The 70,680-nt window shown below is 56.2% G+C and overlaps 1 protein-coding gene across 1 annotated transcript; it reads right to left on the bottom strand.

Moving 5' to 3' along the window:
- Positions 1-11,308: 11,308 nt before the first annotated feature.
- Positions 11,309-66,696, bottom strand: POU2F2 (POU class 2 homeobox 2). Its single transcript, XM_038767366.1, is given in 17 exon segments — positions 11,309-11,425; positions 11,427-11,740; positions 13,157-13,218; positions 13,352-13,553; positions 15,251-15,317; positions 18,678-18,854; positions 20,399-20,547; positions 20,663-20,804; positions 21,537-21,698; positions 22,107-22,198; positions 23,303-23,408; positions 25,036-25,152; positions 25,739-25,795; positions 25,913-25,947; positions 26,087-26,152; positions 57,124-57,181; positions 66,613-66,696. Coding segments are annotated over 15 exon segments (1,773 nt in total). The 5' UTR covers positions 26,145-26,152; positions 57,124-57,181; positions 66,613-66,696; the 3' UTR covers positions 11,309-11,392.
- Positions 66,697-70,680: the final 3,984 nt, after the last annotated feature.

The following is a 70,680-nucleotide window of genomic DNA, read 5'->3' as shown; positions in this document are numbered from 1 at the left end:
TTCCTGGCCCCCGAAACAAAGATCCCCACATTTTTCAGCCGTCTGCCTTTTATAATAATAATAATAATAATGATAATAATGATGGTATTGTTAAGTGCTTACTATGTGCAAAGCACTGTTCTAAGCACTGGGGAGGTTAAAGGTGATCAGATTGTCCCCAGGGGGGCTCACAGTTTTAATCCCCATTGGTGAGGTAACTGAGGCCCAGAGAAGTTAAGTGACTTGCCCAAAGCCACACAGCTGACAGTTGGCGGAGCTGGGATTTGAACCCATGACCTCTGACTCCAAAGCCGGGGCTCTTTCCACTGAGCCACGCTGCTTCTCTACTTTTTATCTTGCTAACACCTGGTTTTAGCACCTGTTTTCTGTGTTTGGTTTTTTTTTAATGGTATTTGTGAAGCATTCACTATGTGCCAGGCACTGTACTAAGCGCTGGGGTTTAGATAGAAGATAGGTTGGATACAGTCCCTGTCCCACATGAGGTTCACAAGAAGCAGCTTGGAGTAGTGGTTGGAGGATGCTTCTGGGAGCCAGAAGGTCGTGGATTCGATTCCCGGCTCTGCCATTTGTCCGCTGTGTAACCTTGGGCAAGTCACTCCCCTTCTCTGGGCCTCAGTTACCCTATCTATAAAATGGGGGTTGAGACTGGGAGCCCCACCTGAGACACGGACTGTGTGCACCCCGATTTGCTTGTAATAATAATAATGGCATTTATTAAGCACTTACTATGTGCAAAGCACTGTTCTAAGTGCTGGGGAGGTTACAAGGGGATCAGATTGTCCCACGGGGGGCTCACAGTCTTAATCCCCATTTTTACAGATGAGAGAACTGAGGCACAAAGAAGTTAAGTGACTTGCCCAAAGTCACACAGCCGACAATTGGCGGAGCGGGATTTGAACCCAGTGCTTAGAACAGTGCCTGGCATATAGAAAGTGCTTAACAAATATCATCATCATAATAATAATTATTATTATACAACCCAGTGCTTAATACGGCTCATGGCACATAGTAAGTGCATAACAGATACCATAACTATTCTCATTAATTCCCATTTTAATAATAATAATTATTATTATTATACACCCCAGTGCTTAGTACGGCACGTGGCACACAGTAAGTGCGTAACAGATACCATAACTATTCTCATTATCCTAATTCCCATTTTACAGATAAGGAAGTGAGGCCCAGGGAAGTGAAGTGACTCACCCAAGGTCACACAGTAGACAAGTGATGGAGCCGGGATTAGAACCCGGGTCCTTCTGACTCTTGGGCCCGTGCTCTACCCACTAGGCCACGCTGCTTCCGTTGCCAGCTCTGTCCTGATGAGCCCTTAGCATTCATACTTTATCGCTTCCCGTGAAGTTCTTTGACGACCACCCACAAGCTCTGACCTTTGAGGCCCCGTACCTCCACTCCTGGACATGGACAATCCTCGACCTCCCTTCGGGACCAGAATCATCCGGATCATCCAGAGGTGGTTGGCTCGTCAACTTCCCCATGACTCTTCGTTCTTCCTCGATTCTCTACCAGTTTGGCACCCCAGACTCCGGGCTTGTATTTGTGTCCAGTTTGGGGTCTGAACAGGCCGGGGTATAATTCAGCAGGAGTCCTTTTCTCCTCTGCTTCGTAATAATAATACTTGTTAAGTGCTTACATTGTGCCAAAGCACTGTTCTAAGCGCTGAGGTAGATACAGCAGAGTAGATGCAGCCGCGCAGAGAAGCAGCGTGGATCAGTGGAAAGAGCCTGGGCTTTGGAGTCAGAGGTCATGGGTTCAAATCCTGGCTCCTCCAATTGTCAGCTGTATGACTGGGCAAGTCAATCAATCATTCATTACTGAGCGCTTACTGTGTGCAGAGCACTGTACTAAGCGCTTGGGATGTACAAGCAGGCAACATATAGAGACAGTCCCTACCCGACAATGGGCTCACAGTGTAGAAGGGGGAGACAGACAACAAAACAAAACATATTAACAAAATAAAATAGAATAGTAAATATGTACAAGTTAAATAAATAGAGTAATTAATCTGTACAAACATATGTACAGGTGCTGTGGGGAGGGGAAGGAGGTAGGGCAGGGGCCGATAGGGAGGAGGAGAGGAAAATGGGGGCTCAGTGTGGGAAGGCCTCCTGGAGGAGGTGAGCTCTCAGTAGGGCTTTGAAGGGAGGAAGAGAGCTAGCTTGGCGGATTTGGGGAGGGAGGGCATTCCAGGCCAGGGGGAGGACGTGGGTCGGGGGTCGACGGCGGGACAGGCGAGAACGAGGCACAGGGAGGAGGTTAGCGGCAGAGAAGCAGAGGGTGCGGGCTGGGCTGGAGAGGGAAAGAAGGGAGGTGAGGTAGGAGGGGACGAGGTGATGGACAGCCTTGAAGCTGAGAGTCAGGAGTTTTTGCCTGATCCGTAGGTTGACTGGTAGCCACTGGAGATTTTTGAGGAGGGGAGTGACATGCCCAGGGCGTTTCTGCACAAAGATGATCCGGGCAGCAGCGTGAAGTATAGACTGAAGTGGAGAGAGACCGGAGGATGGGAGATCAGAGAGGAGGCTGATGCAGTAATCCAGTCGGGATAGGACGAGAGATTGAACCAGCAGGGTAGCGGTTTGGATGGAGAGGAAAGGGCGGATCTTGGCGATGTTGCGGAGGTGAGACCGGCAGGTTTTGGTGACGGATTGGATGTGAGGGGTGAACGACAGAGCAGAGTCGAGGATGACAACAAGGTTGTGGGCTTGTGAGACAGGAAGGATGGTAGTGCCGTCTACATTGATGGGAAAGTCAGGGAGAGGGCAGGGTTTGGGAGGGAAGATAAGGAGTTCAGTCTTGGACATATTGAGTTTTAGATGGCGGGCAGACATCCAGATGGAGATGTCCTGAAGGCAGGGGGAGACACGAGCCTGAAGGGAGGAAGAGAGCAAGGGCAGAGATGTAGATTTGGGTGTCATCAGCGTAGAGGTGATAGTTAAGCCATGGGAGCGAATGAGTTCACCAAGAGAGAGTGTAGATCAAGGACAGAAGGGGACCAAGAACTGACCCTTGAGGAACCTCTACAGTAAGAGGATGGGAGGGGGAGGAGGAGCCCGCAAAGAAGACTGAACAGCCGGAGTGATGAGGAGAACCAGGAGAGGACGGAGTCTGTGAAGCCAAGGTTGGATAGCGTGTTGAGGAGAAGGGGGTGGTCCACAGTGTCGAAGGCAGCTGAGAGGTCGAGGAGGATTAGTATAGAGTATTAGCCGTTGGATTTGGCAAGCAGGAGGTCATTGGTGACCTTGGAGAGGGCAATTTCGGTGGAATGTAGGGGACGGAAGCCAGATTGGAGGGGGTCGAGGAGAGAGTTGGCGTTGAGGAATTTGAGGCAGCGGGTGTAGATGACTCGTTCAAGGAGTTTGGAAAGGAATGGTAGGAGGGAGATGGGGCAATAACTAGAAGGGGAGGTGGGGTCAAGAGAGGGTTTTTTTAGGATGGGAGAGACGTGGGCCGGTATGAAGGCAGAGGGGAAGGAACCATTGGAGAGTGAGCGGTTGAAGATGGAAGTTAAGGAGGGGAGGAGGGATGGGGCGAGAGATTTCATAAGATGAGAGGGAATGGGGTCAGAAGCACAGGTGGCCAGAGTAGCACTTTAGAGGAAGGAGGAGATCTCATCTGAGGATACTGCTGGGAAGGATGGGAGAGTAGCAGACAGGGTTGAGAGCAGGGGGGTTGGAGAAGGGGGAGGAGGGACTTTGGGGAGCTCAGACCTGATGGAGTTAATTTTACTAATGAAGTAGGAGGCCAGATCGTTGGGGGTGAGGGAAGGAGGAGGGGAAGGAACAGGGGGCCACTTCACTGTGCCTCAGTTACCTCATCTGTAAAATGGGGATTAAGACTGTTAGCCCCCTGTGGGACAACCTAATCACCTTGTAACCTCCCCAGTGCTTAGGAAAGTGCTTTGCACATAGTAAGCACTTAATAAATACCATCATTATTAGTATTATGTATTATGTACTATGCTTAGAACAGTGCTTGGCACATAGTAAGCGCTTAACAAATACCAACATTATTATTATACAAGTTAGGTTGGACACAGTCCTTGTCCCACGAGTCACACGCTTAAGCATAGACCAAGGGCAGTCTTCTCCAGAAACACAGACACACACACCACACACACACACACACACACACACACACACACACACACACACACACACACACACACACACTCTCTCTCCCCCCACCCCCCACCCCCCAATCGCTGGGGTGGGACAACCCACCATGCTGTGGGGATCATCACAATTTAATCCAGGTTCCACTGAACTATCTGCTCTAAAAAGCAATGTAGGTTTGGTAATTTAGCAATTTACCACTTTGGTGATCTCTTTTATGGTTAATCATGCAAGGTATCTATTTGACTCTCTTTTTGTTGTTGTTGTTGTTGTTGTTGTTGCCTTCCTGGGGCACACATTTTACCTGGACCTCCAGGCTTCTAGTAAGCTTCAGCATTTTTCCAATTTTTTTTTTCTAAAATTAAATACACATGGGTGGGGTCGGGAGCGAGGTTGGCCTCTCCTCCCCACTCCCAACAATAATGTTGAATTTTATGTAGATGTCGTTACTGGGGCATGACTCTTCATATGCATTTTTTTAGTGGTATTTGTTAAGCGTTTATTATGTGCCCGGCACTGTACTAAGCACTGGGGAAGATACAAGCAGTCCGGTTGGACACAATCCATGTCCCACATGGGGCTCCCAGTTTTAATCTCCAATTTACTGATGAGGTAACTGGCACAGAGAAGTGAAGTGATTTGCCCGAGGTCACAGAGCAGACAAGCGGTGGAGATGGGATTAGAGAGTCCTTCAGTCTATCTACTAGGCAATGCTACTTCTCATTCATCTCCTGTATCATCATAATTATCATCTACTACTGCTTATTACTCAGAATTTGTTTCTATGACTTTGGCACAAAAAAAAGTCGTTTATCCTCCCCCAAAACTTTACTTCCGACTTCTCTCCCTGTGAGTTATTCAGCCAATCCGAACATAATTGGTCGTCCACTGTCACTGGCTACCCTAGTGTGACGGCATGCCCGTTCTCTCCGAACACTTCCTGGTCATTTCCCACCTCCTGGTCAGAACGACACCGGCGCTAGGATTTTATTTTTTTTATTTTTTGAATATTTGGAGTTTCCTTCTGGAGGGATTCCGTGAGGACTCATCAGCTGTTCTCCAGATTTGGCAAGTCATTTGAGAAACTGCAGCAAGTTGGCTTTCACAGAAGGAGAAAATGACACCATCAGAGAAACTACCGAGAAGAATTCTGGAATCTCCATCTTGGGGAGTTTTTAAAGATTTGGCCAACTGTCGATGCTAAGAATAACAATAATAATTATGGTATTTGTTCATTCATTCAATCATATTTATTGAGCACTTTCTGTGTGCAGAGCCCTGTAATAAGTGCTTGGAAAATACAATTCAGCAACAGAGACAATCCCTACCCAACAACGAGCTTGTTAAGCGCCTCGTAGAGTGCTTTGGCATATAGTAAGTGCTTAACAAATACCACTGTTATAATTATTATTACCAAGCACTGGGGCAGACACCAGATAATCAGGTGGGTCGCAGTCCCCGCCCCACATGGGACTCATGATCTAAAGAGGAGGAGCAGATATTTCATCTCCATTTTACGTTGACAAAAGTAGCACAGATAAATGACTTGCCCACACAGCAGGCAAAGAGCAGAGCCAGAATTAAAACTCAAGTCCTCTGATTCCCAGGCCCGGGCTCTCTGATCTGGACTGTAAACTCATTGTGGAGGGGAATGCATCTGTTTATTGTTGTATTGTACTCTCCCAAGTACTTAGTACAGCGCTCCGCGCACAGTAAGCGCTCAATAAATACAACTGAATGAATGAATGAGGGTCTTGAAATCCCTATTGCCCTGGCGTCGTGATCTTCTGGCCCTGGTCAGTCTCCCGCCATTCCAACCCTGGACAGACGGTGCTGGAGACTTTGTTTCTCTCTGTACAGTTTTTAATTTTTTTTTTCAGATGAATGACACACTCAAGTTACAAAAATGGCCTTAAAAGAAGCACATTGTACAATGAACAAGCAGATTGGGAGATAAGAACACTGAAACGCTAACCCGCTACCACGAGAAGAGAGACGGGGAGAGGAGATGGGGTTGTTGGGGGGGGACGGGGATGGGGGACGGGGGGGTGGGGGGCTACAGACACCGGGACGGACAGAACCAAGTCGGCTGAGGGAGAGGGGAACTGGGGGGGTGTGGGGGGCAGTTGTAAAGCAAAAAGAAGAATGAGATTGGAGAGGAATCAGGGGGTGGGGGGAAGAAGGGGCCTGAGATGGAGACAGATGGCAAAGGTCAGAGGCAAGAAGAAAAGGACATGGGGATTCAGGGGAGATGGGCTAATAGGGATCTTGAAAATGAGCCTGCTTGTTGTCCTGGGTGTGGGCCTGACCACTTGGGGAAGCAGGATGGGAAGGAACATGGAGAGAAAGGACAGCAGGATCTCAGAGCCCCCTTAAAAGTCTCGGCCCCCCCTGCTTCCTCACCCTCTGGAGGAGGCGGCGGGGGCCGAATCTTGGGGCCAGGAGGGTGGGCGGGAGAGAAGCTAGTGGAGAGGAGGGCACGCGTTGGGAAGAGGACGGCAGATGGAGGAGGAAGAGAATAAGGAAGGGGCAACGGTGAAAAGGGAACCCTGCGGAACCCGCCTTCCATGTCCCCGTCGGCTTTGGTGCCCAAACCACTTCCCCAAAGAGAATAACTAAATAAATAAATAAATAAACAAACGAATAAATAAGTAAAGAGCCACCGGGCAAGGGAAGGTGGCGGGTTAAAGACGGAGGGCTGGAGAGGCAGGGGGATGGATTAGATGGGGTAGGGAAAGGGGAGAGAAGGTGAGGAGGGAGAGGAGAAGATGGGGGCAGAAATGGGGAGATGGAAGAGGAGAGGGATGGGGAGGAGGGGGAAAGGGTGGGCTCACAGACACAGTAAATTGTCTTCTCCATCCCGGCGACGCCCATCTGGATTTTTTTCTCTTTTTTTTTCCTTTTTTTGTTAACGAGGAGCTAAAATCTCAAGGACAAATAGTTAAAAATATACATTATTATTCTTATCTTCTTCCATTTTTGTCATCTCTTCCTTTGGAGACTGCTGAGGTCAAAGTTCTAACCGTGCCCAGGTCCACGGCTTGGGGAGGGAAGGGTTGAAAGGGGGAAAAGGGCAGGAGCTGTTTTTAGTTTTTTTGTTTTTTTTACACTTTTTTCGACAGTATAAAAAGGTAGCGGAGTTGTCTGTGGTTTTTTTTTCTTTTAAATGGTTAAAATCTTTGGTTTGTTTTTTTTTTTCTCTTGGAGGCCTTTCTCCCACTTCCACTCAGAGACCAGTGGGGCCCTGTATCTCTCTCTGTGTCTGTGTCCCTCTATCTCCTTCTCTGTTCCCCCCTCTCTCTCTCTCTCTCTGTCCACCTTTCTCTGTCCCTCCTTCTCTGCCCATTTCCCTGTCCGTCTCTCTCTGTGGGGTAAGGGATATTTGGTGGGGGGACCCGACTAGGTTCAGCTGGGGTGTCGTCGTCCCCCGCCCCCCGACATTCTGTCTCCGTGTTCCCCGGGTGGATTTTGGGACCTGAGTCTGAAATTGCCCCCTCTCTTCCCAAGTGGTTCTGAGTCTTGGGAGGGAGGATGGGGGCAAGAAGGTAAGGGTGGGAGGCAGGGGAGAATCTGTAAAGACTTTGGTGTCCGGACCCCATGTGTCCAGAAGAAGCTTTTGACCCCCCTCCGCCCCAACAATCGTGCCCTCTTCCTCCCTCGCCATCCACCGGGCCCTGACCGACCGGGCGGGAGGGCAGAGGGGGTGAAGGGAGGGAGAGAAGGCTCCCCACCCTGCGATAGGCCTCACCCCCCATCCTTTCCCCTCTCCCTCTAAAAGGGGGAGCAGAGTGAGGTGGTTTTGGTATTGGCATCATTTTTGGCACAGTTAAGGAGCTCGGCCAGGGGTGGAGGGGCCCCCAACTCCCCCCGCCCCGGGGGAAAGGAGGATAAGGGAAGTGAGGAGGGCAAGGGGAACAGTTTGGACCCCTTCCCGCCCAACCACTCCTGGCCTGGCCCCTGGGCTCAACCTGACCCCTGACCTCTCTGGCTCACTGACTCGTTCACTCATCACGCACAGACACACGGACACACACACAGGCTCCGCGCAGACCACAACCACAAAATAAAAAGGATGAGATAGTTTCGTCTCCCGGAGTCGGGCAGGGGTGAGGGTGAAGTGGGGGGGGGGGGGCAGAGAAAGGGATGGGGGGGGCTAGGAGGCACTCCGCCCCCCCCAGCCCTCCCTCCACCTCCATCCCACCCCCTCCCACTGCAGGCCTGGTCCAGCCTTCCCCACCCCCCACCCCCAACCCTCCCACCCCCCGCGCGGACACTATTTGGTTTTTAACATTAAAGTTCGTTGAGGTATTTGGTGCCTTTATATCTCCAGTCCTCGGAGGAGAGGGGAGGATGGGGGGACAGAGGGGAGTAGGGTGAGGGTCTGGGGGGGGGCCGGGAGCAGGGGGACGAGGAGGCCGGGGGCCCACCTGCCCTTCCCCCTGAGGCCCCCTCCCTCCCCTATATTTGGTTTCACAGCTGTAGTTAAAGCTCGGCGTTGGTTTGTTTGCTTTGGGGGGGTCTTCCCCAGTGGGAGGGGAGGGGGCTGCGGGGCAGAAGGGCAGCCCCCCACCCCTCCCCATTCTCGCCCCCTCCACAATCACGTCCTTTCCACCCAGCACCCCGGCCGGAGTGGGTGGGGTGGGGGGGGAAAGCAACCCGACCACCCCCAGAAGAGGGGGGACGAGGTTTAGGGGTGGTGTGGGTCGGGGGAGGGCGAAGGATAGAGTCCTGGATTATTTTTCCTTTTTGGTCTAGAATCAGAGTTTTGTTTTTTGTTTGCTTGGGTTTTTTTTTTCCCCAACTTTAGTCTGTTGTTTACTCGGCCGTTCTCTCCAGACTGTTCCTCGGGGGTTCTTTCAGGGGTTCGCATTTTGGCTTTGGCCTTGGTGCCGTTCCCGGCGGGGTGGGAGCCCGGGGGGGACCCCCCACCCCGACAGCGGGGCCCCCTCGCCCCATCCTCTGTCTCCCTCCATCTCTCTCAGGTCAGAATCCGCTGAAGGGGTGTGCGGGGGGCAGGACGGGTGACGGGGGGCCCGGGGAGAATCGGTTCACCAAAATGGGGCTCACACTGGGCCTTGGTACGAGGCCGGGGCCTCCAGCCCGCTCCTCCCGTCGACTGTAAGCCCACTGGTGGGCAGGGCCCAGGCCCTGTCGTCCTTTCCCACGCCAGGCATCTCGCCTCGCTGTCTGCCCAGGGGCCCAGGGAGTCAACGGACGCTCGACTGCTTCGTGGTAGAGGCATCCGAGGAGGCCTAGGGCCCGGTGGGCCGCTTACTCTTCCCCCTCCATCCGGGGGGTGGTCTCGACGTGGAGGAAATGGAAATCCCAGGCAGGCCGGAACCCGATGGCACAGCGCTGGCGGGCGGGTGGGTGGCGGGGACGAGGGGTCCGGAGGGTCGGAGACTCCTCAGACCCCGCCGTGGCGTCCAGCAGAAAGAGGGGCAGCCGTTGGGGCCGCTGCCCCGTCTCCCTCGGGCTCCCCCGTTTCATCTCGGCGAGGCTGGGGGCCGCTGGGCTTGGGGTGCGTGGTTTGGGTTTGGTCCATGGCTCACTTCCTTCCCAGCAACACTTTGGTTTGAAGAGAGAGAGAGACAGAGAAAAAGGAACAAGGACGGAAAAGGAATCGAACCACCCGAAAGTCTTTGCTTTTTTTTTTCTTTTTTTCCTGTGTCCACGGATTCTGGATCCTTCTTTTTTTTTTTTCTCTTTTGGGGTCTTTTTTTGTTGTTGTTTGTTTAAAGCTTTTTCTGTTTGGGGCAGGGGGATGTGGAGGGGACCGACCCCTTCAGCGTCCATCCAGGGCGCCGTCTCTTCCCCAGTCCCCCCGCCCCTCCAGGGGTCCTCCGTCCCAGGATGAGGCCCCCTCCGCGCCACCCTTCCCCGCATTCATGAGGTATTTGTGAAGAGAAAGAAGCATTTCTCGCCGCTCGCTCCTTCCGGGGACCTCGAGGATCCGACGCTTCCTCTCGTCTTCCTGGCTCCTTCTCTTCTTCTTTCCCTTAAATATATATAATCTATAGATTCTTTTATTCTTTTTGGTTCAACACGGTGTCGGCCTCCGTGGGCGGCAGAAGGGGAGGGGAGATCCCGCCCCTTTCTGTCCCCCCAGCCCCCCTACCTCGGGTGGCATCTGCCCACCGGGCAGCCCAGGGTCGAGGCACGCACACGTAAACACGTGGTCGGGCCACCGAGCCATCCCCAGCCCTCTCCCGTCCCCTCTGGGCTGAGACCCTGATTGGCGTATTTTTTTGGTGTGGGGGGAGAAGAAGGGGTTCGGACGGGGAGAGCGGAGGGGGCGGCCACCAGACCCGACCCACCCTTCGCTGCCTCCGAGTGCGTGTGTGTGCGGAGGGCGGGAGATACTTTTTTTTTTTTGGTTTCTGGGTAATGTCAAAGAACATGAACGATTCCACTGGTAGGCACTGGAATATGAGTTTTTTCGGGGGTGGGGGTGGGTGGGGAGGGATACCGACGGACGAGGGTGGAAAGGACGAACCTAACTTGCCCCCGCTCCTTTGGGCCCCGGTCACCCCGCCCCGGCCCGGCCAAGGAGCGCGGAGAGCGGAGCCGAGCGGGGCCGCAGGGAAGGGAGGGCGACGGGTGCTCGGGCGGCCCCCTGGAACGGGCAGAGGGGTCAAAGGGAGAGCCGAGAGCGGCCCTCCAAGCCCCCCTGCAGAATCGCCTGCTCCCCTTCTACAAATACAGTCTCAACCCCCGCCCCCTCGGGAGTGGAGGGTGGCGGGGTCGGGGGGCGAGGTGGCGGGGGACGGATTCTGGCAAGCAGGACGCTACAAAACTCTGTACAGACTTTGGATGAAGCTGCCGGCTATTTGGCGTGAGGTTAGGGGGCTGGGCCCTTCCGGCTTCTGGAAAAGAGAAATCCTCGAGGCGGCCTGCCCGGACCCGCTCCGGCCTCCGGCCTCAGCCCGGGTGGCCGACGGGTCGACTCCGAGCTCCGCAAAGAGGCCCGTGGCAGGCGGGGCGGACCTGGGGCAGGGGGGGCGGGGAAGGGGGATATTTGGTGTAGCGGTTCTGAGGTTTGGTTCTGGATTCGGGTTTTTGGTTTTATCGCCTCTGGCTCGGTCCGGGCGGCTGGTTTGGCTGTGTTTCTTTTTGGTTTTCTTCTTTTTTTTTTTTCCTTTTTTTTTTTCTTTTTGGTGTTTCCTCCTCTCTCCTACCTCCTGACCTCCGTCCCATGCTGTGGTGCGGGGGGCTGGGAGAGGGCCGGGGCATGGAGGTGGAATTGGGGAGGGGGGCCCTCACTCTGGCTTGGCTCCTGCCTCGGCCCCCCCCTGGGGTCTGTGCAGCAGCCTCGCTGCAGGAGGAGGAGGAGGAGGAGGAAGAGGAGGAGGACGAGGAGGAGGAGGAGGAAGAGGAGGAGGAGGAGAGGCCTGGCGATTTGGAGATGGAGGCGGCCACGGCGGCGGCGGCGGCGGAGACGAGACCGACGGCCGGCGGGGCGCTGAGCAGGGGCAGCCCGGCGTGGTTGAGGAAGAGGGATGAGGTGACGAGCCCCGGGCTCCCGGAGCCGCCCCCCGCGGCCCCCAGCACCAGGTTCCCGCTGGCGTCAAGGCTGGTAAGGGGCAGCGTGCCACCAGAGGCCAGGGCTGCGGAGACAGTGGGGGCGGGCCTTGAGGGGCGTCCCAAGCCCCTCCCCAGGGAAGACCACCGTCACCCCTCATCACCACCTTCGACCCCAGCTTCTCACGGTCCCAGGATCCTCCCAAGAGCCCCGTTGCTAAGGGGGGCTGCTCCCTGTGACGGGGCTTTGAGGCCCAAGGCCTAGTGAGGCCCGGGGCCTGATGAGGCCTGAGGCGGGGCCCCCCACAGAGCTGGAGGGAGGGGACTTAAGAGAACAGTTATCTGCCTGGGGGGCAGACCCCCCGAGGCCCCCATGGCCCTCTTGCTCTGGCTCCATCGGGGCTATGAAGCACCTAGCTCAGGGCTTTGCACACAGTAAGCACTCAATGAATATGACCGAATGAAGAAGGTCCATCTTGCCAGCTCTGGCTCCTTCCAGATCTGAGCCATTAGGCCCCGTTCATTCATTCATTTCATTCAATTGTATTTACTGAGCGCTAACTATGTGTACAGCACTGTACTAAGCGCTTGGAAAGTACAATTCAGCAACAGAGACAATCCCTACCCAACAACGGGCTCACAGTCTAGAAGGAGGGGGACAGACAACAAAACAAGTACCCGCAGTCTACAGAACCCCTTCATCTCCCCCACATGCACCCCCAACCCGCACTCCTCCCCAGAGGGGAGACTGAAAAGACCTCTTTCCCTCGGCAGTCCTCGTTGCTAAGGAGAGGGGCTCCCCAGCAACGAAACCCAGCCGCTCCATCTTTCCGACCCTCTAAATCCCTTCCCCCGAATTTCCCTGCGTGGGAGCTGAGCAGTCCCCGGTGATGGAAGGAGTGAAGCTGGGATGGAGCAATGCGGCAAGCTCGGCAGAGAGGGATATATCGGATGGGTGGAGGGTGGCTTGGATGGAATGAGACGGAGCGGAGGTGGGATAGGAGGGCAGAATGCCTGTTAGGGTGTGAATAATAATAACTATAACAATAAGAACTGTGGTATTATGTGCCAGGCACTGTACTAAGCGCTGGGGTGGATACAAACAAATCAGGTTGGACAGAGTCCCTGTCCCATATAGGGCTCACGGTCTCGATCCCCACTTTACAGATGAGGGAACTGAAGCACCGAGAAGTCAAGTGACTTGCCCAAGGTCACACAGCAGACAAGTGGCGAAGCCAGGATTAGAACCCGTGTCCTTCTGACTCTTAGGCCCAAGCTCTATCCATTACACCATGCTACTTCTCACTCCGCCATGCCGCTTAGGAGACGTGGTTTGGAAGGGGAAGGGGCTGGGGGTGGCAGATGAGGAAATGTGAGTGGTGGGGAAGCGGAGGTGTGGGTGGCCAGGGGATCTGTGGGGGGTTGTGGATGGGCACATGGGAGGGTGAAGGGGGATGGGAATATGGGCATCGTGCTGGGGAGTGACGTGAGGTGGCACGCACCTTGGATGGTGGCCAGAGGGTTGTTGCTAATTAGAGCTGGGCTCACCCCCAGCATTGTGCTTCTGCAAGAGGCAAAGCAGAGAAGGGGAGGGGGGAGGCTGCGGTCAGTGCAGGTGGGAGGGGTCCTAGGTTGCCCCCCGATAGCAACGGCTCCCTTCCCGCACCCCCTCCTCCCCCACCGCCCCTTCCACTTACCCTGTGCTGGGGTTCAGGCCTGACAAGCCGATGGCCGAGTGGCCCCCTTGGGGGCTGGGGTTTGTGCTGTTGGAGGGGGCGGGGGGCGGAGGGGTAACGGAGGGGATGGAGTTGAGGGGGGTGGCGGGGCCACCCCCGCCGCCGCCCCCGCCGCCCGTCCTGTTGGAGTGCAGGGTGCCCACGGTGGAGGATAAGGTAGTAACTGTCCCAGAGAGAGAGAGAAAAAAAAATCAGTACGACTGACCGATGGATTGATAGGCAGAGAAGTGGGTGGGACGGGGGTCGTGGCTGTGCCAGGGATGTGTCACCTCCTCCCTCCGGCTCTCCGGAAGGTCCCGATGCCAGCCAGTGGTAGCCACAGAGCTGGCTCTTCCGAGCTTCCCTCACTCACGGGACAGTTCTGGGCCCCCTCTCATGGGCTTCGCTGGCCAAACCGGGCCCAGGAACCAACCATTTCTCTGGGGGTCTTGGGACTGGGGACGGGGGGCTGACCAGGACTAACCGCACCCCTGGAGTCACTGCTGAGCGGACACAGAGGCCCCAGGAGCGGGGGACGGGGTCACCCAGGAGTGAAGGAAGGGAGACTTAAACCTCCTCAAGGACAGGGGTCTTATCTTCTACTTAACAATAATACTGTTGGCATTTGTTAAGCGCTTACTATGTGCCAAGCACTGTTCTAACTTTGATACCAGGTAACCAAGGTTGTCCCACGAGGGGCTCACCGTCTTAATCCCCATTTTCCAGATGAGGGAACTGAGGCCCAGAGAAGTGAAGTGACTTGCCCAAAGTCACCCAGCTGACTAGTGGCGGAGGTAGGATTAGAACCCATGACCTCTGACTCCCAAGCCCGGGTTCTTGCCACTGAGCCACGCTGCTACTTCCTTTGTATGTTCCTCTGGGTCCCAGTTCAGTGCTCTGCACACAGTTGGCACTCCATCAATACTGTTCAGAGGGGAAGAGGGTGCAACTTGTACTCCCCAAGTGCTTAGTACAGTGCTCTGCACTCAGTAAGCGCTCAATAAATATGATTGAATGAATGAATGAACTGCTACTCAGTCCTCAGCAGATGCGTGCACACACACATACACACACACACCCTTTTATCAATTCATTCATTCAATTGTATTTATAGTGCGCTTCCTGTGTGCAAAGCACTGTACTAAGCACTTGGGAGAGTCCAATAGAACAATAAACCTGTATATATGCTTGTACAGATTTATTACTCTATTTTACTTGTACATATTTATTATTCTATTAATTTTGTTAATGATGTGCATTTAGCTTTAATTCTATTTGTTCTGACGACTTGACACCTGTCCAGATGTTTTGTTTTGTTATCTGTCTCCCCCTTCTAGACTGTGAGCCCGTTGTCGGGTAGGGACCGGCTCTATATGTTGCCAACTTGGACTTCCCAAGCGCTTAGTACAGTGCTCTGCACATGGTAAGCGCTCAATAAATACGAGTGAATGAATGAATGAATGGACACATACCCTGCCCACAAGGAGTTTACAGTCTAAAGGCGGGGAGACACACATTAATAGAAATAAATTAAGCGCACCATTCCCTCCACCTCCCACCCATCACTGCATCCTCAGGCCCCCCTCCTCTCGACCCATCCCCACCTAGGCCCTGCTCTGCTTTCCCCCAGCCCCGACTTCTTCCCCTTCATTCGTTCTTTCATTCGATCCCATTTATCGAGCGCTTACCATGTGCGGAGCACTGTACTAAGCGCTTGGGAGAGGACAGTAAGGCATTAAACGGACACATTCCCTGCCCACGATGAGCTGACAGTCGACCGTCTCCTCCGGCCCCCTCCCCACCCTGAGCTGCTTCCCTCCCTGCTTGGGGGGTCCGGTCCCCATCCGTCCCTCCCTTGCCCATCCCTCCCCTCCGGCTGACCTGTTGTGCTCAGACTGCTGGAAGCCTGGGACATCGGCAGGGTCCCCCCACCACCCTGGGGTGCCACCTGAGGAGAGAGAAGCGGGAGGTGGGCGAGGGGACGGTGGAGCGGCCTTCGAATCTGAAGCGAACTGGAAACCGCGGGACCTCAGAGGGGTGGGCTGAGGTGACCATCTACAGGGACCATCTCCCAGAAGCCAAGGAAAGGAGCAGGAGGAGAGGGCGGCCAAAGCCGGACAGTCCTCCGCGGGCCGGATAAAAGAAAGGCCCAGAGAATAGATGGGAACGGACACGGGCTCAGCATCACAGCTCTCAGGTACGGAGCCAGAATCCATTTACGTTAATATTCGTCTTCTCCTCGCTAGACTGTATGATCGCTGTAGCCAGGGAGCGTGTTTTCCGACTCTTGCTTTGCACGCTCCTAACCGCAGTAAGCGCTCAGTAAAATCCATCAGTTGGGCAGACCTCCCCACTGTCTCCCTCTGTCCCCACCCTCCATGTATTTTTCCCTACCTGGAATATCCCCTCTCTAATCGGCTACTCCAAACCAAACTCCTTCCTCCCCTTCCCTTCCTTGACTAAAGCCACCCCTCCCTGGCCACGCCGGCTATTAGCCTCCTGACAGACCAGGAATTTTCCTATATATTCACGCATTAGCCCCACAGCACTTAATGTCCACACCCATAATTAATAATAATAATAATAATGGCATTTGTTAAGCGCTTACTATGTGCAAAGCACTGTTCTAAGCGCTGGGGGGGATACAAGGTGATCAGGTTGTCCCGCGTGGGGCTCACAGTCATCATCCCCATTTTGCAGATGAGGTAACTGAGGCTCCGAGAAGTTAAGTGACTCGCCCAAGGTCACACAGTAGACATGTGGCGGAGCCGGGATTCAAACCCACGACCTCTGACTCCAAAGCCCGGGGTCTTTCCACTGAGCCACGCTGCTTCCCTATAATTGCTTTTAATTATAATTGCTTTTAATGTCCACCTCCTCCTCTAGGCTATTACCTTCTTTTTTACTATTAAGTGCTTACTATGTGCCAGGCACTGTTCTAAGCGCTGGGGCAGTACAAAGTTTATGTCCCACATGGAGCTCACAGTCTTAATTCCCATTTTACAGATGAGGTAACTGAGGCACGGAGAAGTGAAGTGACTTGATCATAATAATAATAATAATAATAATAATAATGATGATGGTATTTGTTAAGCGTTTACTACATGCCAAGCACTGTTCTAAGCACTGGGGTAGATACAAGGTAATCAGGCTGTCCCCCGTGGGGCTCACAGTCTTTAATCCCCACTTTACAGATGAGGGAACTGAGGCACAGAGAAGTTAAGTGACATGCCCAAGGTCATACAGAAGACAAATGGTGGAGTTGGAATTAGAACCCATGTCCTCTGACTCCCAAGCCTTTGCTCTTTCCTCTAAGCCACGCTGCTTCTCATGGGCAGGGAACATATCTACCGACTCTGTTGTTTCGTACTCCTTCAAGTGCTCGATACAGTGCTCAGCACGCAGTAAGTGCTCAATAGATACCATTTATTGAATAATTGGTCTTCCCCTTCTAGACCATACGTTCCTTGTGGACAGGGAACGTGTCTACCAACTCTGCTATACTGTACTTTCCCAAGCGCTTAGTACGGTGTTCTGCACACAGTAAGTGCTCAATAAGTACCACTGATTGATGGGTCAATATTTAGTTCCAGAGTCTTTTAAAATTCAGTCTACTCTCTCCTTCTGAACGCTGGTCCATTTGGCCTGTACCTATTTTTTGGGGTGGTATTTGGTAAGCGAATTCATTGTAGGCAGGGAACATGTCCACCAACTGTGTTCTATTATTCTTTCCCAAGTGCTTAGCATAATACTCTAGACTGTAAGCTCGTTGTGGGCAGGGAACTTGTCTGTTTATTGTCGTAGTATACTCTCCCAAGCGCTTAGTACAGTGCTCTGCACATAGTAAACTCTCAATAAATGCAACTGAATGAATGTTCTGCACACAGTAAGCACTCAATAACTATGACTGACTGATCGAACGATATCTGCCAGGCACTGTACTAAGCACTGGGGTAGATACAATCTGATCAGGTTGGACACAGTCCATGTCCCACATGGGGCTCACCGTGTTCTCATTTCCATTTTACAAATGAGGTAACTAAGGCCCAGAGAAGTGAAGTGACTTGCCCCAAATCACACAGCAGACAAGTGGTGGAGCCAGGATTAGAACCCAGTTCCTTCCAAGTCCCAGGCCTGGGCCACACTGCTTTATATTCACAAATACACCCCAGAGTTAAGAATGAGACAAGGACTTGCACCAATACACACCACAGTATCTAATTTACATAGTAATAACAATGATTAAAAACAATGGTATTTACTAAGCACTTATTATGTGTCCAGCACTGTTCTAAGCACTGGGGTAGATACAAGCTAATCAGGTTGGACACAGTCCCTGTTCCACAGGGTACTCACAGCTTTACAGATGAGGTAACTTAGGCACAGAGAAGCGAAGTGACTTGCCATAGGTCACACAGCAGACAAGTGGCGGAACCGGGATTAAAACCCATGACCTTCTGGCTCCCAAGCCTGTGCTCTAACCGCTATGCCATACATATAGAACCATTGTTCTAATTATGGTACTTTAAAAATACTTCCTGTTGGTAAGCGCTGGGGTAGATCAAGATAAAAATAATAATAATTGTGGTATTTATTAAGCACTTACTATGGGTCAAGCACTGTGCTAAGCAGTGAGGCAAATACAGTCAGATCAGAGTCCTCTCACCCACATGGGGCTTCGCAATCTCAGAGGGAGAAGGAATTTTTATCCCTGCTTTACAAATGGAGGAAACTGAGGCTCAGAGAGGTCAAGTGACTTGCCCTAGATCACACAACAGACCAGTAGCAGAGCTGGGACTAGAATCCAGTGTGGCTTAGGAAAGAGCCCAGGCCTGGGATTCGGGGGACTTGAGTTCTAATCCTGACTCTGGCACTTATCTGACCGTAGGGATTATGACTGTGAGTCCTATGTGGGACAGGGACTGTGTCCAACCTGATTGTCTTGTCTCTACCCCAGTGCTCAGTACAGCACCTGTCACATAGTAAGAGTTTAATAAATACCACTTGAAAAAAAAAAAACCCAAAACTAAAGTCTCCTGACCTGGTGGTCTCCTGCCTACGAAAGGCACCTACGCTAAGCGCGTCACAAATACCACAATTGATATGACTACTGTTCTGTGTCCTCTGAGGGCCAGGGCAATGTCCCGCTTCCAGGAGGTGCTCAATAAATACTACTGCTACTGACGCTTGCTCCTCTCCTTCCTTCCCTTTCACCTCCGCTCTCCCCCCATCACCACCGGACCCCCTGACACCCACGCTCAGCCCACCGGGCCCAGACCACCACCTCCTCCACCCTGGCATCCCCTACCAGGTGGGGGCCGTAGCTGGCTGGCTTGCCCGGGCTGGGCAGCACAGGGGCGGCACTGCAGGGGTTGATGCGTTTCTCCTTCTGGCGCCGGTTGCAGAACCAGACGCGAATGACCTCCTTCTCCATGTGCAGCTGCTCGGCGATGAGCAGGATCTCCTCTGAGGTAGGCTTCTGGTTCTGGAGGGGCCGGACGCCGAGGCGAGAGCGGAGGGGAGGCCGGTGAGGACTCCGGCCCGAGGCGGGACAGACCAGTGAGACCTTCAGCCCGGGCGGGGAGGGGGCAGATGGGTGAGGGCCCCAGCCCGACGGTGGGGAGATGAGGGAGGGCCCCAGCCCCATGGGAAGGGGGGAGACAAGTGAAGGCTCAGCCTGATGCGGGGGGATGATGGGTGAGGGTCCCAGCCTAATGGCAGGGAGATGCGTGAGGGCCCCAGCCTGATGTGGGAGAGACGAGTGGAGGCCCAGCCCGATGTGGGGGAGATGGATGAGGGCCCCAGCCTGACTTAGGAGGGGAGACCAGCGAAGGCCCTTGCCTAATGGGGAAGAGACGAGTGAAGAACCAGCCCGATGAGGTGGAGATGGGTTGAGGGCCCCAGCTAGATTGGGGAGGAAGGTCAGGGGGCAGTGGGCAGGGCGGAGGAGACGAGTGAAAGCCCAACCCGTCGGGGGCGTGGCGGGGCAATGAGAGAAGCCCTCAGCCCGATGTGGAGATGTGGGAGGGGCCCTGGCCTGCTTGTGGAGGTAAGTGGGGGAATAGTGGACAGGATGGCCCAGTGATGGCCCAGCTTGTTGAGGGGGAGGTGTGTGAGCGCCCCATCCCAGTGTATGAGGGCAGACCAGTAAGGGCCCCAGCCCGATGGGAGAAGGAAGGCCAATTAGGACCCTAGCCCGATTGTGGGGGTAGATGCAGGGGGCGGTGGGTGGGCCAGAGGAGAAGAGCAGAGGTCCAGCCTGATGGGGGGTGGGGAGGTGAGTGCGGCCTCCAGCCCAATGTGGGGAAGTTGAGTGAGGCCCCTAACCTAATTGTGTGGGGGGGGGCGGGGGGGGGGGGGGGGGGCCGGGGGGCATAGACCAGAGGAGCCAGAGGAGATGAGTGAAGACCCAGCCCAAATGGGGGGAGATGAATAAGGATCCCAGCCTGATGTAGGGCGGGGTGGGTGGGAAGTAGTTGGGAGAGAAGGAGATGATAATGATGACGGTGGTATTTGTTAAGCACTCACTATGTGCCGAGCACTCTTCTAAACACTGAGGTCGGTACAAGGTAATTAGGTTGTCCCACGTGGGACTCACAGACTTAATCCCCATTTTACAGATGAGGTAACTGAGGCACAGAGAAGTTAAGTGACTTGCCCAGAGTCCCACGGCTGACAAGTGGCGGAGCCGGGATTAGAACCCATGACCCCTGACTCCCAAGCCCGGGCTCTTTCCACTAAGCCACGCTGCTGAGGGAAGGCTCCAGGATGGTGAGGGGGAGAGATGAGTGAGGGTCCCAGCCCCACAGCACTTACGTATTGATCCATAATTTATTTATTAATATTAATGTCTGTCTCCCCCTCTGGTCTGTAAGCTCCTCGTAGGTAGGGAACATATCCATCAACTCTGTTCTGCTATCCTCTCCCAAAAGCCCAGTGCTCCGCACCCAGTAAGCGTTCAATAAATATGACTGACTGATGGATTGATTGATGAGGGGCAGGCAGGGGCAGCAGACGGGGCGGACTCACCGCGAGAAAGCTCTTCTCTAAGGCGAAGCGGACGTTGGTTTCGATGCTGGTCCTCTTCTTGCGCCTCCGGCCCGGGAGCCCGTCGAAGCCCAGGCTGGGACTGCTCAGCTGGTTGGGGCTGGGCAGGCTGGAGTCCACAGACATGGTCTCTGGACAGGGGAGGGGCTTCTGCTGTCAGACGCCCCACCTCCTCCCTCCCCCGGCCTCCCCAGCCCCCCAAACTCCGGCCTCCGCCCGTCTCCCGGCTGCTGCTGTGGCCCTCACCTGCATCGTTGAGCCATTTCTCCAGGAGGGGCTTGAGCTTGCACATGTTCTTGAAGCTCAGGTTGAGGGCCTCGAAGCGGGAAATGGTGGTCTGGCTGAAGTCGTTGCCATACAGCTTGCCCATGGCCAGCCCCACGTCGCCCTGTGTGATGATGATGATGATGATCATCATCATCATCTTTTAGACTGTGAGCCCACTGTTGGGTAGGGACTGTCTCTATATGTTGCCAATTTGTACTTCCCAAGCACTTAGTACAGTGCTCTGCACATAGTAAGCGCTCAATAAATACGATTGATGATGATGATGATGATGATGATGGTATTTATTAAGCGCTTACTATGTGCAAAGCATTGTTCTAAGCGCTGGGGAGGTTACAAGGTGATCAGGCTGTCCCACATGGGGCTCCCCATTTTACAGATGAGGTAACTGAGGCACAGAGAAGTTAAGTGACTTGCCCAGAGTCACACAGCTGACAGTTAGCAGAGCCGGGATTTGGACCCATGACCTCTGATTCCAAAGCCCGTACTCTTTCCACTGAGGCACACAGCTTCTCTTAAGGAGGCGGGGGGGAGGTGGGGATCAGGCTCCCCCACGCTCCAGGGCACCACCCGGCCTCTTCGCCTTCCCCCCCAACAACTCTGCCCTGCCATCGGCCGCACCCAACCCCCTGCAGCCCCTGCCCTGGATTCCCCATCCCGTCTCCCCGGCCCCCGCACCCCACCGATCCCGCCCCGGATTCCCCATCCCACCCCCACGACCAGCCCTTCCTCCGGCTGCCCCCCGCCCCACCCTGTAACCGGGCAGCCGGCAGCCGGCCATAGAGCCTCACCCCGGATCCTTCATCCCGCTCACCCCAGCCCACCATCCGCTCACCTGAGTGAATCCCAGCTTGATGCGCCGTTGTTTGAAGGTTCGGGCGAACTGCTCCAGCTCCTCCAGGTCGCTGGGCTCCTCGGGGTGGGCGGGGGGCTCCAGGCATTTGGCCGGCTGCGGGTGCGAGAGGTGCGGCTCGGGCAGCCCAGGGCGGGTCACTGCCTGATGGGGCCGGGGGGGAGGGGAGGGGGGCGTTCCAGGCCACCAATGAAGGGGAGTCCCCACGCAAATGGAAACCTGTCCCCCCACCCTGCCCACACTGTCCTGCTCTGGCTCCTGTTTGTTTGGGCCCAGGGCTGTCCCGGGCAAGGAGACGGGTCAGTTTTGAGGCTCCTCCAGAGCTCGTTCTAAGGGTTCTCGGTCCAAACCCCCGGGTCCCCCGCAATCCGACGCAAACTGGTCCACCCCCGGCAGGCCTTGAGAGGCAAGCCCCCCGCCCCCCTAGGCCAGATGGGCCCTCTGGGATAAGCGGAGACAAGGGTGGTCCCCTACAAGGAGAACCCCAGGGTCAAGGAGCCTTCCTGAGGGGTTCCAGTTCCCTTCCTGCCTCTCCAGCCATTTCCCACTCACCTGGGTGGGGAGGCCTGTCCGGGTCGGGGGGGTCAGAAGGGCCCCCTGGCTTTGCTGAGGTAGCTGGAACAGATTTGGCGTCGGTAGCAGACCTGGAGGGGGTGAGGGGGCGGAGGGCAAAGAGTGTGGCTGAGCGGGGTCCGGGGAAGGCAGCGACGGGAAGGGGCTACCCCCACCCCCTCCACAAAGGGAGAGCAGGCTGCGGGCAGGGGCCCTTGGCCAGTCTGGGAGGGGCGGAGGGGACTTTGACAGAGAAGGCGCTCCCCCGGGACCACCTCCCTGGCTCCCGCGTGGTCGTGGATCGCCCCTCCTGATAGGGCTCAGAAGGACGGGGCCCCAAATCCTTCCCCGAGGGCAAGACTCCAGAGAGCCAACACCACACAACCATCAAGGAGACCCCACCAACTTGAAGTCGGGCACACAACCACTCCCACCCTCACGCATGATCCCAGGCTGGCATCTGGGACCCTGTTAGATGGACGGGGCCCCGCGGGGGATGGGCCCCCCAGGGAGAATCGGTCTGGCTAATCTACCTTTCTTTTAATAGTGTTGGTTAAGGGCTTACTGTGTGTCAAGCCCTGCTCTAAGCGCTGGGGTAGATTCAAGCTTATCAGGTTGGACACAGTCCCTGTCCGACACGGGCTTCGCAAATCTAAGTAGGAGGCAGTAGAATTTCATTCCCATTTTACAGCTGGGGAAACCGAGGCCCAGAGAAGCCAAGCAAGTTGCCCAAGGTCACACGGCCAGCGATGGGCAGAGCCGGGATTAGAACCGAGGTCCTCCAACACTCGGTCCCGGGCTCCTTCCACTAGGCCATGCTGCTGTTCTTAGAGAAGCAGCGTGGCTCAGTGGAAAGAGCCCGGGCTTTGGAGTCAGAGGTCATGGGTTCAAATCCCTGCTCCGCCAATTGTCAGCTGTGTGACTTTGGGCAAGTCACTTCATTTCTCTGGGCCTCAGTGACCTCATCTGTAAAATGGGGATTAAGACTTTGAGCCCCCCATGGGACAACCTGATCACCTTGTATCTCCCCAGTGCTTAGAACAGTGCTTTGCACATAGTAAGCGCTTAACAAATATCATTATTATTATTAGGCCTCTCTCCATCTCTCCTGGGGGGTTAGAGAGGAGCACAATCCCCGGGGCCTGAGGGGCGGAGGTGGGCTAGGCTGGGGTGGGGCAGGAAGGGTCCGGTCTCACCTTGCTGGCTTTGCTGGGCCTGCGGCAGCAGGAACTGTGCGGGAGACTGGAGGTGGTGCCCCGGGACCAGGACAAGCTGCTGGAGCTGGAGGAGCTGTTGAATGTCCTAGGGCCAGGGCAGGGGGCGGGAGGACAGACACGCAGAGCCAAGGGGCAAGAGGGTGACTCGGGGGGCCACAGGCCCGACCCCGGCAACCCTGGTCCTCCCCTCCTCCTCCCCCTCGCCGTCGACATCCTGTCAGCCTCGCCCCTCTCCCCACACCTGCTCCTGAGTGGAAGGGACGCAGCGGTTGGGGAGGGCGGGAGCGGGAGAGAGCGCAGCCGAGGAGCCGGGGAGAGAGAAAGGGGGCAGCGAGAGAGCGGGAGAGAGAGGGCTGTGAGGAGCTGGGACGAGAGGTGGCTGAAGAGGGGTCAGAGCAGCAAGGGCGAAAGACAACTGCGCACAAGTGCTTTGGCCAGGGCTGGAGGCAGGGAGGTCGGAGTAGAGGACAGGAGTCCAAGGTGGGGCGGCGGGACCACGGCAGGGGGTGAGTGGTGAGGGGGCAGCCTCTGGGCCGGGCAGGAGGATAAGGGGCCCCGAGAGAGGAGCTCCAAGTTTGAGTGAGGGGCCGGGTGTGCGGGAGGACAGGGGTGAGACGGACTGACGGACGGACGGACGGGGGAGGCTGGGAAGGGTCGAAGTGGGGGGCCAATGCGGGACAGGCGATTCCTCGCAGGCCGGTGGGGCCGTGCCACTGTGGGGCTGGGGGGGAGCCCCCCGGGGGGCGGGCCTGACGATCGCCGACACAGGAGGGCTTCCGCTTTGTGCGTCTGAAGCAACTTACTTTGCCTTCTTGCGGGCGCCCTGGTTAATGAGCTCAGTCCTTGTCTGTTTATTGATTTGTTTGTGTGTACGAGAGCTGCCCGCTTCAGCCACGGCCGCGTTTGTCTCTGCGAGATGTTTAGTTTCTCTGTGACGCCGGGGATGGGCAAACCAACCATAGCGGAGCCTCCCAGAGGAACCGAAGCAACTCTCCGAGACCCACCATGCACCCCGTTTCCCACTCCCATGCCGCCTGAGGTGGAAGAGCTAGGGGACCAGGCCCCGGGGGGTCCTTACCTGTGCCGTGAGCTGGATAGGCTGGGACAGGGTGAGCTGGGGGGTCCCGGGGGGCTGGCCGGCGGCCGGCGGGAGGTCAGCACCCCCGGCGGGGGGCGGGGGGGGCTGGGAGGTGGCGTTGGCGGCGTTAGCGGCGGCAGCGGCGGCGGCGGCAGCGGCAGCGGCGGCGTTAGACTGTTGCACTGCGGCGGCCAGGATCTGGGCCTGGGCCTGTTGCAGGAGGAGCTGCTGCTGGGCGGGCATCAGGGCCGTGAGCTGCCAGGGGGCCGGGCCCGGCGGGGGCGGCGGGGACGGGGTGGGGGCGCGGGGCCACACGCCCCGAGGCAGAGAGATGGAGCGAGAGATGACCAGGGATGCCAAGACAGCACACAGAGGAGAGACGGACGGACGGATGGACGGGGAGGCGGTGTGGGGGGAGAGACGGGGAGAGGAGAGAGACGGAGTGAGAGGGCGGGAGCAGAGAGCAGCAGGAGCGGCCGTCGAGGGTCGGAGGAGGAGGAGGCGGCGGACCGAGGGGGGCGCGGCGGGGCGCAGAGAAGCCAAGCGCGGGCGGGCCGGGGAGGACCGGGGAGGGCAGCCCCCAAAGGTGGAGGGGAGGGGGTCCCCCTGTCAGTCTCTGTTCCAGGGCACTTACCCCGGCCAGCTGGCTACCCGCCAGCATGAGCTGAGCCTGGGGCAGGTGGGGCTGGGCCGGCTGAGGGGGCGGAGGGGCCGCAGGGGCCGGGTCACCGCTGGAGTCTTCGGCCTTGATCTGTGGGAGAGCAGGGGGAGCTGGGCTCAGGGAGGGCTGCCCCTCCTAGGAACTGGGCTGGGGGTGGGTGGAGGGGGCGCCCAGAGTCTGGCTCCTCTTTCAGACTTTCCTCTCTCCCCGCCAAAACCTCTCCCTGCTTCTCTCCTCCACCCTTCACCCCTCGCCCGCATCCTCTCTCTCTCTCTCTCTCTCTCCTTCCTCTCTTCCCCTTCTCTCCTTGGGTCCAGCGCCCAGGCCTCTCCCGCCGCCTCCTGACCACCCCGCCCGGCCAGCCCACAGGCCTGTAGACCCTGGCTTGGGGAGTGAGTTTGGGGGCGAGCAGGTTGCAGGGAGTGGGATGCGGGGAGGGAAGCACTGGCCCCCGGGAAGCTGGGATGGGGGTGGAGCCTTTGACTTCCTGTTGTTCAGGGCCTTGGGGCCGGGGGGGATTTCCCCAACCACCCCCCATCAACCCTTGGGGTGGGGGAGAGCAGGGGTGAGTCACGGCCCTGGGGGTAGGAGAAACGAGGGCCTTTCACCATGGCAACCAACCCCCTCCCCACAGAGCCACCCCCGGCTCTTCCCAGCAGATCCCCGAAGCACTTACCTTGGCACCGGGGCCGGTGGGGGACGGGCTGAATGGGGCGGCCTTGACTGGGGGGTTCTGGGGAAAAAAGAGAAACCATGAGAAGCTGTAGGGATTCTGTGACCTCACCCTTTCCCCCAGTCCCTTGCCTCTCCCACTCCCTCCTTCCCATCCACCAATCCGTAGGGCCCTGACCTGGTGGTTGGCTTCGGGTCCATTTCTTTCGGTATCTGTGAGGGGAGCAGGGGGGGACGGGGGAAGCGGGGCAGTCAGGGGTGAGCTCCCCAGCCTCTTCCCCACCACCCCCCAACACACAAATACACTTCCATCTCCGGAGTCCCCGTCCCCGAGCCCACCAACACGCCCTACCTGGGGGATCCAGTTGCGAGTCCAGGCGCGGCTTCTCTACCTCCAGGGGTTTAGACATTCTTATTTCTGGAAAGAGGGTGAGGAGGAGAGGGGCACAGGGTCAACTCCCGGCTCCGGGGTCCCTGCCCATCCCCTCCCTGCCATTCCCCCCTGGGCCCGGGCACCCTACTTCCCAGCTCACCTCCTTCCCCCCTTTTCTAATCTGGGTTCTGCAGCTTGTGTGCTGTATGGCCTTGGGCAAGTCACTTCACTTCTCTAGGCCTCAGTTACCTCATCGGGATTGAGACCGTGAGCCCCAGGTGGAATGGAGAACTGTGGCCAACCCAATTTTCTTGTATCCACCCCGGTGCTTAGTACAGTGCCTGGCACATAGTTAAGCACTTCACAAATACCACGGCGGTGATTATTACCACTGTTATCATTATTAATATTATCCCAGGCCCAGGTGTCTGGCTCTCCACATGCCACCTTCCCTCCTGGGAAGAGAGCAGGCGACGAGGCGATGGCGGGGATGGGGATCGAGACTGTGGGTGAGGGGGCCTGAAGGCCAAGGTCCCAGATGTGATGGGCAGACAGTTAGTTGTTTCTGTAGGCCCTCCACAAACCGGGGCGACCCCTCCAGTCCTCCCCGGGTCCCCAGCGCTCCCCACCGCTCAGCTTAGTTTCGGGTGACTCGGGTTTTCCGCTTAGATTGGCGGGCGAACGAGGAGGAGAGACGGGGCACGGGGGCTTGGCCTTTGGGGTTCGGGGATCGGGTCGGTGACTCAGCTCCCGGCGCCACCCCCGCCCCCCGGAACGACCTAGGCCTCGGTCCGAATCCGGAGGGCCCAACCCGAACCCCGATGCCGACTCCGGCCCGGCCCCCAGAGACCCCCCAAAGCCACCGCCGTCAGCCCCCAACTCCTCTACGGGCTGGGGCATCCCGCCCACTCCCTCTCCCCGAGACCCCAGCCTTGGGATGTGGCGGTCCTGCCCCCCCACCAACCCCGGACCCTCAACTTACCAGACTTACAGCCGGGGGAGGGGCTACTCACCTAATGTGAGCCACTAGTGGAGAGGAGGGGCCTAGGGGATGGGAGTCCTGGGTCCTTGCCTCTGCCCTCCTCCTCCTCCTTCTCCCCCTGAGCATATACACCCCCCCCCCACAAACCGGCTTTCACTTCTCCTCTGCATTTCCCCCAGCCACTTTTAGCCATGTTTGACCAGCCTCTTGCAGCTCTTACCGAAAACGGCACTAAAAATAGGGTCTAAGGGCTGCCCTCCCGCCCCCACCCCATCTCCCCTGGGCCTGCTGCCCCATCCCCAAGGCGAGAGGCTGAGCCAGCCCTTCTCCCGAGTGTCCCAGGGGGCTCCGTGGGGACCAAACGGGGCAGAGCGCTCGCCCCGGCGCCCCTCCAGCTGGAAGGGCGAGGGGAGGGGGAGGCACAGAAGGGCACGGATGCTGCTCAGCGCTCCAAGGCGGACCCCGGCCCACCTTGGCCGGCACTCGGGATGACGGGGTCTCACGCCCACAGGGGTGCTCTCCAGCAGGCCCGTGTACACTCAGAAACCAACAGTTGTACACACACCCACACATAGACACACACGGGACCCGGGGAGGACCAGCAGGGTCGCCCTGGTTGGCGTAGGGCCTTGTGGGCCACGGAGACGAGCCCACAGTCTCCCAGGCCCCTTCCTTCGCCAAAGGAGCCACCAGGATGGAAAGGTCCATTGGCACCCGGCGTCCGGGTCCCTGTCTGTTCCCTCCCTCTCTGCCAGCCCGCCTGGGAACCCCAGCCCCCCGGGAAAAGAAAGAGGGTCGATGGGGGTGCGGTGGAGAGACCAACTGATGGGGAGGACCGAGGCCTAGCCGTTGGCCTATCTTGGCCCAGGTTCGCCGAAGAGAACTATGTTCGGGACTGGCCTCCCCATGGAGCATCCTGTGACACCTCTGAGAGTCCCACCTCTGAACTCAGCGGCGGGAGACCTCCGGTTTACCCCGCCCCCCTCCCACCTGTCCCTGACCCCCTGAGAAGGGGGCAGGCTTGCAGGTGGAAAGGAGGGGACAGGGGAGAGAAGATGGGGAGGATGTGGAGGAGGGAAAAGGGGGAATGGATGGAATGGGGGTGCTGGGGGGGTGGGGGTCAGACAGAGGAGAGAGACAGAGAGAGGAAGAAGAAGAGATGGGGGTCAGAGGTGGGGAAGGGAGGGTGGACTCTATCCCATCCTCCCTTCCATGCACCCCCAGGCCTGGAGGGTGTCCCCACCCTTACCTGGTGCCCCCATGCTGGAGCCGACCATGCTGCCCCGGGCAGGTGGGGAGACGACTGTGTCACCTCCCACCCCCTGGGGCTCGGAGCCCTCCTCCTCCTCCTCCTCCTCCTTCTCCTCCTCCTCCTCCCCCCCTCCAGAGCTTCCACCAGCCCCGCCCCGCCCCAACAGCGAACCCTGGGGCAGGAAGTCAGAAAAGAGAGGAAACCACAGGAGCCGGGAGCCGGCTCGGGACCGCCCCCTCGGACGGGGAAACCCCCTCCACTCTCCTCCGCCCCCGCCCCGGGCCCGGCCTGCAGGTGTGCGCACAGCTGGACGCCCCCCCCCCCCCCCCCGCAACACACACACACACTCCGCCCCCAAACCCGCCAAGGGAGGGCCCGGGGGACCGGCTGGACAGAGCTGAGCATCTGTCTCCGCCCCGGCCTAGACTGGAGACCTAGTTGCGGGCAGGGATGGTCTCTCTTCACTGCCGACACTGCGTACTTTCCAAGCGCTTAGTACAGTGCTCTGCGTACGGTAAACGCTCAATCAATCAATCAATCGTATTTATTGAGTGTTTACTGTGTGCAGAGCACTGTACCAAGCGCTTGGGAAGTACAAGTTGGCAACATATAGAGACAGTCCCTACCCAACAGTGGGCTCACAGTCTAAATAAATACGACTGAATGAATGAACAGCTGGAAAAGCCCTGCCCCTCCGGAGACCCCCGACCACCACCACCAGGACAGGGAAGAGAGACGGTGGGAGGAGGGCTAAGGCCCTGGGGGGGAGGGGAGGACGGGGACAACGGTCCCGGGGGGTAGAGGGGCAGGTGGGCAACACGTCTGGGGCAGGGTACAGGCCCCGCCTGGGAAAGGGGAAGGGGATCACCACTGGAGCTGGTTGGGACAAGGTGGGAAGGGGACAATAACAATAATAATAATAATGGCATTTATTAAGTGCTTACTATGTGCAAAGCACTGTTCTAAGCACTGGGGAGGTTACAAGGTGATCAGGTTGTCCCACGGGGGGCTCACAGTCTTAATCCCCATTTTACAGACGAGGGAACTGAGGCCCAGAGAAGTTAAGTGACTTGCCCAAAGTCACACAGCTGACAGTTGGTGGGGGCGGGATTTGAACCCACGACCTCTGACTTCAAAGCCCATGCTCTTTCCACTGAGCCACGATGTCTACTATGTCTGGGATGAACCAGCTCCACCTATTCTGAGTGGGAGAGAGAGTTTGGGGGCGCAAAGTGTGTGGGGGGGGGGTCTAAGGAGGGGCCCCCCACTCCTCCCCCGCCACCTCCCGCTCTGCCCACCTTCCCAACCGCTGCAGTGTCGGCGGCCGGCGGCCCGCCCGCCTGTTCTCCCCGCGGCCACCAGGGGGCGGCAGGCGCCCACCAGATGCCGGTCCCGAGGAGGGGCCGGGCCTGGGGCTGCCCTGACCCCTGACCCCTGACCCCTGACCCCGACCCCCTTCACGCACACAATCGCGCCCTCCCGCAAGCATGGTCGGCTCCAGCATGGGGGCTCCAGGTAAGGGTGGGGACACCCTCCAGGCCCGGGGGTGCAGGGGAGGGAGGATGGGATGGAGTCCACCTGCCCTTCCCCACCTCCGACCCCCATCCCCTCTTCTTCCTCTCTCCTCTGTCTGACCCCCGCTCCCCCCCCAGCACCCCCATTCCATCCATTCCCCCCCCCCTTTTTTTTGATGGCATTTATTAAGCGCTTACTATGTGCAAAGCACTGTTCTAAGCGCTGGGGAGGTTACAAGGTGATCAGGTTGTCCCACGGGGGGCTCACAGTCTTAATCCCCATTTTACAGACGAGGGAACTGAGGCCCAGAGAAGTGAAGTGACTTGCCCAAAGTCACACAGCTGACAATTGGCGGAGCCGGGATTTGAACCCATGACCTCTGACTCCAAAGCCCGGGCTCTGTTCCATTGAGCCACGCTGCTCCACATCCTCCCCATCTTCTCTCCCCTGTCGCCTCCTTTCCACCTGCAAGCCTGCCCCCTTCTCAGGGGGTCAGGGACTTGACACCTGTCTCCATGTTTTGTTTTGTGTCTGTCTCCCCCTTCCAGCCTGTGAGCCCGTTGTTGGGTCGGGACCGTCTCTCTAGGTTGCCGCCTTGGACTTCCCAAGCGCTTAGTCCAGTGCTCTGCACACTGTAAGCGCTCAATAAATACAACTGAATGAATGAATGGGCCCGTACACAAAGACACAGCGAGGCCCACACCTGCAGTGCCCCACGGTGAGAAAGAAGGGTGCAGGGCCCATGACCCCCCGGCACGAGGAGGCCCATCAGGCCCAACCACTGGCCACATCGGAGATGCGGGGCCCACCCATCCCCCCGCCCGGGGAGAGAACACAAGCCCCCCACGGCAGTGGCCCGGCCCCTCGGGCTCCCACCGGGATCCAAGAGCAGGGCCCTCGGCCCCACCTTGGCTTTCCACACAAAAACGCAACAAAGACACAACTGCCCGTTGTCGCAGCAGCAGGCGGAACTTTGTCCAGTGCTCTGCACACAGTAAGCGCTCAATAAATAGGATTGAATGAATGGCAACCCCCAATCACTTACATAGCGCTCCGTAATTTCACCTAATGTCTGGCTACCCTGCTCGGACTGTAAATTCCTTGAGGGCAGGGATCCTGTCTACCAACTCAAAGGTACTAGACACTCCAGAACGCTCAGTCCAGTGCCCCACACACAGTAAGCGCTCAATAATCGCCCTGATGGACTGATGAAAACACATGCCCAGTGGCATCGGGAAGGCCAAACGGGCCGGGCTGAGCGCTCACAGCCAGTGACCAGGGGTATACACCCACATATGCCATTGCAGCTACTCCGTGTCACGCATTCGGAACTGGGTACACAGACCCGAAGGCATCCAGACACACACACACACACACACACACACACACACACACACACTTGTGCACGCTCCTCCTTGCTCGGTTCTCTGGACTCTAGGGGAGGCTGGGATCCTGGTCCTAGGAAAAGGAGGAAAACGAGTGGGAGGAGGAAGAGGAAGAAGAGGTGAAGCAAGAGGAGGAGGGGAGGAGAAGGAAGGGGAGAAGGAGCTGGAGGAGGAGGAGGGAAGGAAGAGGAGGGGAAGGAAGAATGGGAAGGAAGAGGGGGAGGCAGGGAAGGAGGAGGAGGAGCTGGAGGAGCAGGAGAAGAAGGGGAAGGAGGAGGAGGAGGAAGAAGAGGAGGGGGAGCAAGAGGAGATGAGGAAGGAGGAGGAGAGAAGGAAGGAGAGAAGAGGAAGAGGAGGAGGGGAAGCAGGAGGGGGAGAGAAGGAAAAGGAAGGGAGGAAGAGAAAGAGAAGGTTCACAAGGAGAGGGTCTCCCTACCCCCAGGCAGAGAAAACAGGTTGAAAGGGGGTGGGAGTCTGCAGGTTGAGGAGGGGAGGCCGGAGGCAGGAGGAGGGAGAGGAGGAGGCCCGAAGGACAGGATCCCCCTATCCCAGAGGGAGAAAGCAGGTTGGAGAGGGGAGGAAGGGGGAGGAGGAAGGAGTGCTTGGCACATAGTGAGCGCTTAACAAATACCATAAACAAATCATAATAATAATAAGAGGAGGAGGAGGGAAGCCCCTGGGGGAGGTCGGAGTCAGGGAAGGAGGCGGCGGCCCCCCGGGGGCGATGGGGAGGGCCGATGGGTGCGGGCGGGGGGCTGGGGGCGGCGGTCTGCGGGGGTCCGGGCTCAGGGCCGAGCGGTAATTAAAGGAGACGGCTGGGGCTCCCCAGGGCCCGCGGGGCTGGGAGCTGACACGCGGCCTCCATCGCTCCGCTCATATTTCTCGCCGGATCGATACGTTTGACTCCCGACAAGACAATAATCGCTTGTACGCGGCCGGCGAGTCGATCAAATACATTATTAGAGCGTGATCCCCCGGGGCCCGCGGGGTGGGGGGGCGGGGGGCGCCGCAGGGACAGGCGGAGCGGCCTCTCTCGACCCCAGGGCCCCCGCCCACCCCTGGGGGTCCCCGCCGAGGGGGGCTTCTTCCTTAGCTACCTCCTCAGTGCCTGCTCCCCTCCTTCCGTCGGTCTGGCTGTCTCTCTTCCCTCTCCGTCTCTCCCCATCTGTCTCTCTCCTCTGTCGATGTCTCTCCTCTCCCTGTCTCCTCTTTATTCCGCTTTTATGGGCCTCTGTATCTCTAGCTCTGTCTCCCCATCTATCTCTCTTCCTTCCGTCTGCCTCTCTCCTCTTCTTGCCTCTCTCCTTTTCCCTCCCTCTTTTTTCGGCCTGTGCCTCTTTCTACCTCTTTTCTCTCTCTCCACCTATCTCTCTCCATCTGTCTCATTCCCCTCTCTCGTGTGTGTCTGCGTGTGTCTGTCCCTTTGTGATTTTCTCTGTCTTTGCCTCGCTCTTATCCTTCTCCATCTCTCGTTGCGTGTACCCTCCAGGCTCCCTTCTCCATGAATCCATCAAAGGTATTTATTAAGCACGTTCTAGGTGCCAAGTACCGTACTAAGCGCTTGGGAGAGTAATAATGATAATAATAACGGCATTTGTTAAGCGCTGACTATGTGCAAAGCACTGTTCTAAGTGCTGCAATGATGGCATTTGTTAAGCACTTACTATGTTGAAAGCACTGTTCAAACGCTGGGGGGATACAAGGTGATCAGGTTGTCCCACGTGGGGCTCACAGTCTTAATCCCCATTTTACAGATGAGGGAACTGAGGCCCAGAGAAGTGAAGTGACTTGCCCAAAGTCACGCAACTGACAAGTGGCGGAGCCGGGATTAAAACCCACGACCTCTGACTCTCAAGCCCGGGCTCTTTCCACTGAGCCACGATGCTTCTCATATAACAGAGTTGGTAGAGAGGATCCCTGCCCACAAGGAGCTTTCAGTCTAAAGGATAGTCACGGTATTTGTTAATAATAATAATAACAATGATGGTATTTGTTAAGCACTTACTACGTGTCAAGCACTGTTCTAAGCCCTGGGGTGCATACAAGGTGATCAGGTTGTCCCACGTGGGGCTCACAGCCTTAATCCCCATTTACAGATGAGGGAACTGAGGCACAGAGAAGTGACTTGCCCAAGGTCATACAACAGACAAGTGGCAGAGCCGGGATTAGAAACCACGTCCTTTGACTCCGAAGCCCGCGTTCTTGCTACTAGACCACACTGCTTCCACTAAGCCACGCTGCTTCTCTGTTAAATGCTTACTATGTGCCAAGCACTGTACTAAGCGCTGAGGTTAGATACAAGTTCTTTAGTGTTTCCTACAGAGGTTGTCCAAGCTCGTGGAATTTGGCCCAAACCACCACTTTCCAGAGGGGGGGTGGATCTCACCTGAGGAGGCTGGGGAGGGGGCTGGGGAGTGGGGGTCCCCCCCCCCCCCCCCCGCAAGGCACAGCGGACACAGCTGGGGCTCAGCCAGCTGGGAAAAGCCCTACAACCGACCAAAGGAGAGGCTGGCTAGGGCAAGCCAGTGGGCATATGCCCCTAGCACCAGAATGAGGGTAGGAGCCCCAGGCCGCAGTCATTCATTCAGTCAATTGTATTTATTGAGCGCTTACTGGGTGCAGATCACTGTACTAAGCCCTTGGGAGAGTACGATACAACAATGAACGGACACATTCCCTGTCCATAACGAGCTTACACTTAGGGGTGGGGAGACAGTCATTAATAGAAATAAATAAACGACAGCTAAGAAGATAAGTGCTGTGGGGCTGGGATGTGGCGGGGGGACGACGACAGAAAGAGCAAGTCAGTGTGATGCAGAAGGGAGTGGGAGAAGAGGAAAGGAGGGCTTAGTCAGGGAAGGCCTCTTGGAGGAGATGGGCCTTTAATAAGGCTTTGAAGGAGGGGAGAGGCATTGTCTGTTGGCTTCCGGTGCCTCCCCGGGGTTCAGACCCGGAGTTCCCACGTTTCAGGGCCACCGGTCAGGTAGGAGAAGTAATAGCATTTAGGGAGCGCTTTCCATGTGCCCAGCACCGGACTGAGGGCTGGGGAAGAGGACACAGGTGGGAATTAGAGCCGGGCCCTGTCAGGGACCTCATGGGGTTCAGGCCTGTGCCCCTCGGGAGTTCCTGGGTCTGGGAAGGCCCAGGTTGTTCCTGCCTGAACCAAACCCCGAGCACTGGAACAGCAGCCTGAACCCCAGGAGGAGGGTTGGGATGGAGTGGGTCAGAGACCCTCTCCAAACCCGGGGCCCTATCAGGGTGCACAGACCCCCCCCACAAATCCCGGGGTATCCCTGGCCTGGAACCTGGAATTGGGACATCTGAACCCCAAGGGGAATCCAGGACCAGACTTTGGTCAGGGGAGAGGGAGCTTCCTCCAGACCATAGGCTCATTGTGGGCAAGGAACCTGTCTACCAACTCTGTTACACTGAACTCTCCCAAGCGCTTAGTACAGTGCTCTGCACACAGTAAGCGCTCAATAAATACGATCAAATGAATGATTGAGCAGCAGCTCCCACCAGACTGTAAGCTCGCTGTGGGCTGGGAACGTGTTTACCAACTCTGTTACACTGAACTCTCCCAAGCGCTTAGTACAGTGCTCTGCACACAGTAAGCGCTCAATAAATACGATCGAATGAATGATCGATCAGCAGCTCCCACTAGATTGTAAGCTCGTTGTGGGCTGGGAACGTGTCTACCAACTCTGTTATACTGTACTCTCCCAAGCGCTTAGTACAGTGCTCTGCACACAGTAAGCGCTCAATAAATACCACTGATTGGTTGATTTGAACAGCAGCCTCCTCTAGACTGAAAGCTCACTGTGGGCAGGGAATGTGTCTCCCTACTCTGTTACACGGTACTCTCTCAAACGCTTAGTACAGTGCTCTGCACACAGGAAACACTCAATAAATACGATCTATAAAATAAATAGATCACAAAGCTCTATTCCACTCACAGCTTTCTGCAGGAGAGATCGCAGGCAAGAGCAGAGAGGAAAGAGTCAATCGGTTGGTCAGTCAATCGTATTTATAGAGTGCTTACTGTGCGCAGAGCAATGCACGCTTGGGAGAGGGCAATTTAATTTGTAATCTATTATTTATTTATTTATATTAATGTCTGTCTCCCCCCCTAGACTGTGAACTCGTTCTGGGCAGGGAATGTGTCAGTTTATTGTTATATTGTATGGTGTAGTATATAGAGCACGGGCCTGGAGTCAGCGGGTCATGGGTTCTAATTCCAGATCCGCCACTTGTCTGCTGTGTGACCCTGGGCAAGTCACTTCATTTCTCTGTGCCTCAATTCCCTTATCTGTAAAATGGGGATTGAGATTGTGAGCCCCACGTGGGGCAGGTACCGTGTCACCCCCACCCCCAATTAGTGTGTATCCATCTCAGCGCTTAGTAAAGTACCCGGCACACAGTAAGCGCTTCCCCTCCTCCCCATCCCCCCTGCCTCACCTCCTTCCCCTCCCCACAGCACCTGTATATATGTATATATGTTTGTACGTATTTATTACTCTATTTACTTATTTATTTTATTTGTATTTATTCTATTTATTTTATTTTGTTAATATGTTTTGTTTTGTTGTCTGTCTCCCCCCTTCTAGATTGTGAGCCCGCTGTTGGATAGGGACCGTCTCTATATGTTGCCAACTTGTACTTCCCAAGCGCTTAGTACAGTGCTCTGCACACAGTAAGCGCTCAATAAATACGACTGAATGAACGAATGAATACCATAATTATTATTATTACTGTTGTACTCTCCCAAGCGCTTGGTACAGTGCATGGCACACAGTAAGCGCTCAATAAATACGACTGAACGAATGAACGACGATATAACAATAAAGAGGGGGAAGGAGAAAAAATAAATAATACAGAGGGGAAAGGAGATAGAATCAGAGAAAAAGAACAGTAGAGGATAAGGAAGGAGGAAGTCAAGATCTGAGATGGCCCCCGCCCTCCCCGCAACCCCCACTGTGTTTTCAAGGTAAATCTTTCTCCCATCTCACCTTCCCCCCAAACCCACTGTGTTTTTAAGGTAAGTCTCTCCCATCCCACCTTCCTCAACTCCATTCTATATGTTGCCAATTTGTACTTCCCAAGCGCTTAGTACAGTGCTCTGCACACAGTAAGCGCTCAATAAATACGATTGATGAGGGTGATTCTCCTTCCCTTAACCAAACCCTGTCTCCGTCTCCTCCCTCCCTCAGCCCGCCCCCTCTCCCTCCCCGCTCCTTCCTTTCTGCAGCCCAAACCACCCAAGGCTCCTATAATAATAATGTTTTTTATCGAGCGCTTCCTATGTGCCAAGCACTCCCGCCCCTCTCCTCTCCCAAAGGAGTCTCCATCCTCTTCTGAGCGCAGTGTTCCAGCTCCTGGCCTCCTTCTGTCTCCCCCTTTTAGACTGTGAGCCCACTGTTGGGTAGGGACTGTCTCTATGTGTTGCCAATTTGTACTTCCCAAGCGCTTAGTACAGTACTCTGCACATAGTAAGCGCTCAATAAATACGATTGATTGATTGATTGATTGATTGATTTGAAGCCCCTTGTGGGCCCGGGTCTCCCTTCTACCTGCCACTCAGGGTCTGCCCTCTCCCCTTCCTACCGGCTCCCTCAGGAAACAGTTAGGCCACCTTGATCCATCAGTCGGCTGTATTTACTGAGCGCTTACTGTGTGCAGAGCACCGTACTAAGCGCTTGGGAGAGTAAAATACAACAATATGACAGCTATGTCCCTGCCCACATTGGGCATACAGTCTAGAGATGCCTTGACGCCTTTCCTGGGGTTCAAACCAACACCCCAGGTGAGGTGTTAAGTGCTGACTACAGAAGCAGCATGGTATAGTGAATAAAGCACAGTCCTGGGAGTCAGAAAGTCATGGGTTTTAATCCCGGCTCCACCGCTTGTCTGCTGGGTGGCCTTGGGCAAGTGACTTAACTTCTCTGTGCCTCAGTTACCTCATCTGTACATCCGTACATCAATTGTACATCTGCACAAAATGGGGATTAAGAGTGTGAGCCCAATCTGGGATGGGGCCTGATTAACTTGTATCTACTTCAGTGCTTAAACAGCGCTTGGTGCCTAGTAAGCACTTAATGAGTGCCATAATTATTATTATTATTATTACTCTGTGCAGGGTACTGTACTAAGGGCTGGGGCCTTGACGCCTTTCCTGGGGTTCAAACCAACACACTAGGTGGACCGTGGAACTGAGGTGTTTGTTGTTAAGTGCTTACTACAGAAGCAGCGTGGTATAGTGAATAAAGCGCACAGTCCTGGGAGTCAGAAGGTCATGGGTTTTAATCCCGGCTCCACCACTTGTATGCTGGGTGGCCTTGGGCAAGTGACTTAACTTCTCTGTGCCTCAGTTACCTCATCTGTACATCCGTACATCATTTGTACATCTGTACAAACTAGGGATTAAGAGTGTGAGCCCAATCTGGGACGGGGCCTGATTAACTTGTATCTACCTCAGGGCTTAAACAGTGCTTGGCGCTTAGTAAGCACTTGACGAGTGCCATAATTATTATTATTATTACTCTGTGCAGTCTAATCAATCAATCAATCAGTGATATTTATTGAGCACTTACTATGTGCAGAACATGGTACAAGGCACTTAATAATAATAATAATGCCTTTGTTAAGTGCTTACAATGTGCCAGACACAGTACTAAGTGCTGGGGTGGTTACAAGTAATTTGGGTTGGACATAGTCCCTGTCCCATAGAGGACTCACAGTCTTCACCCCCATTTAACAGATGAGGTAACTGAGGCACAGAGAAGTCAAGTGACTTGCCCAAGGCCCAGGCAAGTGGCGGAGGTGGGATTTAGAACCCATGACCTTCTGATTCCCAGGCCCGTGCTCTATCCATTAGGCCATCCTGCTTCACTTGGGAGAGTACAGTGCAACAGAATTATTCATTTATTCATTCAATCGTATTTATTGAGCGCTTACTGTGTGCAGAGCACTGTACTAAGTGCTTGGGAAGTCCAAGCTGGCAACATCTAGAGACGGTCCCTAGCGAACAACAGGCTCACAGTCTAGAAGGGGGAGACGGACAACAAAACAAAACTTATTAACAAAATAAAATAGACTAAATATGTACAAATAAAATAAATAAATTCAGTAATAAATACATACAAACATATATACATATATACAGGTGCTGTGGGGAGGGGAAGGAGGTAACGCGGGGGAGATGGGGAGGGGGAGAAGGGGGGGCTCAGTCTGGGAAGGCCTCCTGGAGGAGGTGAGCTCTCAGTAGGGCTTTGAAGGGAGGAAGAGGCAAATGTGTTGACAGCCCAGAATGAGTTTACAGTCTAAGACTGGGGGAGAACAGGTACTGAATTCCCATTTGACAGATGAGCGAACTGAGTCACAGAGAGAGAAGTGAAGTGACTCTCCCAAGATCACACAGCAGACAAGATCCAGTGCTTAGTACAGTGCCTGGCATGTAGTAACCACTTAATAGATACCATAAAAAGAGTGGCCGAGTCAGGTCCTCTGACTTCCAAGCCCAGAAGTTGCTTCCCAGGGAATAGTGGGGGCTGATCTGCCCCCCACTCCCAGGGGAAAGGGAGAGAGGGGCTCATTTTGCACAGATGCGGGTACCTTTCCATCCTCACAACCCTCCGCCAGCGGGGGCTTTGGGTCAGGGGGCTGCAACATGGTCTAGCGGAACTAGGACGAGCTTGGGAGTCACAGGACCAATCAATCAATCAATCAATCGTATTTATTGAGTGCTTACTGTGTGCAGAGCACTGTACTAAGCGCTTGGGAAGTCCAAGTTGGCAACATATAGAGACAGTCCCTACCCAACAGTGGGCTCACAGTCTAAAAGGGGGAGACAGAGAACAAAACCAAACATACTAACAAAATAAAATAAAGAGAATAGATATGTACAAGTAAAATAAATAAAAAAATAAATAGAGTAATAAATATGTACAAACATATATACATATATAGACCAGGGTTCTAAATCCGGTTCCACCACTTGACTGTTGTGTGACCGGGGACAAGTCACTTCACTTCCCAGTGCCTCAGTGTCCTCATCTGTAAAATGGGGACTAAGACTTTGAGCCCTGGGAGGGACAGGGACTGTATCCAACCTGATTATGTTGTATCTGTCCCAGCTCTTAGTACAGCACCTGACATATAGTAAGCGCGTAATGAATTCCACTAAAAAAAATCTGTTATTCCCTCTCCCCTTAGACTGAAAGCCCCTTGTGGGACAGGGACTGTGTCCAACCCCACTACTGTGTGTCTATTCCAGTGTTTGGTGCAGAGTAAGTGCTTAACAAATACCACAATAATTAGTTTTAACTGCCCTTCCCTGGTTGGAGGGGAGGCGGGAATGGAATTACGCCAAGGATGAGAAGCAGTGTGACCTAATGGATAGAGCTCGGGCCTGGGCGTCAGAAGAACCCGGGTTCTGATCCCAGTTCCGCCACTTGTCTGCTGTTTGACCTCGGGTAAGTCACTTCACTTCTCTGTGCCTTAGTTCGCTCATTTGTAAAATGAGGATTAAGAGTGTGAGCCCCAAGTGGGACCCGGGGCTTTCCTCTCTCTCATTCAATCCACATATTCAATCCATCACTATATCCTGTCCCTTCCACCTTCATAACACCGCTGAAATCTGCCTTTTCTTCTTCATCCAAACTGCTACCACTTTAATCCAAGCATTTATCCTGCCCCACCTTGATTACTGTATCAGCCTCCTTGCTGACCTCTCTGCCTCCTGTCTCTCCCTACTCCAGTACATACTTCACTCTGCTGCCTGCATCGTTTTCCTACAAAAACATTCAGATCGTGTTTTCCCATGGCTCATGTAATTCCAGTGGTTGCCCATCTACCTCCGCAACGAACAAAAACTCCTCACCACTGGCTTTAAAGCAGTCTATCACCTTGCCCTCTCCTACGTCACCTCGCTTCTCTCCTACAACCCAACCTGCACACTTTGCTCCTTTAAATGCCAACTTTCTCACTGTACCTCAATCTCGTCTATCTGGCCGTCAACCTCTCACCAACGTCCTGCCTCTGGCCTGGAATGCCCTCCAACCTCATATCCACCAGATAATTACTCTCCCCTCCTTCAAAGCTGTACTGAAGGCATATCTCCTCCAAGAGGCCTTCCCTGACTAGGCCTTCATTTTCTTTTTTCCCACTCCCTTCTGCGTTGCCCTGACTTGCTCCCTTATTCATCCCCCCACCACCACCCTCCCAGCACCTGTGTAAACATCTGTATTTATTTATTTGTAGTAAATAGATGAATACAGTTTCCCCCTCTAGACTGCAAGTCCGTGGGCAGGGAATGTGTCTGTTTATGGTTCTATCGTACTCCCCCAAATGCTTAGTACAGTGCTTTGCTCACAGTAGCTGCCCAATAAATACGACTGAATGAATGAGTGGATAAATGAATGAAAAGGAACTGTATCCAACCTGATTACCTTGCATCTACCCCAATCAATCAATCAATCAATCGTATTTATTGAGCGCTTACTATGTGCAGAGCACTGTACTAAGCGCTTGGGAAGTACAAATTGGCATCACAAATTGGCATCACTGGCATCACCCCAGCACTTAGTACAATGCCTAGCACACAGTAAGTAATAATAATAATAATGTTGGTATTTGTTAAGCACCTGCTATGTGCCAAGCACTGTTCTAAGCACTGGGGAGGTTACAAGGTGATCAGGTTGTCCCACAGGGGGCTCACAGTCTTAATCCCCATTTTACAGATAAGGTAACTGAGGCACAGAGAAGTTAAGTGACTTGCCCAAAGTCACACAGCTGACAACTGGCAGAGCCGGGATTTGAACCCCTTGCCTCTGACTCCAATGCCCGTGCTCTGAGCCACGCTGCTTCTCATAACTTAACGAACTTAACGAATACCATTTTTTTTTTTAAAAAAAAGCTCACAGACAATTAGGGTCTAGCTCTTCACTAGCCTAAAATTCGGCCAGCTAGGCTCTTGGAAGCTGAAACCTCCCTGAGGACAGAATTCGTAAGCAGCTTCTCTCTGCTCCATGCTGGCCCTGACACCTAATCTGTGAACACAGAGGCCCCTCGATACAAGCCAAGCTCCATCTCTGACCTCCCTCTGACCACCCAGGCTAACTCCGACTCTATCCTAATCTCACGGCTCACGCTACCTTTTCCCCCAACCTCTCCTTCTCTTTCTCTCCATTGCCACCATCCCTTTCCCCCCTTGACTCTCTTCATTCAATTCAATCGTATTTATGGATCGCTTTCTGTGCGCCGAGCACTGTACGAAGCACTTGGAAGAGTGCAATATAACAATAAATAGACACATTCCCTGCCCACAACGAGCTTACAGTCTCTGCTTTCCCCCCTATACACAACACCTTTGCCAACCCTAAGAAACAAGGAAAGGAGAGGGGAGTTGGACCCCAGTGATGAAGACGACGACATCAGAACCTAAGTAAATGTGACACCATTTTGGGGTCAGAGCCGTGGGACCTTTCAGTCGAGGATTCTGCCTCCAATAATGGCAAAAAAGGGCCCGGAGGAGCCCCCTATTTGACTGTCCCCCACAGTTAGAGTGGAAGCTCATTGTAGCCAAGGTTCCTGATTATGTTATACTTTCCCAATGCCACTGCTAGACCTCTTGAGACCCTTTCGCCTAACATCCATGACTTTCCCTCTGGTAACCTCTTGTGGACCACAAGATAAGTAATGATAAGAACTCTAATTAATAATAAGTGCTAACAATAATAATAGTACTTGCTAGCCCTTACTATGTGCCAAGCACTGCACTAAGTGCTAGGATAGAGAGACAAGACGGCCAGGTTGGACACAGTCCCTGTTTAACATGGGGCTCAAGGTCTGAGTAATGATGGTACTGGTTAAGCGCTTAGTATGTGCCAAGCACTGTTCTAAGCATTAGGGTGGATAGAAGTTGATCAGGTTGGTCACAGCCCCTGTTCCACATGGGGCTCACACTCTTTATCCCCATTTTACATAGGAGGTAACTGAGGCCCAGAGAAGTGAAGTGACTTGCCCCAGGTCACAGAGCAGAAGTGTGGAGGGGCCGGGATTAGAACCCAGGTCCTTCTGACTTTCAGGCCCATGCTCTATCCACTAAGCCATGCTGAGGAGGGAGGGGATTTTATCCCCATTTTGCAGATGAGGAAACCAAGGCACAGAGAAGTTAAGTGATTTGCCCACGGTCGCCCAGCAGAAAAATGGCAGAGACAGGATTAGAACCCAGATCCTCTGACTCCCAGCCCAGGCTCTTTCCACTACACCAGACTGCTTCCAAGATAAATGAATCCAAACGCTCTCTTGAATCCTGATACAACTTCCTGTGGGAAAGAATGCCCCGGGTCTATGACTCTCTGCAGGAGGAAGTGAAACCTTGCCTCCCTCCCACTTAGATTGTGAACCCCATGTGGGACAGGGACTGTATCCAACCTAACGTGTAGTAATAATAATAATAATAATAATAATGGCGTTTATTAAGCGCTTACTATGTGCAAAGCACTGTTCTAAGCGCTGGGGAGGTTACAAGGTGATCAGGTTGTCCCACGTGGGGCTCACAGTCTTCATCCCCATTTTACAGATGAGGTAACTGAGGCACAGAGAAGTGAAGTGACTTGCCCCAAAGTCACACAGCTGACAAGTGGCGGAGCTGGGATTTGAACCCATGACCTCTGACTCCAAAGCCCGGGCTCTTTCCACTGAGCCACGCTGTGTAGCTGCTCCAGTGCTTAGAATAGTGCTTGGCACAGAGTAAGCACTTAACAAGGACCATAATAATTGTTACTGTGTTTGCTTGGAACCTGCTGCTTTCATCCAGTGGGTTGCCCCTCTTTCTGGAATTGTGACAATATTTGTTTTTTTTTATGGTATTTGTTAAGCGCTTTCTACGTGTCAAGCACTGTTCTAAGCGCTGGAGTAGAAACGGGTTACTCAGGTTGGACCCAGTCCCTGACCCACATGGGTCTCACAGACTAAGAAGGAAAGAGAACAGGTATTATTTACATGTGTTTCTTAAGCACTTACTATGTGCCGGGGACTGTACTAAGCTCCGGGGTAGATACAAATTAATCAGTTTGGATACAGTCCCTGTCCCACATGGGGCTCACGGTCTCAATCCCCATTTTACAGATGAGGGAACTGAGGCACAGAGAAGTGAAGTGACTTGCCCAAGTTCACGCGGCAGGCAGCATGGCTCAGTGGAAAGAGCCCGGGCTTTGGAGTCAGAGGTCATGGGTTCAAATCCCGGCTCCGCCAATTGTCAGCTGTGTGGCTTTGGGCAAGTCACTTCACCTCTCTGGGCCTCAGTTACCTCATCTGTAAAATGGGGGTGAAGACTGTGAGCCCCCCGTGGGACAACCTGATCATCTTGTAACCTCCCCAGAGCTTAGACGAGTGCTTCACACATAGTAAGCACTTAATAAATGCCATTATAATAATAAAATAATTCAGTGGCAGAAGTGAGATTAGAATTCAGGTCCTCTGGCTTCCTGGCCCATGCTCTAACCACTAGACCACGCTGCTTCCCAATGGCTGGAAAGCAATTTTGTGTTCACATTCTTCCTGATCTTTAGACTGTGAGCCCACTGTTGGGTAGGGACTGTCTCTATATGTTGCCAACTTGTACTTCCCAAGCACTTAGTACAGTGCTCTGCACACAGTAAGCGCTCAATAAATACGATTGATTGATGGATTGATTGATTATAGACTTCAATCGTGACCCTTCCAGACCATCCCAACCTGTATTTATTTATTTATTTTACTTGTACATATCTATTCTATTTATTTTATTTTGTTAGTATGTTTGGTTTTGTTCTCTGTCTCCCCCTTTTAGACTGTGAACCCACTGTTGGGTAGGGACTGTCTCTCTGTTGCCAACTTGTACTTCCCAAGCGCTTAGTACAGTGCTCTGCACACAGTAAGCACTCAATAAATACGATTGATGATGATGATGATGTACACTCCACTCCTCTAAGGCCAATCTACTCTCTGCACCTCGATTCCGTCTACCGCGCCACCGACCCCTTTCCCACATCCTCCCTTGGTCCTGGAGCTCCCTCTCCCTCACAATAAGAACAACAGCCGTGGTAGTTATTAAGCGCTTACTATGTGCCAAGCACTGTACTGAGCGCTGGGGTAGATGCACGATAATCAGGTCCCACACGGGGCTCACACTCCAAGTAGGAGGGAGGACAGGTACTGAAGCTCCATTTTGTAGCTGAGGGGACTGAGGCACAGAGAGGCAAAATGACTTGCCCAAGGTCACACAGCAGGTACGTGGCAGAGCTAGGACTGGAACAGAGGTCCTCAGACCCCCAGGCCCGGGCCCCCAACCACTGTATTATATCCATTATATGAATGGATATCCATTCATATGGCCATCCATTATATGAAGCTTCTTTATATAATAATAATAATAATGATGGTATTTGTTAAGCGCTTACTATGTTCAAAGCACTGTTCTAAGCACTGGGGGGATACAAGGTGATCAGGTTGTCCCACGGGGGGCTCACAGTCTTAATCCCCATTTTACAGATGAGGGAACTGAGGCACAGAGAAGTTAAGTGACTTGCCCAAAGTCACACAGCTGACAAGTGGCGGAGTCGGGATTTGAACCCGTGACCTCTGACTCCAAAGCCCGTGCTCTTTCCACTGAGCCACACTGCTTCGCATATCCAACGGTCCACCACCTTCAAAACCTTCCGAAAATCACATCTCCTCCAAAAGGCTTTCCCTGACCAGGCCCTAATTTCCCTTATCGTCCCTCCCCTCAGCACTTAGGTAAATATTCTTTTACGCTACTATTGCCCCTGTAAGTAGTAATAATTATGGTATTCGTTAAGCGCCAGGCACTGTACAAAGCCCTAGGGTGGATACAAGCAAATTGGGTCGGACACAGTCCCTGTCCCACGTAGTGCACACAGTCCCAACGCCCATTTTACATATGAGATAACTGAGGCACAAAGAAGTGAAATAACTTGTCCGAGGTCAAACAGCAGACAAGTGGCGGGGAGAGGATTAGAACCCATGACCTGACTCCCAGGCCCGTGGTAATATAATGTATTTTAATGCCTATCTTCCCCTGTAGATTATAAACTCCTTGAGGGTAGGGATCTCATCCACCAATTCTGTTGCACTGTGCTTTCCCAAGAGCTTAGTACAGTACTCACTGAGCAGCATGGCTCAGTGGAAAGAGCACAGACTTTGGAGTCAGAGGTCACGGGTTCGTATCCTGACTCTGCCACCTGTCAGCTGTGTGACTTTGGGAAAGTCACTTAACTTCTCAGGGCCTCAGTTACCTCATCTGTAAAATGGGGATGAAGACTGTGAGCTCCCTGTGGGGCAACTGATCACCTTGTATACACCCAGCACTTAGAACAGTGCCTTGCACATAGTAAGCGCTTAATAAATGCCATTATTATCATTATTATTACTCTGCACAGACTAAGTGCTCAATAAATACCATCGATTGATGGTTTGAGTCCTCATCTGTTCAGTCTGTCCCCATACAGCTTCTCTCTCCCTCTGCTCATCCTGGTTGTTTTCCTCCGTAGCTTCTCCGGCCCGATCATTCAATCCATCAATCAATGGTACTTACTGAGCGCTTACTGTGTGCAGAACACTGTACCAAGTGCTTTGGAGAGAACAATGTAACCAAGTCGGTAGACAAGCCCTGCCCACAATGAGCTTACAGCTAGATAGGGGGAACGCGGAGAAGCAGTGTGGACTAATGGATCTGGGATCACACGGACCTGAGTTCTAATCCCGGCTCCGCCACGTGTCTGCTGTGGTGACCTTGGGCAAGTCACTTCTCTGCATCTCAGTTACTTCATCTGTAACATGGGGATTAACACTGTGAGCCCTATGTACGAAAAGGGCTGTGTCTAACCTGAGTAACTTGTATCTACCCCAGCGCTTAGTACAGTGCCTGGCACATAGTAAGTGCTCAACAAATACCATTAAAAAACTGAAAAAACAACTGTCTAAGGCTTGGATTTTTATCCCCCTTCTGAGTTGAGCAGGTTACACCCGCCAAGACCCGGGGCACAAACTATTCCCTGCCCTTCTGAGCCCCAAGTCCTAATCAAATTCCTCACCTAACTCACCTTTCCCTTCATTCATTCATTCATTCAATCATATTTATTGAGCAATTACTGTGTGCAGAGCACTGTACTAAGCGCTTGGGAAGTACAAGTTGGCAACATATAGAGACGGTCCCTACCCAACAATGGGCTCACAGTCTAGAAGGGGGAAACAAATAGCAAAGCAAAATAAGTAGACAGGTGTCAATACCATCAGAATAAATAGAATTCTAGCTATATACACATCAGTAATAAAATAAATAGAATAGTAAATATGTACAAGTAAGAGTAATAAATCTGTACAAACATATATACAGGTGCTGTGGGGAGGGGAAGGAGGTAGGGCAGGGGGGATGGGGAGAAGGAGAGGAAAAAGGGGGCTCAGTCTGGGAAGGCCTCTTGGAGGAGGTGAGCTCTCAGTAGGGCTTTGAAGGGAGGAAGAGAGCTGGCTTGGCGGATGTGCGGAGGGAGGGCATTCCAGGCCGGGGGGAGGACGTGGGCCGGGGGTCGACGGCGGGGACAGGCGAGAACCAGGTACAGTGAATACAGTTCCCTTGTGATCCTCCTCTCCCAGGGGCCGTCACCAAGTTGCCTCCCTCTCCCGTCTGAGTAAATCAATAGTATCTACTGAGCGCCTTCTGAGGGCCAAGCACTGACCGCAGCACTGTTTTTTAAACAGTATTTATTGAGCACTTGCTGTGTGCATTCATTCATTCATTCATTCAATCGTATTTATTGAGCGCTTACTGTGTGCTGAGCACTGTACTAAGCACTTGGGAAGTACAAGTCGGCAACATACAGAGACGGTCCCTACCCAACAGTGGGCTCACAGTCTAGAAGGGGGAGACAGAGAACAAAACAAAACCTATTAACAAAATAAAATAAATAGAATAGATATGTACAAGTAAAATAAATAAATAGAGTAATAAATACGTACAAGCATATATACATATATACAGGTGCTGTGAGGAAGGGAAGGAGGTAAGGCAGGGGGATGGAGACGGGGAGGAGGGGGAGAGGAAGGAGGAGACTCAGTCTGGAAAGGCCTCCTGGAGGAGGTGAGCTCTCAGTAGGGCCTTGAAGGGAGGAAGAGAGCGAGCTTGGCGGATGTGGGGAGGGAGGGCATTCCAGGCCAGGGGGATGACGTGGGCCTGCAGAGCACTGTACTAAGCATTTGGGTATCTCAAGTTCACTATAAAAGCGTTGGTAGACACATTCTACCACGATTTCCTCCTGTGGAAATTACTCGGGTCAGGAGTGTGTCTGTCTCCTCATAAAGCTGTGGATTGGCTGGGAATCTGCCCTGCCTCCCCTTTCCGTTTGAGAGTCCTCTGAGAGCTGCCAGACTGTGCCAAACATGCAAACACACACACACACACACACACACACACACACACACACACACACACACACACACACACACAGCACAGTGGTTGAGGAAAGGGATGTTAAACTCTAAGTCAACTACATGTTCACTTCTTGTTACTTGCGCATAGACTCATGTGGGGAACTTTGCAAATTCTCTGCAAAAAACACATCCCTGTCCCCAGTGTACCCACACAAGACCGTGTCTACCCCACTCATCCTCTCCTGCCTCCCTCTTCCTCCTCCTCCTCATCTTCTCTCTCCCATCCCTGTCCTCCCCCACTGTCTCCTCCCTGGCCTCCGAGGGGCGAATAGTCTACTTGGGATGGCCAGAGAAGGGAAAATGATCCATTTCTTGAAGCCCTATTCCCCCCGACCAGTGACTGATTTCCTTCAGGCTCAGGACCCAGCTTGTTTTGCTGACGGAGCTGGGGGAAAGGAGAGGCGGAGACAGGGAGCGTTCCACTGCTCACTGCTGGATCCCTCTCCACATCCCGCCATCTCTCCCCTCCAGCCCACCTGCCCCCTTCCCCTTCAGCCTTCCTCCTCCGGCCCTCCTCCTCCTCCACCCTTCACCATCCCCATCCTTCCTGCCTGTTCCACCGGGCCTTTCCTCCCATCAAGTCCCCCTCCTTCTCCTCCTCAAAGGGTCAGTCCTCCCTCCATCCCCCCTAGCCCCTAATTTCTCTAGATAAATATCACCCTGTTGGGGGGAGAAGGTGGAAGGAAACTGGGAGGGAGCAGGGCTGGGGCCAAAGGGGGAGCAGGTGAATTATTGAAGAGAAAACCAGTGAGGGGTAGCAAGGAGGAGGAGGACAACGACAAGGAAATGAAGCAGAGGTGGGGAAGAGGAGGAGGATGAAGAGGAGGAGGAGGAGGAAAAGGAGGAGAGAAAGAAGGAAGAGGATGAGGAGGAAGAGGAGGAAGAAAAGGAGGAGAGGGAGAAGGATGAGGAGGAGAGGGAGAAGGAGGAGGACGAGGAGGACGAGGAGGAAAAGGAGGAGAGGGAGAAAGGAGGATGAGGAGGAGGAAGTGGAGGAAAAGGGGGAGGAAGAGGAAGGAAGGATGAGGAGGAGGAGAAGGATGAAGAGGAGGGAGGAGGAGGAGGAGGAAGAGGAAGAGGAGGAAGTGGAGGAAAAGGAAGGAAGGATGAGGAGGAGGAAGAGGAGGAGAAGGATGAGGATGAGGAGGAGTAGGATAAGGAGGGGGAAGAGGAGGAAAAGGAGGAGGGAGAAGGAAGAAGATGAGAAGGAAGAGGAAAAGGAGAGGGAGGAGGAAGAGGAGGAAAAGGAGGAGAAGGGGAAGAAAGAGGATGAGAAGAGGAGAGGGAGGAGGAAAACGAGGGGAGGGAGAAGGAGGATGAGGAGGAAGAAGAGGAGGAGGAAAAGCAGAGGGAGGAAGAGGAGGAGAGGGAGAAGGAGGAAGGAGGTTTGCTGATGGACGGTCTGATATTGTGGGGCTGGGGGCGGGGGGGGTGCGGGGGGAGCCGTCCCGGTCTCCCATTTGGCATTCAGGGCAGCTGACAATAAAAATGCTTTATTGCCGAGAAGCCGGATCGATCGGGGCGGAGGGGGCCGGCAGGGGGGACGCGGACGGCTCTCCTCCGGCCCCGGAGCCGCCGCAGCGCCCGGCCCAAGCCCCCCCGTCCCTCGCCCCTCGCTCGCCCCTGCCCTTTCTCTCTCCCTCTCTCTCTCTCTCCTGCAGCCGCCACGGCCGCTAGGCCTGATTATATTCCTTCCCCCGGCTGCTCCGGCCCTGGCTTTGGGCTTTTTTTTTTTCCCCATTTCCTCGCCGCTCCGCAGCCCCCGGGGGTGGGAATGGGGGTTGGGGGGTTGGGGGGGACACACAAGCCACGTGCTGCGCCCACACACACACACACACAGGCAGGGCCTCGCAGCCCCCCAACCCCAGGCCCAACGTAGGGGCCCAGGGGAGCGGGCCGGAGGGGAGGGGGGGCAGCAGCAGCAGCAAGAGGAGGAGACCCCTCCCCTGGAGGGGGGGGCGGGGGTCGAGGGGGTCAGGCCGGAACCTCTCGGTCTCCCCTCCCCCCCTCGGGAACAAAGAGAGCAGCACTGGCCTTGGGGAGGGGGCACGCCGGGGGCCGGGGGTGGGGAGGGGGCGACAGGCCAGGCCGAGAGGTGGCCTCCCCGGGGGCGTGGGGGTCTCCCCCGCTCTCCATCCTCTTGGCCCCTCCAAGGGCAGGGACCAGGCCGAGGGGAGCCCGGGACGCCTGGGGCCAGACCAGGCCCAGACAGGCCTAGTAGTTGGGGGGCCAAGAGGATCCAGGGATGGGGGGCGGGAGAGGGGCTGGCTGGCGAGGGCTCCTGGCCTCCCGGACCCTCGACCCCCAATCTTCCTCGTTGCCATCCCCACGGCCGGGAAACAGCCATGAGGAGGGGGCTGGAGGAGGCCAGGACCGGTTGCCCTCGAGCGGGGATGCGGGAGGCGACGCCAGGGTACCTCGGTGCTCCTGCCTCCCCGGAGCTGGAGCTGGGTAGGGAGGAAGGGGCAGGCCGGCTCGGGGACCCCGGGAAGGGGTCGCCACCCCGGAAACAGGGGGTGGGGGTGAAGGCCTCGTCCTCCGTCCTCTCCCATGGCATGTGGCATGTGGCAGCAGGGTAGGCCTCGAGGAGGAGGAGGAGGAGGAGGAGGAGGGGTGGGTGTTTTCGGATGCCCCGACCCCCTGCCCGCCCCCCGTGGGGTGAGACAGAGACCCACGGAGAGACAGAGACGAGAGGGGAGATAGTGGGGATGCGAGACGGAGGAAGCCATCCCCGGCAAGGAACAGAGGGGCCCCGGGGAGACCCCCAGCAGGCCAGCGTCCTGCTTCCCCCCAGGTCCCGGGGTGGGCAGGGGATCTAGATGCCGGGGCCCAGGTGGGCAGGGGGCTTTCGAAGCAGGGCGCCCTGCCCCCTCTCTCCCCGGCTCCCCGCGCCGGCTATCGACCGGAGCTGTGACATGCCGGATCAATACGGCGGGATATAAAGGCCCGGCCCGGCCCCGGCTCGGCTCTCTGCCTCGCCCGCTCCGCTCCTCGCCGACCCTCCGGCCCCGGAGCCCCCGGAGCCCCCGGACCCCCGGACCCCGTGGCCGGCCGCGAGGGGACGGGCACGGGTGCGGACCTCCAGGAGGAGCCGGTAAGGGGGTGGGGGGACAATGGGCGCGGGGCGGAGGGCAGAGACACACACCCCACCCCCGCCCGGGGATCTGGGGCAGGGCCCGCGCCCGCCTGGCCCTCCGGGGTTGGGTTGGGGGGGGCGGGGAGAGGGGGCGCCCCGAGGGAGGACGGGGGGCAGCAGGAGGAGGAGGGCTAGTTGATGAGGTCATTCAAGGGAGGTGGGGGGAGATGATGGGGGAGAGAGAACTGAGCCAGAGACAAGGTGCAGCACGGGGAGAGACACCCGGGGGGGGGGAGAGACACCCAAGGCGAGGAGAGATGCCGAGAGCCCCCCCGAGGGGAGGGGGAGGGTTTGCTGAGTTCGCCCCCCCACCACCACCCAGCCTTGTGTGTCCTGGAGTGGGGGTGGTCGTGTGCCCGGCTGGGCTCCTGCGCCTTTGTGTACACGCCCGTCTGTCCCGCCGGCTGCAGGTGGGCCCACCTGGGCTCCGGGGGCTCTCGGGTGTGTTTGAGGGAGAGGGAGAGAGGGAGAGAGGGAGAGAGAGTGTCGGGTTGTATCCACACTGGGTGGGAGGGTGGCTCTTGTGTGTACTCGTGTGTGCGCTCATATGTGTGTGTGTTCGGCGTGTCTTTCCTTGAGTGTGCCCCGGTGGGTATGCGGCCGCGGGATCTGTGGGGATGCGAGCCTCCGGGCTCCTGCGTATGGGACCTGTGTGGGTGTGAGCCCATCCTTAGTTTGTGTGTGGGTTTGAAGCTGAGGTTGTGTATGCTCTGTGTCACCTCCCCAACACACACACACACACACATACCATGTACACACATTCTCAGGTCCATTCCCCAATCTGGCCCAGTCTCAGTCAGTTAAGTCCAGTGCCCTCCCTTCCCCAACAACCCCACTGCCCACCTCCTGCCCTCCTCCATACCCACCCCCAGCCCGCCGCCTCCCTCCTGGCTTAGGCAGGCATCACCTCAACTCACCAAGCGACCTTCGTCCCTCTCAACCCCCCCCCCACAAGTCGCCTGCTCCCCCTCCCGCCCGTCCTCCCCTCCACCCACCCCCAGCACAAGTCCAGTCCAACCCAGACAAAAGCAATTACTCCTGAGGTAGGATGTGAGTGTGGGTGTTAGAAACTGAGAAAAAAAAAAAACGAGGGAGAGGGAGAGGGGGAGAAAAAGAGACACACAGAGAACCAGAGAGACACACAGAAGAGAAGGAGAGAGACAGAGACACAGGAGGAGGAAGCAGAGAGAGGGAAGGACAGAGACGCAGACCCGGGGAGACTCAGAAAGAGACACGGGACCCGATTCCCAGAGATATGGAAACTGAATGGATCGGGTCTGCCCCTCCTCTGGCCTTCCGCAGACCTGTCCCCCTCCCCACGCCCAGCCCCCACCGCAGAGCCCTGGCCGAAAGATGCCGTTGGGTCTCCCGACCGGTGGTGATGGGGACTGGATCCTGACCTGCAAGAAATAGGGAGCAGGGAAGTGGAGAGAAACAGGGGGCAGGGGAGAGGGGAGAAACAGGGAGCAAGGAAGAGGGGAGAAACAGGGAGAAGGGGAGAAACAGGGAGCGGGGAGAGGGGAGAAATGGAGACAGGAAGAGGGGACAAACAGGGAGATGGGGAGAGGGGAGAAACAGGGAGACAGGAAGAGGGGAGAAGGGGAGAGGGGAGAAACAGGGAGCAAGGAAGAGGAAAGAAACAGGGAGCAGGGGAGGGGAGAAACAGGGAGAAGGGGAGAGGGGAGAAACAGGGAGACAGGAAGAGGGGAGAAACAGGGAGAAGGGGAGAAACAGGGAGACGGGAACAGGGAAGAAACAGGGAGACAGGAAGAGAGGAGAAACGGAGGAGGGGAGAGGGGAGAAACGGAGACGGGAAGAGGGAAGAAACAGGGAGAAGGGGAGAGGGGAGGGAAAAGGGAGGAGGTAAGGGGAGAAACGGGGAGAGGGGAGGAAAAAGGGAGAAGGAAAGAGGGGAGAAACAGGGAGCAGGGGCGGAGACGGGCTTGAGGTGGGAGGGACAGAGGGGAGTTGTAAAAGCAGGGGTCAGAGGCAGAAAGGGCACACAGATATACGCGGGCACACAGAGCTCCTCAAACACACCCATGGACATCTATTGCGTGTACATACACTCAAGACACTCAAACGTGGCCTTTTTACACACCCAAAGAGATACCCAGTGGGAGATTCATAAACACAAATACATAACACACAGATACACACACACACAACTAACTAGTGAGAACGGCTTCCAACCCAGTGTCCTCACCCCATCTCCTCTCACAGCAATCCTTTCCATCTCTCTTTGTCTCTCCGTGTTTCTCCTGGGGGTGTCTCTCTCTCTCCAAATGCCCCCCCAGGACACCTGCTAGGCTGACCCCTGCCACCCCCACCCCTACCCCAGGTCAGCAAAGCCGTTTCCTTCACACTCCCCGGGGCCCCAAGCCGGCCCCACCCCCGCCAACCACCACCACCTCCTTTCCCTCAGAGAGGGCAGAGATAAGACAGAGACCCAGAGGGAGATGGACAGTGCAACTGGAAGGGCTACAATGCAGGAAACAAACCCACGGAGGCGGAGACCAAGATAAAAACAGAAGCAGTGAAAAACAGAGGGAGATGAAGGACGGAAGGCAGGGAGAGACCTGGGGGGGGGGGTGAGGGGGGGAGACACCAGGAGAGGGAGAGAAATACAGGACACCCCACCACCACCACCATAACTCTGGATTTGGGGTTCATTCTCAGCTCATCGTGGGCAGGGAACATGTCGTCCAACTCTGTTATATCGTACTCTCCCAAACGCTTGATCAGTGCTCTGCATACAGTAAACGCTCCATAAATACCCTTGATCGATTGACTGATTTTCCCCCAAATAGGGCCTGGATGGAGAACAAGACACAGGCAAAGCTGCCTGCTTCCATCCCATCTCCTCAGCCCGGGACCGGGACGCCGAAGACTCTCTCCCCCCGTCAGCGGGCTGGCCCCTCACCCCGCCTCTTACTCTCCAGACCCACCCTTTGACCTGACCCGGAGGCTCGTTGGACCCCGGGGACGGGTGGCGGACAGAGCCCGTCACCCCCCACCCCCGGCTCGGAAGGTCTTTAAAGGAAAGAAGGCTCTTCCTGGGACCGTTTAAGTCTGGAGGCGGGGGGAATGGACGGAATGACTCCCACACCCAAGGTCACGTTCTCCATCATCCTCCCGCTCCTCCATCTTGGGCCGGCCAACCATCGCCTCCCGAACCGGGATTCTGCCACCAGCGTCCGCCTTCCACCAGCCGAAGAAAATGCCCCCACGGGATGGGCCCCATCCCTGCTGCCCCCCGCTTCCTGTGTATTCCGGGGGCTACGGCTCCCAGCACATGCCTCAATAAATCCTGTCTCTGATCTTCCTTCCACGTACCCGCCTCGTGGAGTCCTCGCCCCCGAGCCCGAACGGCTGGATCCCGTGTCCCCGCCCCGCCCCGCGGCTCGACCAGCCGGTTGTGTCCTCATAGCCCCCATCCCGCACAGCCGCCCGCCAACGAGCAGCGCCCCGCATCTGGATCCCGCTTCCAGACGAAGGGCAGCAGAGGAGGCGGCCCAGACCGCCAGCCCCAAGGGGCCGTGGCCGACTCCTCCACCTCCGTCTCGAGCTCCGGCCGACTCCTCTGTCTCTTTCCTGTGCCCGGGCTCACACCTCCACCTCCTTCCTGTACCCTGGCCCACTCCTGCGCCTCCCTCCTGTGCCCCATCCCACTCCTGAACCTCCCTCCAATGCTCCGGCCCACCCCTCCACCTCCCTCCTGTTCCCCAACCCACTCCTGCACCCCCTTCCTGTACCTCGGCCCACTCCTGCACCTCCCTCCCGTGCTCTGGCCAACTCCTGTACCTCCCTCCTGTACCCCAGCCCTCTGCCTGCCATCCCCCGCCCCATCTGGGACCCTTGTCCCGTCTTGAGATCAGCCTGGTAATCCACCTGTCCCATCTGACGAGCCTGAGGGTGCTCACGGGGGCTTTGCCCTCCCCTGGGCGCTGACCCGACCACACACGCAGTGAGTACAGGTGCGTCCCCCTTCCCCCCGGGCCAGCCCCAGGCCTCCAAAGTCCAGAAGCCGCGGCAAGGACTGAACTGGGAGTCCTCTGGGGGCCAAGGCCCGGTCAAGGCCAGAGTGATCCCCGCGCCCCCCTCGCCCCACAGCCCACGGCCTCTCCTTTCTGTTATCAATCCAAAACCCCACCCTGACCTTTCTCCCGGGTCTTTCCCAACCTCGAATCTCTCCCCCAACAGCACCTTCACTCCAACCCCAACCCGCAGGCCACCTGAGCCAGTCGCCCTAAAGGGAGGGAAAAACAGAAGTGTGGAGAGAGAGAGGAGAGGAGAACAGACTCCCAGAGGACTAGAGAGACACTGAAAGAGACACTAGCAGAAAGGCCTAGAGAGAGACACCGAACGAAAGAGACAGAGAGAGATTAACAGAGGGACCTAGAGAGAGACAGAGAGACATTAACAGAGGGCTAGAGAGACACTGTGGGAAAGAGACAGAGACACTGAAATACACTAAAGACGGGCCTAGAGAGACACAGAAAGAGAAAGAGATACACATAGAGGGAGGCCTAGAGAGATGCTGAGAGAAAGAGCCAGAGATACACAGAGAGACCCTGAGAAAAAGAAAAACACGCTGAGACCTAGAGAGACACTAAGAGAAAGAGACAGACACAGCAAGGGAAAAAGACACTGTGAGAAAGAGACAGACACTAACAGAGAGAGAGGGCTAGAGAGATGATAGACACTAACAGAGAGGGCTAGAGAGACCTTGAGAGACAGAGACAGTGACAGACAGAGGCCTAGGGAGTTACTGAGAGAGACAGAGGTACCTTCTAGATGGTAAACTTGTTACGGTGAGGGAATGTATATGCTAAAGCTGTGCTTTCCCAAGTGCTTAGTACAGTGCTCTGCTCATAGTAAGTTCTCAAAGAGTACCACTGATGGACTGATTGATTGATATTGAGTGACCTACAGAGACCCTTAGAGAGACAGAGATACATACATAGAAAGGCCTAGAGAGATACTGAAAGAGACAGAGATGCACCCAGAGTCCTAGAGAGACACTGAGAGAAAGACAGGGATGCATATAGAGAGACAGATACTAACAGAGAGACCTAAAGAGACACTTGGAGAAAGATAAGATACACATAGAGGCCTAGAGAGGCACTAAGAGAAAGGGACAGAGATTCACATTGAGAGGCTTAGAGACACACTAACGGAGATGGCTAGAGAGACACTGAGAGAAAGAGACAGAGTTACACATAGTGAGAGGCCAAGAGAAAAACCCAAAGCGACTTAGAGAGAGGGAGACACTGAGAGAAAGAGATAAATATAGAGAGCCCCAGAGACACACTGAGAGACAGAGAGGCCTACAGAGAGAGGCACTGAAAGAAAGTGACAGAGAGTCAATAACAGACACTGAGAGACAGAGACAGCAACAAAGGGGCCTCAAAATACACTGAAATAGACCCAGTGACATACAGAGAGAGGGCTGGAGAGGCTATTCTCGTTGGACAGAGATGTCAGGGAGAGAGGAAGACCCAATGCCAGAAAAACAGAGATGCGATGGAGGGAGAGACAGGAATAAAGCAAGTTGGGACAGGGCGAGGGGCGTTGAGGGAGGGTTGAGCAAGACAGGAAGTGAGGGGAGGTGCTGGGCCACGAAGATAGCAGATGGAGAACGCCAGGTTGGCGACAGTCGGGCAAGGATGCGAGGGGTGAACCAGAGAGACTTGACACCCCGTGTGTCTCCCCCAGCCCGCATTCTTCCAGCTAGGCTCCCTCCCTTCTACGTACCCAGTGGCTAGAGAGACAGAGACACTAACAGACAGGCCTATTGAGATACTTGGAGAAAGAGACCAATGCTAACGGAAAGAGCTAGAGAGACACTGAGAAAAAGACGGAGACACATGGAAAGGTCGGGCACTGGTTGAGCCGAGTCCTGCCCCTGCTGTTCTGGGTGACCCGGGACATTTTCTTGACCTCTCTGGGCATCTGTGAAGTGGGCAGTGTCATCCCTGCCCCACTCATGGGTCGGTGAGGGATGGGCGAATCACCGGAGAGCGGGAAAACCACTGAGGAGTTGGAGGTCCGGTTACTGATCGCCAACTGTCACCATCCTCACCTCCAGCTGCAGGAGGAGACCCTCAGGAGACCAGGAAGGCGTGGGAGGGAAAGCCTAATTTCTCCACCCCGGCTCACCCCAACCCCCGCCAGGGAGTCTCCCCACACATCTCCCGTCTCCGAGGCCCGGTCGGCACAGGTGTCCTGGTCGGCCAAGGCCCGCTCCCCGGTTACCTCTTGGGCAGAAGCAGTAGAGTTAACACATTCAGTCCAGCCCTGTCCAGTCGAGAACCTGTGGGAAGAGAGAAGAGGGTCAGATCCAGAGCGGAATGGGGAGAGAAGAGCAGGCAGAGACAAGAGAGACAGGTGGGGAAATGGGGGGGGACAGGGATGGCGAGAAAAGGAAGGAGAGAGGGGAGAGGAAAGAATAGGGGAACGGAAAGACAGGAAAGAGGAGTAGGGTGCACAGAGGCGGTCAAAGAGCCGAATGGAAAGAGGAAGAGTGGTGAAGGATGGAGAGAGACTGGCAAACCTTGAGGGGGGTGTGGGGGGACTGTGGGGACCCCGCTAGCCCCACCTCGGCCCTCGTGGGCCCATCATGGGTCCGGAGGCTCCTCCAGCCTTCCTCCCCGATGCCCCCTAAGCCGGGGCCACGGGCCGCAGCGCCTCCCATCGTCACCCCGTCCCACTGGGTCCCGGCCGGACCCCCGGGGGGCCGACCCCCGCCTGTTCCCCCCCCATCCAACCCCCAGTGAGGGGCGGGGGAGCTAATCAGCGGCTGTCATCTCGCCGCTGAGGTCTTGGTTAAGGAGATTTAGGGCCGGGATCAATAGGAAATTTAAAAATCGATGCTGCGCGCGGGGGAAAATCGATGGCGTTTAATCGCCTTGCCGATCCCCAGTCAAAACAATTAGCCGCGCCGAGTGTTGAACACGGCGGCGACACAGCATTAACCGTCAATATTGGTGTAAGTGATGGCGGGGCCCTGCGGGGGGGCCGGGGGGGGAATCCCCGGCTGGGGAGGGGCTGGGGGCGGGCCGTGGGGGTCTACCACTCCTTTCCCTCCTGTCGCATCTCTGGGACTGTGAGCTTCCCCCCCAGCAGTGCCCCTGCACTGGAGTTGGAGTGGCCTATAGGCCCGGCTCTGGGGGAGCGGGATGGGAGTTCGCCGAGGCCACCGGTTCCCTCGAGGAGGCTCCGGGGGTTGAGGGGAAGGGGGGAGATGGACGGGGAATTGATCTGACAAGTTCCTAATCAAATGGTCAATAGCACTGACCTGACCACTTAACCTATCGATAAGCCGGCCCAGGAGGCAGCAGCAGATGGGAAGAGGAGAGGCGTGAGGGGAGGGGGCCTGGGAGGGGTGGGGGCGGGCGGCGGGGAGACGGCGGGAGAGAGGAGGTGGGGCCACGGCTGCCTGCAGTACATGTGTACGTGTGCGTGTGGGTGTCTGGGCCAACTGGAGGATCTGGGGGGCGAGGAAGAGATCGGGGAGCAGGGGTCTGGGAACAAGCACTGGTTTCAGGGTCTCTGTAAGAGAGCAGAAGAAGGTGAAGGATGTGAGAGACATAGAGAGAGAGGAAGAAAAGAGAGGGAGAGCGGAGGGAGGATAGGGGTGGTGGTCCCTGGAGCTGCTCCCCAGAAGGAACTGGGGTGGGAGCATGGGCGTCTGAGCTGGGGGTCGGTGAGTAGACGGCTGGTGTGAGCGTGGACAGGAAGGACTGTGGGAGATGGAGGGGGGTGCCTGGGACGTCGGGGGTGGGGTCCCGTTCCAGGTCACCCACTGAGGGAAGGGGAGGGAAATAAAGGGAGTGGGTATGAGTCTGACGTCCACCCCAGCGTTTAGCCCAGTGTAAGGCACACAGTGAGCACTAATCGACAGCATCATGATGTGACCGTCGTGCGCAAAGGAAGGAGAGAGAGGATGGGGGTGTGTATGAGGGGGTGATGGGCGACATGTAAGGTTCGGGGGGGTGGGCGTAGGTTCATTTATTCATTCAATCGTATTTATTGAGCACTTACTGTGCTTGAGAGTACAACAGAACAATAGACACATTCCCTGCCCACAGCGAGCTTACAGTCTAGTTGGGGAGAGGCAGGTGTGTTTTGGATGCCTGTTGTGGTAGGAGTTTTTGTAGGGCGGTGCTTGGCACATAGTAAGCACTTCACAAATGCCATCATTATTATTATGTGAGCCCTCCATGTGGGACAGGGACTGTGTCCAACCTGATAAATTTCTATCCCCAGTGCGTGCCACATAGAAATCACTCAACAAATAGTTGGGCAGGGACTGTCTCTATATGTTGCCAATTTGTACTTCCCAAGCGCTTAGTACAGTGCTCTGCACACAGTAAGCGCTCAATAAATACGATTGATGATGATGATGATAATGGTAATAATAATGATGATCATGATAACGATGTGTCCTTCTGTGTAGGCGTGTGCATGTGTGTGGGTTTGTGTGAGTGTGACAGGGCTGATACGTAGGCCACGAGGTGGCTGGAGTCTGGGGTGGGGGCAATCAGAAGTGTGGGCCAAGTTGTCTGTTGTGTAACCTTGGGCAAGTCACTTAACTTCTCTGCCTCAGCTCCCTCATCTGTAAAATGGCGATTAAGACTGTGAGGCCTGTGTGGGACAGGGACTGTGTCCAACCCGATTACCTTGTATCTACCCCAGCACTTAGAACAGTGCCTGGCACATAGTAAGTGCTTAACACCATCATTTTTATTACTAGGAGGAAAGGGGTGGCGAGGGAGGCAGGAAGGAGAGGATTCCAGGGCAGGAAAGATTAAGGGGACCGAAAGGCGGGGGCAGTTTGGGGTTGAGAGGTAGGACTGTGGGGCGGTGAACAGCGCAGGGAGAGCTGGAGAGGAGCAGGATGGGGGGACCAGCGGGTTAGGGCCGGGGGGCGGTGAATAATTAAGGGAGACCTGAAGAGGAGCAGGGAGGGGGGATCAGAGGGGGGAGGGCCAGGGGGGCGGTGAGCAGCGTGGGGAGACCTAGCGAGGAGTAGGATGCGGGGACCAGGGGGGAGAGCTGGGGGGTGGTGAGCAGCATGGGGAGACCAGGAGAGGAGCAGGTTGGCAGGACCAGAGGGTGAGGGCTGGGGGGCAGTGAACACAGCAGGGAAGACCCGGTGAGGAGCAGGAGCTGGGGGCGAAGGGGAGGAGGGTGTTGGGGGGCCAGAAGGTGAGGGCCGGGGGGTGGTGAATAGCGCCGGGAGATCTGAAGAGGAGTGGGATTGGGGGACCAGAGGGTTAGGGCTGGTGAACAGCGTGGTGAGACCTGGTGAGGAGTGGGGGTGGGAGGCTGGAGGGTTAGGGCCGGGGGGCGGCGAACAGCGTGGGGAGGAGGATCTGGGTTAAGTCAGGTTCCTTCTATCTGGGGAAAGCTCCTGTATGCAGACAGACCCACCTACAGAATCACACACACGCACACTCCAGGCACAGAGACCTATAAACATATGACTGACACACCCACCCTTGTGTAGACCTGAGTGTGTGCCTGAGGGATCCTGTGGGGGCCGGGGTGGGGGTGCCTGTGAGGCTGTGTCGGAGAGTGGGTTTGAATGTACGTGTGGGTGTGTGTGTGTGTGTTAGTGTCCTGATCTCTGCCCCTTCATGCTCAACCTCCTGAATATTCTTAGGGTGGGGGTGGGATGGGAGGCAGGGAGGGTGTGTACTTGTGATCTGTGAACGGATGGTGTAGGAGACCATGAATCTGTTAGTCTGTGTATTCTGGTGTGAGGGTGTGTGTTCCTGAGCCAGTGCGAGCGTGTGTCCGTGTGTATGGGCAGGCCTCTCTCCCCCACTCTGCCTACCGATCCTTGCTGTGCCTCCCTCCCTCCCAAGCCACCCCATCCCTGTGTGTCCCCAACACACATCCCCCCCGCTCCGTCAGACACACGCAGACACAGGCATATGTGCCTGTCCTCCGGCTGGCGGAGGGCTTCCTCTGGGCAGCATGGCGGCTGGGGAGGGGTGTCCGCTGTCCCGTGTCATAAGGTTAATTTTTCCGCAGCCAGCCAGGCAGGCCGGTCGGGCCCTGAGGGGAGAGTGGGGGAGGGGCTGCCCCAGCCCCCTGATAAATATGGATCTCAGGGCCGCCCCTGCCCCTGCCAGCGACGAGACGACGACCGATGCCGAGGTCAGATGGGGTTGGGGGGGAGGGGAGGAGACAGACCCCGGGAGCGGGCCCTCGGGGGTAGGGGTAGGGGCACAAAGCTGTCTACCTGCACCTGAGGCACATACACAATCACGCCCGCACACCATCATTCACATCCACGCAGTCACACATGCACACAATTACATGCACCCACCGCCACGGAGTCCCACACATGAGCACACCTAATCCACACACTTTTATACCTCCACTCAATTGCACACATGCACATACAAACACACATGCACACAACTGTCCACGTGCACATGCACCCAATCTCACATACACACACACACACACAATCATCCTCTTGCCCACCCCCCGAGGGTGCTATGGAAAGCAGAGATGCTCACAGGATCTAAGGGATTGGGAAAGAGCTGGGCAGGGCACCTGAAGAGACTATTGTGGGAGGAGAAAGAGGAGGAAGAGAGAGTGGAGGAGGAGGAGGAGGAGGAGGAGGATGAGGAGGAGAAGGGAAAGGAGGAAGAAAAGGAAGAGGAGGAGGATGAGAAGGGAAAGGAGGAAAAGGAGGAAGAAGAGAAGAGAAAGGAGGAAGAAGAAAAGGGGAAGGAGGAAGAAGAGGAAGAGGAGAAAGACGAAGAGGACAAGGAGGAAGAAGAGGAGGAGGAGGAGGAGGAAAAGGAGGAAAAGAAGAGGAGGAAGAAGAGAAAGGAAAGGAGGAAGACGAGAAGGGAAAGGAGGAAGAAGAGGAAGAGGAGAAAGATGAAGAGGACAAGGAGGAAGAAGAGGAGGAGGAGGAGGAGGAATCTGGAAGGGCAAAGTGAATTCTGGAGAATTTTTGCCCCTTGTCTTTCAGAACATAGCAAGGTACCTGGGGGTTGGAGTTGGCTGGGTCTTATTTTTGGTCCCCCCCCCCCGACCGGGGTCCATAAAAACAGAAAGCAGGGCTCAGGCCCTCCTGTAGACAAACACCCCCCCACACACACGCACAGGCACACATGGGCCCACGCACCATCCCCGTCTTGGTACCTTGGACACAAGCAAGGCTGCGTCACAAGTAGCCAAATGTCTCTTGCCCTTGTTTGCCTCCCTACAGCCAGCATGACCCCTGGTCCTCCCTTCTCCTGGGGCACGGTGGGAGCCCAGAGCCCACCCACCCAGCCTGGGTCCTGGGGCCGGGTCGAGCCCCCCAACGCCCACAAGAGGAGTTCCCTACAGACAGCGCACGGTCACACAACCACCCACCTACACAGCAAAGTCAGACACACAAAAGACTCGCTTCCAGACTCCAGACAGAAGGCAGGGCCCAGCGTCCCCAAAAAGCACCGAGACCAAGCCCCCCTTTAGCTCTTACCACAAACTCTCGGAGAGTCACATGCAGACAAAAGATGTGTGACACCCTCCCCACAGATACATATACCCATGCACACACACACACACTCTCCGGGGAAATGCAAATACAGTACACACTTGTGCACACGCACACATACTCACAAAGGCCCGTGGCCATTCTCCCGCCAGGTCTCCCACACGGGCACTGGCCGGAGCCGGGAGGAACGGGGGACCCGGAGCCAGGTCTTTTTTGTGGCCGCCGGCGGTGTGGGGAAAGGAGGGTGGTCACCGAGGGGAGGCTGGTCCAGCCATGGCTGGGGCTCCCATTCACGCAGAGGGTTGGGCAGGGGTGGGGGCAAGACGGATGGGCAGGGGAAGGGGCAGGGGAATGGGCACGGGGGTGGGGGGGACGACAAAGGGGCGTGGTGTCTGGGGAGATTTGGCCGAATCTGACCATAACACGCACTGACCCCACCGCAGTCTCCTGTGCGCCGAACGGCCGGCCGAGCCAGCGGACACAGCCGGCGATGGCCTCTCTCTGCCCACAGCATACACACACACACACACTGAAACAAAGCACATACCTGTGGGGAAATAACCAGACAAACACAACCGCACTGTAGAGTGACCTACAGATCAGGTCTCATCCTCACCGACCCGCCACACACACACAGACACAGACTCACACCTGCCAGCATCCCCTTCTTGGGTGATTTGGGGGTGATGGGTGTTGCAGGGCAGGGGGGTGGGCACGATGAGTTGGAGGGGACCCGTGTGTTTGGGTAGATGCGGGCTGGGACATGTGGGTGAGCGGTTCTGTGTCGAGAAAGCACGCGGGTATGATGGTTGCCAGCCTGTGAGGGTGAGGCGGTCTCTCCCTCCACTAATGGGGTGGGGGGCCTGGCTGGGGGAAGGGGTCCGCGCTTCTCTCGGGACGTGCAGAGGTGATGAATGAATGTGTGGGAATGTGTGTGTTTGTGCATGTGTTGCAGGTGTGGTGAGGGAAGAGGTCTGGGGCAAGGAGGGGATCCAGTATCGGGGGTTGTTGTCTGGGTCTCTTTGTGGGGAATGTGTGTACGCGCTTGTTTATGACCCAACCTATTGCTTGCAGAAGTGTGTACGTGGGAGGGTGGCGGGGTCGGGGGGATGGTCAGAAAGGAAACCCTGCGGTCCAGGGATGTGAGCCCGTTGTGAGCAGAAATTGTCGCTGAATTCTACTTCCCAAGCGTTTAGTACAGTACGCTGCACAGTAAGCGCTCAATAAATACGATTGAATGAATGAATGACAGTTACTCCTCGGCTGTTTCAGAACAGGCTGGAGACCTGGGTCTTGGGGGGCGGGCCATGAATAGATCTCTGTGCCTCTGTGTGTGTGTGAGTGTGTGTGTTTGTGAGTGCACGCGTGCAAGCCCCCGGGATGTAGGACTGGGTGAGCTGTCTGCCCCCAGCCCCTCCCATCTTCCACCACCACCACCACCGGTGTTACTCCTTCCACCTGGAGAGATCATCCCCTCTATCCCCACCCCACCCCTGTCCCTCGCCGCCTCTGGCCTGTTCCCCAGCTCCTCCTGACTGGGTCCTCCGGAGAGAACAGAGGCCGGGGTCCTCCGCTCACGGGGGGCGGGGGACAGTGGCAGGAGAAGCTCTGGGCCTCAGGAAGGAGCGCCTGGGCAGAAGCACGATGGAACCGGGGAAGGGTCCGGGCCGTAGGCTGGGAGGGAGGGAGAGAGGGGAGCGGAGTGCCCCAGCTGGGGCTGAGTGAAACCCAGGCCCCAGCTCTACCCCTGCTGCCACGGCCCTGGTGCCAGACAGACCCCCTGGCTTGGGCCCACCCACCCACCTGAAGCCCAGGATAAACATGCCAATGGGAAACCTAAGTCCCACTCCCTGCACGGGTTGTACTGGGGACGTAGGAGAGATTGGAGACATGGATGGGGTGTTGCAATGTAGCGCATTTACACACACACACACACACACACACACTGCATTCAGCCCTGTCCACACACTCTGAGTCTCTTCGCCAAACCCACCCCACACACTCACCCCCCACCTCAGTGCATTCTGACCCTGCACCCAAACCCTCACCCCTACTCTGCCTCTCCACGGCACTGCACACACACACACAAACACACACACCCCTCCCTCTGTGCCCACGCTCATCCAACGTACATACACTCACTGGGCACAAACCCACTACTCTCCAACGCACCTGCGATCCTCATGCCTACATCTGCCCCTCACAACCACAGTGCGCACTGCACAACAGTCTCCAACCCCACGGTCGGGACTTTGCCGTCGGTGCCCAGCCCTGTGCCCAGCCCTTCACAAGGAGGGTTTCCTGGAGACCAACCTGAGCTCTGGGCACTCCCAGGCCTGGGCACGAAGGGGGCTGGGGGGGGGCTTTGGGGGGGTGGGCCTGTTTCCTCTAAGCCTCCCTTTAGTTCTGCCTCCCCCTTTCCCCCCTTATCTCTCCAATTCTTGCCACCCACCCAACCCTGCCCTCTCTGAGGAGAGAGAACAGACCAAAGAGAAGGTTGGGGAGATGGGGGGGGGGGTGGGTAGGGGACAGTGGCGGGGGGGATGGGTAGGAGATAATGGGGAGGTGGGGGCTTTCTGACCAGTTGGGGGGTTTTCTGTTTAGGGTTTAAAGTAGTACCTCACCATCCCCCGTCTGGGGCAAAGACTGTAAAAACGAAGAATAAATGAAATCCGGGATAGAGGCTGGGGGACAAGGGAATGAAGAGACGGGGAAACAGAGGCTCATTGAGACAGACAGGGACACTCAGAGACAGAGGGACCGACGGGCATCCAGGGAGACTGACGGAGGAACAGAAAACCACCCAGAGACAGAGAAAGGGGAGAAAGGAAATAAAGAGGAAGAGAGAGAGAGCGAGAGCTGGACCAGTGGGTGTATGTGTGTGTGTGTCTGTGTGTGGTGGGGGGAGGATGCAATGAAAGAAAGAAAGAAAGGGGGAAAGAGGGAGAAAGAAAGAGGGTCAGGAAGAGGAAAAGGCAGGGGATTGGGAAGAGGGAGAATCAGTGAGACCAGGGAAAGAGAAAGGGGAGAAGAAGAGGGAAGGTTCGAAGGGAAAAGAAGAGAAGCAGGAAAGGGGACAAGGAGAGAAGACGAAGGGGGAAGGATTCGAGAGGAGAAAAGAGAGGAAGAAGGGGCAGAGGGGCAGCCGCCCCAGCCCCTCACCGAGTCCCTCATTCTGTCCCCACAGCCCCCCCGGGACCCCCGGAAGAAAGCGGGTCCGGGATGGGGGTGTCGGGGGGTGGGGGCCCTCTCCCTTTCCCTGCCCCCGGACAAAAGGAGCCGCAGCCCCCCACCCCCCAGGACCTCCCCCCCTCCAGTTTTGCACCAGCGCTTGCCCCCTCCCTCCCTCCTTGCTCCCTCCCGGGCCACCCCCCCATCTGTCTCCCCCTATTGCCCCCCGTCCCCCCGCCCCAATCCTCCCCCCCCCCTCCGCTTTTCCAGCCGCAAACGCAATCGAGGCTTCGCAGCGCAATAAGGGAAGCAGCGGCAGCCCCCCACCCCCCTCACCCCCACCTCTGCGCTCCGACTCCAATCCCCCACCGCCATCCCCGGATCCCTCTCTTCTTTTCGGTGGTGGGGGGTGGGGGGGCTAAAAAAAAAAACAGAGAGAGAAATAAAAAAGAAAAAGAAAGCCAGCAAGCGGCCGGCTGCCGTCCAAAGCCGGGTCGTTGGTGATGGGAGGCTCTGCCCTTGCATCCTCCCGCCGAGCCGGGGTGGGTTTTATTTTTTCGTTAGCCGAAGCCGGCGGTGGCTCGGTGCCCCCCGCCCTCCTCTCCCCGTTTGCAACCCCGTCCCCATCTCCCCCCCCCCCTTTTTTTTTTTTCGTCCCCCTTCCCCGGTTCCCCCCGTCCGGCTGGGAGCGAGGACCGGAGGCACCGGGCGGGCGGGCGGGCGGGCGGGAGGAGCCGAGCGGCGCGCTCTCCCCCGCCGCCTCGCAGCTCTCTGCAATAGGCCGGGCCGCCCGCATTAAGCCGTTTGCAATCAATAAAACGCGGGTCCGATTATGCAAAGCGCGGACATTAATATGCAAAGTTTTAAAGATTTTTTAAATGGCAGGGAGAGGGGCCGCCCGGGCAGGGGAGGCGAGGGGAGAGGGAGGCAGGCGGGCAGGGAGGGAGGCGGTTGGGCGGCTGGGCGGCTGGGCGGTCGGGTGGGCGAGGGGGGCGGGCGGGCGGGGGGAAGGAAGGAAGGAAGGCAGGCAGGCAGGAAAGAAGGCAGGGATTGCACCTTACCGCGGCTTCCATCGGTAGGCGCCGCTGTCTTCGCCATGCGCGTGAGATGCGCGGCTCGGGGGGGATGTGGGGCTGGGACCGGGATGGGGAGAGGAGGAGGAGGAGGTGGAGGAGAAGGAGGAGCAGGAGAAGGAGGACGGTGATGCCGTCGCCGAGGCTGCTGCTGCTGCTGCTGCTGCTGCAGCCGATGATGATGATGATGATGATGCCGCCGCCGCCGCCGCCGCCGCTGCTGCTCGTGCCTTGCCCTGCCCGCCTCTGCTCCTCCTCGCCTGGGCGGCCGGCGCGCGAGCCCAGGCGCGCGCCATCCCCGGTTCCCCCACCTTGTCCCCATGGCAACCCCGGGCCCAAGGATGCTTAGAGAGAGGCGGGGAGAAAGAGGCGCGCGGGCACACACACACCGCACACACACACACACACACGCAGAGATGGACGGCGGAGAGACGCACATACACACAGAGACGGGGAGAGAGGCGGAGAGAGAAACAGAGGCGGACACAGGGAGACAGCGAGAGGAGGAGAGACAGAGGGAGGCGGAGAGGGAGAGGAGGAAAGAGACAGAGCGAGAGACAGGGAGAGAGAGGCGGACACAGGGAGACAGCGAGAGGCGGAGAGACGGAGGAGGAAAGAGATAGAGCGAGAGACAGGGAGAGAGAGGCGGAGACAGAGGGAGGCAGAGAGAGATAGAGCGAGAAACAGGCGGACACAGAGAGACGGCGAGAGGCGGAGAGACACAGAGAGAGGGAGGCGGAGAGGGAGACGGAGAGACAGGGAGGCAGAGAGAGATAGAGCGAGAAACAGGCGGACACAGAGACAGCGAGAGGCGGAGAGACAGAAAGGGAGGCGGAGAGGGAGAGGAGGAAAGAGACAGAGCGAGAGACGGAGAGACAGAGGGAGGCGGAGAGAGATAGAGCGAGAAACAGAGGCGGACACAGAGAGACAGCGAGAGGCGGAGAGAAGGAAAGAGACAGAGCGAGAGACGGTGAGACAGAGGGAGGCAGAGAGAGATAGAGTGAGAAACAGGAGGACACAGAGAGACAGCGAGAGGCGGAGAGACAGAAAGGGAGGCGGAGAGGGAGAGGAGGAAAGAGACAGAGCGAGAGACAGGGAGGCAGAGAGAGATAGAGCGAGAAACAGGCGGACACAGAGAGACAGCGAGAGGCGGAGAGACAGAAAGGGAGGCGGAGAGGGAGAGGAGGAAAGAGACAGAGCGAGAGACAGGGAGAGACAGGGAGGCAGAGAGAGATAGAGCGAGAAACAGGCGGACACAGAGAGACAGCGAGAGGCGGAGAGACAGAAAGGGAGGCGGAGAGGGAGAGGAGGTAAGAGACAGAGCGAGAGGCAGGGAGAGATAGAGGGAGGCAGAGAGAGATAGAGCGAGAAACAGGCGGACACAGAGAGACAGCGAGAGGCGGAGAGACAGAGAGGGAGGCGGAGAGGGAGAGGAGGAAAGAGACAGAGCGAGAGACAGGGAGAGATAGAGGGAGGCAGAGAGAGATAGAGCGAGAAACAGGCGGACACAGAGAGACAGCGAGAGGCGGAGAGACAGAGAGGGAGGCGGAGAGGGAGAGGAGGAAAGAGACAGAGCGAGAGACAGGGAGAGATAGAGGGAGGCAGAGAGAGATAGAGCGAGAAACAGGCGGACACAGAGAGACAGCGAGACGCGGAGAGACAGAGGAGGAAAGAGACAGAGCGAGAGGCAGGGAGAGATAGAGAGAGAGAGGCGGAGACAGAGGGAGGCAGAGAGAGATAGAGCGAGAAACAGGCGGACACAGAGACAGCGAGAGGCGGAGAGACGACACAGAGAGGGAGGCGGAGAGGGAGAGGAGGAAAGAGATAGAGCGAGAGACAGGGAGAGAGACGCAGAGAGACAGAGAGAGAGGCGGAGGCAGCGAGAGACAGGGAGGCAGAGAGAGATAGAGCGAGAAACAGAGGCGGACACAGAGAGGGAGGCGGAGAGAGAGAGGAGGAAAGAGACAGCGAGAGGCAGAGAGAGAGACGGAGACACACAGAGAGAGGCGGAGAGACACAGGCGGAGACAGCGAGAGACAGAGGGAGGCAGAGAGATAGAGCGAGAAACAGAGAGGCGGACACAAGAGAGACAGCGAGAGGCGGAGAGACACAGAGAGAGGGAGGCGGAGTGGGAGAGGAGGAAAGAGACAGAGCGAGAGGCAGGCAGAGAGACGCGGAGAGACGGAGAGATCGCGAGAGAGAGAGGGAGGCAGAGAGATAGAGCGAGAAACAGAGAGGCGGACACAGAGACAGCGAGAGGGAGGCGGGGAGAGAGGAGGAAAGAGACAGAGCGAGAGACGCGGAGAGAGAGACAGAGAGAGAGAGGCGGAGAGACACAGGCGGAGACAGCGAGAGACAGGGAGGCAGAGAGATAGAGCGAGAAACAGAGAGGCGGAGAGACACAGAGAGGCGGAGAGACACAGAGAGAGGGAAGCGGAGAGAGAGGAGGAAAGAGACAGAGCGAGAGACAAGGAGAGACAGAGAGGGACGGAGACACAGAGAGAGGCGAAGAGACACAGGCGGAGACAGAGGGAGGCAGAGAGAGATAGAGCGAGAAACAGAGAGGCGGACACAGAGACAGCGAGAGGCGGAGAGACACAGAGAGAGGGAGGCGGAGAGGGAGAGGAGGAAAGAGACAGAGCAAGAGACACGGAGAGAGACACACAGAGAGAGAGGCGGAGAGGGAGAGGAGGAAAGAGACAGAGCGAGAGACACGGAGAGAGAGGGAGACACAGAGAGAGAGGCGGAGAGACACAGGCGGAGACAGCGAGAGACAGGGAGGCAGAGAGATAGAGCGAGAAACAGAGAGGCGGACACAGAGAGGCAGCGAGAGGCGGAGAGACACAGAGAGAGGGAGGCGGAGTGGGAGAGGAGGAAAGAGACAGAGCGAGAGACAAGGAGAGACAGAGAGGGACGGAGACACAGAGAGAGGCGGAGAGACACAGGCGGAGACAGAGGGAGGCAGAGAGAGATAGAGCGAGAAACAGAGGCGGAGAGACACGGAGAGGGAGGCGGAGAGAGGAGGAAAGAGACAGAGCGAGAGACAGGGAGAGAGAGGCGGAGATAGAGGGAGAGACGGAGAGACACAGGCAGAGAGACGGAGCGAGAGGCGGAGAGACAGAGATAGAGCGAGAGACACACAGAGAGAGGCGGAGAGAAACAGGCAGAGAGACGGAGCGAGAGGCGGAGAGACAGAGATAGAGCGAGAGACACACAGAGAGAGGCGGAGAGAAACAGGCAGAGAGACGGAGCGAGAGGCGGAGAGAGGCAGGGAGAGGCGGAGAGACAGAGAGAGATAGAGCGAGAGACAGGGAGAGGCACAGAGGCAGGGCGAGAGGCGGAGAAACAGAGACAGAACGAGAGACACAGAGAGAGGTGCCGAGAGGGAGACGGAGAGACACAGCGAGAGACAGGGAGGCCGAGAGACACAGAGAGAGGAGAGACATAGGGGAAAAGAGCGAGAAGGAGAGGCGGAGAGAGACACAGAGGGAGAGGGGCGGAGAGAGAGCGAGCGAGAGGGAGGCAGGGAGAGACGGAGACAGAGGCGGAGAGACACAGGGGGCGGACAGAGATGAGAGAGACAGTGCGAGAGAGGCAGGGAGAGAGACGGCCACAGAGCAAGAGATAGAGACGCGGAGAGAGGCACGGGAGGGAGAGACAGCGAGCGAGGCGGTGAGAGACACAGAGAGGGGAAAAGAGACCGAAAGAGAGAGGCGGAGAGAGATGGAAAGAGACAGAGCGAGAGAGGGAGAGAGAGACAGGCGGAGAGACACAAAGAGGAGGGAGACAGATGAAAGAGGCAGGGAGAGACAGGGAGAGAGGCACAGGGAGAGGGGAAGAGACAGAGCGACAGAGCTGGAGAGACACAGAAAGAGGGAAGGAGAGAGATGAGAGAAGTGGAGGGAGACAGAGCGAGAGAGAGGCAGGGAGAGACACACAGAGAGGCGGAGAGACAGAGCGAGAGAGGGGCAGGAAGAGATAGAGGGAAAGAGACAGAGCGAGGGGAGAGGCGGAGAGAGATGATAGAACAAGAGACAGCGAGAGAGAGGTAGGGAG

The sequence above is a fragment of the Tachyglossus aculeatus genome, chromosome 26 (assembly GCF_015852505.1).
Source record: "Tachyglossus aculeatus isolate mTacAcu1 chromosome 26, mTacAcu1.pri, whole genome shotgun sequence".
NCBI classification, from domain to species: domain Eukaryota; kingdom Metazoa; phylum Chordata; class Mammalia; order Monotremata; family Tachyglossidae; genus Tachyglossus; species Tachyglossus aculeatus.
This window is presented reverse-complemented; position numbering and strand designations above follow the sequence as displayed.